This window comes from Schistocerca piceifrons, chromosome 8 (genome assembly GCF_021461385.2).
Source record: "Schistocerca piceifrons isolate TAMUIC-IGC-003096 chromosome 8, iqSchPice1.1, whole genome shotgun sequence".
Lineage (NCBI taxonomy): Eukaryota > Metazoa > Arthropoda > Insecta > Orthoptera > Acrididae > Schistocerca > Schistocerca piceifrons.
Window position 1 is genome coordinate 307,867,992 of NC_060145.1, and position 72,089 is coordinate 307,940,080.

The window sequence follows — 72,089 nt, forward strand, 5'->3', positions numbered from 1 at the left end:
GAAAGAAACAAATAAGATGTACAAGGGTGGTTTGAAAAGTTCTCTGAACGGAATAGAAAAAAGTATTTACGCCACTGAAACCTTTTTTTATTTTTCAATGTAGCTTCCCTGTAGATTAATGCACTTGGTCCAACGATGTTCCAGTGTCTTGAACCCCTTTCGAAAATGAGTTTCCTCCAGGCCTGCAAAATGTTTGTCAACTCTGGCTATCAATTGCTCGTTTGAAGTGAATCTTCACCCACCAAGAAACGTTTTCAGTTTTGGGAAGAGACGGAAGTCAGCCGGAGCCATATCAGGCGAATAAGGCGGGTGTGGCAACAATTGAGACCTTAGTTTGGGTAATTTTGCCATGGCGACGGCACATGTGTGCGCGCACGCACTGTCTTGATGGAAGATGACTTTCTTCCTTGCTAAACATGGTCGTTTTCGCGTATCTTTTGTTGCAATTTGTCTAGTAGGTTAGCATAGTATTCTACATTGAATGTTTGCCCAGTGGGAAGATAATGTACAAACAGAATCCCCTTCGCATCCCAGATCACTGATGCCATGACCTTTCCCGTCGAAGGAATTGTCTTTGCTTTCATTGGCGGCGGAGAATCAGCATGTTTCCACTGCTTTGACTGTTGTTTGCACCCAAGTTTCATCTGTGGTCACAAACCAGCGCAAAAAATCTTGTTCATTTCTCCTAAAATGAACCAAACATTGTTCTGATATGCCCATTCTCATGCGTTTTTGATCGAGCATCAAGAGTCGCGGCACCCATCTTGAAGGTAATTTTTTCATTTCTAATCTTTGAAGTAAAATGTGATATACCCTTTCAGATGACATGAGGCAAGCATGAGCAATTTCACGCACTTTCCAATCGACAGTCCTCCATGATCATTTTGGGCGTTTTTGCAGTGATTTCTGGAGTAGTGACATATCTTGGCTGACAACTACGCAGATCATCATCTAAGTTCTCCCGACCAAATTTAAATTCATTTGCTCAATTGGCAACAGTTGAATATGAAAGAGCAGAGTCGGCCGGTGTATTCTGGAAATCGGCATGAAAGTCCTTTGCTTTCATACTTTTCTGTACGAAGTACTTAATGACTGCCCGAATCTCTATTTTTTTACGCCTTCGCAAATCACTACGCGGGAACAACAACACCGCCACGTCACCACCAGAGCTTTCTCCCAAGAGCACTGACGTGGCACGTATTTACAGGCAACAATCCAATGAGTATCACTTGAACAACTCGTTTTTCGAGCGCTGACCTCTCGTGGTGATTCCGAGAACTTTTCAAATCACCCTCGGTGCTCGAGAACCGCGATACATTTTTGAGCCAAGAGATGGCGTACAGTGTGCACCAGTTCACCGTCATGCAACAAAAGCTTAACCATATTCAGAAGTAGCCCGAGTAGTCCTCGCCCGTCACCGATTTAAAATACCGAAGCAGTAATCTGCAATCAACGTTTCACATTCTGGAGCGAATTCTCTGTGAGTAATTCACTTTGAATCAATGAAAACAGTGGGCAGTGTCTCCACGCGCACTTTTTTGGGCTGGACTTTTCCATTGGCGCTTTGTAAATGGCTCATACTGAAAATATCATGCGTCATCACCTGTTACGAAGCAAAACATAAAGTCTGTATCCCTAGCAGCCAATATTTTCATGTCTCTGCAGTGTTCCACAATTAACCTGATAGACGCAAAACGATCATTTATACGAAATTCAACACCGTTTGAACATTTTCTGCTAATCGAACCGTTGATGAAGCTCCTGGACGGGGATCATCTCCAATGTTCTATCTACCACGACGAAATCGTGCATACCACGTAACAACGTTTGTAAGACTTAGTGCTTCACTGCCATGAACAGTTTGTATCATTTCAAAAGTGTCTGTGGCACTTTTAACCTACCTAAAACAATACTTAATGTTCATACTTGCTCCACTGATCGTTTCACGACCAAGTTCAGAACCACTGTTTAAGTTTCGATTATTACGAGTAGTCTGTAACGCCACCGCTGTTAAATTTAAAACGTAAGGTAGCTGAATAACAGGCTAGTTAATTCATGCATTCGTCTATAAATTGCATTATTACACTACTGGCCATTAAAATTGCTACACCACGAAGATTACGTGCTACAGACGCGAAATTTAACCGACAGGAAGAAGATGCTGTGATATCCAAATGATTAGCTTTTCAGAGCATTCACACAAGGTTGGCGCCGGTGGCGACACCCACAACGTGCTGACATGAGGAAAGCTTCCAACCGATTTATCATACACAAACAGTAGTTGACCGGCATTGCCTGGTGAAACGTTGTTGTGATGCCTCGTGTAAGGAGGAGAAATGCGTACCATCACGTTTCCGACTTTGATAAAGGTCGGATTTAGCCTATCGCGATGGCGGTTTATCGTTTCGACGACGTTTGCAGCAGCATGGACTATCAGCTCGGAGACCTTGGCTGCGGTTAGCCTTGACGCTGCATCACAGACAGGAGCGCCTGCGATGGTGTACTCAACGACGAACCTGGGTGCACAAATGGCAAAACGTCATTTTTTCGGATGAATCCAGGTTCTGTTTACAGCATCATGATGGTCGCATTCGTGTTTGGCGACATCGCGGTGAACAAACATTGGAAGAGTGTATTCGTCATCGCCATACTGGCGTATCACCCGGCGTGATGGCATGGGGTGCCATTGGTTACACATTGTTCACACTGACGGCACTTTGAACAGTGGACGTTACATTTCAGATGTATTACGACCCGTGGCTCCACCCTTCATTCGATCCCTGCGAAACCCTACATTTCAGCAGGATAACGCACGATCACATGTTGCAGGTCGTGTACGGGACTTTCTGGATACAGAAAATATTCGACTGCTGCCCTGGCCCGCACATTTTTCAGGTCTCTCACCAACTGAAAATGTCTGGTCAATGGTGGGCGAGCAACTGGCTCATCACAGTCACTACGCCAGTCACTACTCTTGATGAACTGTGGTATCGTGTTGAAGTTGTATGGGCAGCTGTACCTGTACACGCCATCCAAGCTCTGTTTGACTCAATGCCCAGGCGTATCAAGGCCGTTATTACGGCCAGAGGTGGTTATTCTGGGTACTGATTTCTCAGGATCTATGCACCCAAATTGCGTCAAAATGTAAATACATCAGTTCCAGTATAATATATTTGTCCAATGCGCTACGGTCGCAGGTTTGAATCCTGCCTCGGGCATGGATGTGTGTGATGTCCTGAGGCTACTTAGGTTTAAGTAGTTCTAAGTTCTAGGGAACTGATAACCTCAGCTGTTAAGTCCCATAGTGCTCAGAGCCATTTGAACCATTTGTCCAATGAATGCCCGTTTATCATCTGCATTTCTTCTTGGTGTAGCAATTTTAATGGCCAGTAGTGTATATACTTGAATAAACCTTCCCTTGTGGTGTGGACTGCGTATACAGCGCGAACAGGAACAGTGTGATAAACATGTAATGGTATTGCAGGGTAGGTTGTGCGGAGAAGTAATTGTAAAGAAAAAAAGTCAATACGTTGCGGCATTTCCGAATTAATTAGCATTGAAGTCAGTCAATAAGGCCTTGCGCGCAAATTCAAGCGGCCCAGCAAAGGCGGTGTTGCTAAACGTTCTTCGTTTAGTTTCCTAAAACTGATCAGGGGAGCGATACAAAAACTGGATATGGGACGGTAGCAACTTTCTCGTACGCTATCGTCTGTGCTATGGTAATTTTTTATTTAAAAAATGGAACCCTCCACGCCTGCGACTGCATGGTGACCAACAAAGAAGTAATACTATCACCGCCGCATTTGTTAATTTTGATCGAGGAGTTCACAGAATATGGGTCAGTGTTGCTGACCATGCCTCTGGGTAGGCTTACCCACTGACACCGGCACATCGGGGTGTCAGAAAGTGGGGGAAAGTGATTGATGAGTGGCAGGTTCAAGGCCAGACGGAAAACACTGCCAAGCAAGCGCCACGAGGAAACAACACCTGCGACAGTCTGAGTGGGTAGTAAGAGTAGTTTAAAGTTTTATTGCTTTCGGCGACGTATCATGCAAGGGTAAGGTTAGTTGCTGGGTATCGTGTAATGTTACGTGTAAATTTCATAGCTAAGGCTCGTCATAATAAGTATCAGTCCGAAACGATGAGACGTACGGCTCTGGCTGGGCCTCGACAACCTCCCGGCCAGCTGCATCATCATCATCATCATCATCATCATCATCATTTAAGACTGATTATGCCTTTCAGCGTTCATTCTGGAGCATAGCCCCCCTTATAAAATTCCTCCACGATCCCCTATTCAGTGTTAACATTGGTGCCTCTTCTGATGTTAAACCTATTACTTCAAAATCATTCTTAACCGAATCCAGGTACCTTCTCCTTGGTCTGCCCCGACTCCTCCTACCCTCTACTGCTGAACCCATGAGTCTCTTGGGTAACCATGCTTCTCCCATGCGTGTAACATGACCCCATCATCTAAGCCTGTTCACCCTGACTGCTACATCTATAGAGTTCATTCCCAATTTTTCTTTGATTTCCTCATTGTGGACACCCTCCTGCCATTGTTGCCATCTACTAGTACCTGCAATCATCCTAGCTACTTTCATATCCGTAACCTCAACCTTGTTGATAAAGTAACCTGAATCCACCCAGCTTTCGCTCCCATACAACAAAGTTGGTCGAAAGATTGAACGGTGCACAGATAGCTTAGTGTTGGTACTGTCTTCCTTCTTGCAGAAGAGAGTGGATCGTAGCTGAGCGCTCACTACATTAGCTTTGCTACACCTCGCTTCCAGTTCTTTCACTATGCTGCCATCCTGTGAGAATATGCATACTAAGTACTTGAAACTGTCCACCTGTTCTAACTTTGTTCCTCCTATTTGGCACTCAATCCATTTATATTTCTTTCCCACTGACATTACTTTCGTTTTGAAGATGCTAATCTTCATACCATAGTCCTTACATTTCTGATCTAACTCTGAAATATTACCTTGCAAACTTTCAGTCGAATCTGCCATCACATGCATATGCAAGACTGCTTATTTTGTGTTCAGATATTTTAATCTCACCCAGACAGTCTATTGTTTTCAACGTATGATCCATAAATAATATGAACAACAGCGGAGACAGGTTGCAGCCTTGTCTTACCCCTGAAACTACTCTGAACCATGAACTCAATTTACGGTCAACTCGAACTGCTGCCTGACTATCCACGTAAAGACCTTTAATTGCTTGCAAAAGTTTGCCACCTATTCCATAATCTCGTAGAACAGACAATAACTTCCTCCTAGGAACCCGGTCATATGCCTTTTCTAGATCTATAAAGCATAGACACAATTCCCTGTTCCACTCATAACACTTCTCCATTATTTGCCGTAAGCTAAAGATCTGGTCCTGACAACCTCTAAGAGGCCTAAACCCACACTGATTTTCATCCAATTGATCCTCAACTAATACTCGCACTTTCCTTTCAACAATACCTGAGAAGATTTTACCCACAACCCTGATTAAAGAGATACCTCTGTGGTTGTTACAATCTTTTCTGTTTCCATGTTTAAAGATTGGTGTGATTACTGCTTTTGTCCAGTTTGATGGAACCTGTCCCGACTCGCAGGCCAATTCAATTATCCTGTGTAGCCATTTAAGACCTGACATTCCACTGTATTTGATGAGTTCCGACTTAATTTCATCCACCCCAGCTGCTTTATTGCACTGCAATCCATTGACCATTTTCTCCACTTCCTCAAATGTGATCCTATTTCCATCATCATTCCTATCCCATTCTACCTCGAAATATGAAACATTACTGATCGTATTTTCACCTACATTGAGCAACTCTTCAAAATATTCCCTCCATTTGACCAAGGCATCCACAGGATTCACCAGCAGTTTTCCTGACCTGTACAAAATACTTGTCATTTCCTTCTTACCTCCCTTTCGAAGACTGCTAATTACACTCCAGAATGGTTTTCCAGCAACTTGACCCATAGTCTTCAACCTGTTTCCAAAATCTTCCCAAGATTTCTTTTTGGATGCTGCAATTATCTGTTTGGCTTTGTTTCTTTCTTCAACATAACTTTCTCTGTCTACCTGAGTTCTAGTATGTAGCCGTTTTTGATACGCCGTCTCTTTCCTTTTACAGGCTGCCTTGACTGTGTCATTCCACCAAGCTGTTTGCTTCATCCTACTTTTACACACTACTGTTCCAAGACATTCTTTAGCCACTTCTAGTACTGCGTCCCTGTACCTTGTCCATTCCTTTTCCAATGACTGTAATTGACTACATTCAACTAACTGGTACCTTTCTGAGATCGCTGTTATGTACTTGCGCCTGATTTCCTTATCCTGAAGTTTCTCCACTCTTATCCTCCTACATATGGACGTAACCTCCTGCACTTTCGGCCTCACAATCCCAATTTCACTGCAGATTAAATAATGATCAATGTCATCAAAGAATCCCCTGAATACACGTGTGTCCCTCACAGCCTTCCTGAATTCCTGATCTGTTATTATATAGTCAATGACAGATCTGGTTCCCCTGCCTTCCCAAGTATACCGGTGAATGTTCTTATGTTTAATAAAGGAGTTTGTGATTACTAAGCCCATACCGGCACAGAAATCCAAGAGTTGTTTCCCGATCCCGTTGGCCTGCATATCCTCTCCAAATTTACCCATAACCTTTTCATACCCTTCTGTTCGATATCCAATCCTGACGTTAAAATCACCCATGAGCAGAACACTGTCCTTGTCCTTTACTCTAACAGCTACATCACTGAGTGCCTCATAAAAACTATCCATCTTATCTTGATCTGTCCCTTCACAATGCGAATATACTGACACAATCCTAATTTTCTTGCTAGGCACTGTCAAATCTATCCACATCAGTCGTTCGTTTACATACCTTATTGCAACTACGCTGGGTTCCATTTCTTTCCTGATGTAAAGCCCTACACTCCATTGTGCTATTCCTGCTTTGACTCTTGACAGGTAGACCTTGTATTCTCTCACTTCCTCTTCTTTCTCACCCCTTACTCGAATGTCACTAACAGCTAAAACGTCCAGCCCCATCTTACTTGTAGCCTCTGCCAGCTCTACCTTCTTCCCAGAGTAGCCCCCATTGATATTAATAGCTCCTCATCTGAAACTTCCTGGCAGATTAAAACTGTGTGCCCGACCGAATGTTAAATGAAACTTTAAAATATTCTAATGTATTAACAGCCATCAAAGTTTTTCTTAATCACGCTTTAGCTATGTACTTATTATTTCAAAAATCGTGCAGTCACAGTCCTTGTATTGTTGTGACCAGATTGTCGCACTGTTAATATGCAGTATGAAAATGGCTGAGGCTGCTTCTCCTGCTCCTCAGTGAAACACGCGTGTGGAACACGGTTAAAAAGAGCCCAAAAATAGGTTGCTCTTAATGTTTTTCATACATTTTTTGAAAAAATCGGCTTTGAAGTTTTCCGAGGGACTACATTTAAAACAGCTGAGATATAAATGCGTGTTGGAAATATAGCGGAATCGGTAGCGTAGTAGACTGAATAACCTCGTGCAGTTCGTGGACTGCTGGTTCCAGTCTCACCTTAATCATCTTCTTTTTTTTCGTTCAGTGTTAAATACTTAAATACCCGCACTCGTAATTGTAAAATTCACTATGATTTTTGATGAATTACGCACGTCGTCTTGTTTCGAAGCACAAATTGTACGCGAAATTTCTGTTTCCATTTCAAATATAAATTCTTAATTTTCGATATTTTATGAAAGATTGTTAATAAAGTTTGCTTAAATTAAGAAAAAATAATTTAAATTTTTAGGGTAGAAATGAAAAACTAAATACTCTATGTCCGCTGTTTTATACTACAGGTGTAGTCTCACACGAACCAGAGTGATAAGCCTTGTTCCGGCTGGAGTGGCCGAGCGGTTAAAGGCGCTACAGTCTGGAACCGCAGGACCGCTACGGTCGCAGGTTCGAATCCTGCCTCGGGCATGGATGCGTGTGATGTCCTTAGGTTAGTTAGGTTTAAGTAGTTCTAAGTTCTAGGGGACTTATGACCACAGCAGTTGAGTCCCATAGTGCTCAGAGCCATTTGATAAGCGTCGTAGAAGCAAGAAAAACAATCATTATCACAGCATAAAGCACACCACACAAATGCTGAATTTCTACGTTTGCCACTATACCAATACATTATGAAACCAGCAGATCTGGAGCCAAGTTAAGGAATTTGACCCGAGAAACAACAAGACTGTTAAGCTGTCAGACATACTGGAATCAACGCTTTTTCGCACGTCCCAGCCGAACACTGGCGGGATATAGAACGGCACATCATAAAAGAAGAGGACAAAATGCGGCGCCTGGATGGCTTAGTGGGGTCTGTTGTTGATCGACTCGATATCAACGCAGCAGATGAGAGTTCCAGAACTGAGATGTGTTTCTCTGTTTCGGATAAGGAAGGAACTACCAGAGAATAATTGAAATTAATACCATCAGTGGCTTCAGTATTCAACAGCACGGCAAAATCCCTGCAGTATGCTTTTGCATCACACATATCTCGGTCAGAAAAATTATCCTGTGTCTAAGTTCGGAATTCTCATCACTCCTGTTTGTAATTAGAATAATGTGCTAGGTGAGAAAGGGAGCATTTTATGCTTTCTGTCTGGTCACGTAAGTAGCGTGTGCTAGTGGTGGAGTTTTTCCGAAAATTATTTCATTCTCTTTAAAAATTAAATGACATTCGAAGCTATATTATTTCCCAGTTCGTCTCTTTTTCGTCTGAACTGCAATTGCTCACTTCATTGCAGCTTAGGCGGACCAGCTGGCTGGCCAGTGCTGTCCAAGCTTAATGCGCCGGTAAAGCTGTTGTCCCGCGTTATCGCTCAGTTTATGTAAGAGCATAAAACGTATCCTTATGATCGTACTTGACTGTACTGGACACAGCCTGACTTCCGCTCCATGTCAAACGACATCCATTAAGATTCAAGCAATCGTGGAAGAATAGATGGCGTAATGTTTACATCAGGTTTATTCTTATGATGAACAGATTATACTGCCAGTCAACTTTGCTGAGATGTGGGGGTTCATCAATATTTGCGTTATTTGCTTCCACAAGAGCCATGCTGAACATCATACAAGATCTTAACCATCCCTAAAGTCTAGTGCCAGGAAAGACAGACATATTGTTCCCTCTGCTATCGTACAGCCTCGCAATGCTACAGCTTGTGACAAGAAGTGGGCTTGTTTGCGTAAAGAAAAGTGTGGCTCAAATGTCTCTGACCACTGTGGGACTTAACATCTCAGGTCATCAGTCGCCTAGAACTTAGAACTACTTAAACCTAACCAACCTAAGGACATCACACACATCCATGCCCGAGGCAGGGTTCGAACCTGCTACAGTAGCAGTCGCGCGGTTCCGGACTGAAGCGCCTAGAACCGCTCGGCCACCACGGCTGGCAAAAGAAAAGTATCCACACGAACAGTGCGACGATGTGTGGAGAACCACGGACCACCATTACGGTAACAATAATGTTGCTGCTTCCGTAGCCGCGACATCAGAGAGATGTGCGCCGACAATAGTGCTTCTAACGATAACACTGGACACAGGAGTCGCACCACATCGTACTTTCGGGCGGTTCCTGTTCTGCGTATACTTGTGTGGAAGCTCCGAGGAGAACGTGCGTTGCCAGAATGTATCCGTCATGGTCACATTGGCCCACCACGTGGCGTAATGCTATCGCGTGAGTTCGGTACACTGCACGATTATCTCTGATTCGCATGCCCAGTAATTTGTTGAGGGGCCGCCATATTTCCGACATGTAACGGCTGTGTTCTGTCTTTGGGGTCTCCGCTACGTTATCCTTCTACAGCAGAGGTGGTCAAAAATACCACCCGCGGGCCGTGACCTGGCACGAGGATCACGGAGTAGGACTGTTCAGATTTTTAAAAATTTCGGGAATCCGATATATTGTTATGTAAAAATGTATCATTATCCGACTCCGATATATCAAAATAAAGTGTTGATGTATTGATACATCGATGGAAGAACTATCGACGTACCGGACTATAAAAATATCGGCTGCACGTTGTTAATATAATGCCAATTTTAGAGCTTTTTATTTAAGTATTGATTTATTATTAAATATTCCGTACATCAAAAATCTAGCTGCCTGCATAACTTCTTAGAGGACGAATTGAAAGGAAAACGATGCATGTTCATGCTTAGCGCTAGCCACTTTGCTAACAATGGTAACTGCATATAAATGGCACAATAAAAGGTGTCCGATGGGCCCATCCTTAGGTTTCGTCACGTGTCGGAATTGTTCACAACACTGCAAGTCGACTTATCTGTTCTTTTTTTTTTCATTTTTGCAAACGCCAGCGACGTAGCAGTTGTAATGCCAAAATAGCGTGGTGGTGTTTTAAGCATTGCAGCATCTGTTGGTAGCGCCGACTAGGTCAGCATTTCCCCCCAAGCGTCTCCACCCACCCCAAAGACCAATCTTGTCATTTAGATTTTAGTTCATTATTTGCCGATTGAAGAAATAGCACACTAGATGCGTTAAAATTGTCTTTTAATGCAACTGGTGTGCTATTTCTTCACATTAGGAATCTTGTTATTCCACTCACCACACCGAGTGCTTGCTTCACAGTCACGAAAAATCGGCGCTCGATATTGCCGTTTTATCGTTATGTCAATACATCGGTGAATCGGTGATAATAAACGTCGACATACATCGATACATTCCGGGAGAAAGTTCAATATATCGATATTTTATTTTATTAACAGTCCCCACCACAGAGCTACAGAGATCAGCCGTGCTACCGCCACGTCACGCTGTCTGAACGAGCGTGAGAAGGGGGACCTGAGAAGGCGCCGCATTTTAGTGTCAATGCAGCCGCAGTGCGTGAGATCTACTTTTATATTTCATATTTTTCAACAACACACGTATTATTTAATCAGTTTCTGTGCACTGAAGGCATATAATTTTTATCTTCTACAAACTGTCGGCATATGAACAGTCGCAGACAATTTCACAAATTTTTGCCCTCAAGTCGACACTTATTACATTTTGTAATCGAAAACAACGTCTTTCACACACATATGTTGATCAAAATATTGTAGCACTTGGAGACGTAGAAACTCTACCCGAGAAAAGTTGTGTAGACCTCATGGATAATGTTAACGTTTAAGGTATTCGTCTTTAAAATGGGACTTGCCTTTCAGATCAGTCACTTACGTCCACTCATGCACAGGGGCACTTTAAACTGAAATGGCAAACGGTATAGAAAACAGATGTAAGGTTTGCAGTGTCCTCAAAACGAGTAATCAACTAATCTTGTAATTATTTCAAGGCCACAATGAGTTCAAATCTCGCGTTTTCTTTAACACCAGTGAGCTTATGGAACTGGACTGTGTTCATCAAAATGTGCTCGTTCTACACGTGATTTTCTCTTTAAATGTATCCCCAACAAGTCAGAAACAAGTTGTTTCTCTAGTTACGATATCCTGCTGTAGGCAGTGCGCAATCAAATCTACTTACAATGCGATATTTACAGTCTATTCCGGATGTTCTAATAGTCGTTCCTGCACTCACTCACAATTTTAACAACAGTGAGTTTTACGTCGAAAACTCATTCCACATATGGTCCTTGATTAAACAAAAGTGCTTTGCAGAAATATACAGTACAAATATTTCATACTTTATTTATTTATTTATTTATTTACACGTCAAGTTCCGTAGGACCAAACTGAAGAGCACGTCTCCAATGTCATGGAACGTGTCAGTACATGATTTTACAGCAGAAAAATGGTAACAGATAAATATAAAATGTTTATGAACCCTAAAAAGTCAAGCCACAAGTTTAAGTAAACGCAATCAACAATATAACATAAGAATCAGCTTAAATTTTCAAGGAACTCGTTAACAGAACAGAAGGAATGACCCATGAGGAAACTCTTCAGTTTTGATTTGAAATCGCGTGGATTACTGCTAAGATTTTTGAATTCTTTTTGGTAACTTATTGAAAATGGATGCAGCGGTATTCCGCACACCTTTCTGCACAAGAGTTAAGGAAGTCCGATCCAAATGCGGGTTGGATCTCTGACGAGTATTAACTGTGTGAAAGCTACTTATTCTTGGGATTAAGCTGATATTGTGAACAAGTATATATATTGAGAGGCCAGTGTCAAAATACCCAGACCAGTGAACAGGGGTCGACAAGGAGTTCGCGAACTTACACCACTTATTGCCCGAACCGCTTGTTTCTCAGCCAAAAATATCCTTTTAGAATGGGAAGAATTACCCAAAAATATAATACCATACGACATAAGTGAATGAAAATAAGCAGAGTAGACTAATTTTCTTGTCGAATGATCACATACTTGAGATAACGTTCGAATAGTAAAAATGGCCGCATTAAGTCTTTAAACAAGATCCTGAACATGGGCTTTTCACAACAGTTTACTGTCTATCTGAACACCTAGCAATTTAAACTGTTCAGTTTCACTAATCATATGCTCGTTCTCAGAAATTAAAACGCCGGATTTTGTTGAACTGTGAGTTAGAAATTGTAAAAACTGAGCCGTACTGTGATTTAGCGTTAGTTTATTTTCTACAAGCCATGAACTTAAGTCATGAACTGCACTATTTGAAACTGAGCCAGTGTTACACACAACAGCCTTTACTACCAAGCTAGTCTCATCAGCAAACAGAAATATTTTAGAGTTACCCGTAATACTAGAGGGCATATTATTTATATAAATAAGGAACATGAATGACCCCAACACTGATCCCTGGAACACCGCCCACTTGACTGTACCCCACTCAGACCCCATAACACAGCCATTCTCAACACTGTGAATAACGACCTTTTGCTGTCTGTTGTGAAAGAGAATATAGAGTTTTCAGTTGTTAAATGACTTCTAAAGCCCAACTGTACATGTTACAGCAAATTATGAGATATAAGATGACCAATTATCCTTACATACACAGCAGCCTTTTTAATAACTTTAGCAAACACTGATGGCATAAAAATAGGTCTAATATTGTCTGCATTATCCCTTGCTCCCTTTTTATAAAGCGGCTTTAATACTGAGTACTTTAATCGTTCAGGAAAAATTACAAATATGGCTAAGGACAGGGTTAACATGTGTAGTGCAGTACTTAAATATTCTGCTAGGCACCCCATCATATCCATAAGAGTCATTAATTTTCAGTGGTTTAAATATTGAGTCAATCTCTCCCTTGTCTGTATCACAAAGGATTATTTCAGTCTCGGAAAAGCATTTGCCAAGAGAGTTATATGATTCCCTATAGAAACTAAACGTTTATTTAATTCACCAGAAATGCCCAGAAAACGATTGTTACATACTGTACATATATCTCATTTATCAGTAACAGAAATATTTTTACTACGAACTGACTTTATATCGTCGACTTTGTGCTGCTGACTAGACACCTCCTTCACAACTGACCATATCGTTTCAATTTTTTTCTGTGAATAAGGTATTGTATTTGCGTGCCACATACTCTGTGCCTTTCTAATAACATTTTTAAGCACCTTACAATACAGTTTGTAAAGGGCTAGTGTAGCTTGATTGTGACTACTTCTCACAATTTGATATAATTCCCACTTTGTTCGACATGGTAGCCTTCTGCCACTAGTCAGCCACCAGGCCGCCTTTTACCGCTAGTATCCAGTTTAGAACGTTCCAGTGGGAAGCAACTCTCAAAGAACATGAGAAATGTGTTAAGGAAGGCATTATTTTTGTCATCTGTGTCATCGGCACTATAAATATTCTTCCACTCTTGTTCCTTGACGAGGTTTAAAAAACTCTCTATTGCCATTGGATTATCTTTCCTACAGAATGTGTAATTATATTTGACATTTGTTTCAGTACAAAAGCATTTTAGTGTTAAGATCTGTGCACCATGGTCTGAAAGACCATCCACCGTTTTACCAACATAATGCCCATTTAGTAATGAACAATGATTAAAAATATTGTCTATGGCTGTGCTACTGTTCCCCTGCACCCTAGTTAGAAAAAGCACAGTCTGCATCAGATCATATGAATTTAGGACATCTGCCAGCATCCTTTTTCTTGCAGCATCATATACAAAATTTATGTTGGACTCACCACATATAACTAATTTCTGGCACTTTCTATAAAGTGAGTCAAGAACCATCTCTAGCTTGAGCAGAAATACTCCGAAGTCAGAGTTAGGAGACCTATAAACACCAAAACTCAGAAGTTTAGTTCCACTATATTCAGCTGCCCCTGCACAACAATCAAATATCTGTTCAGTCCAGCGCCGTTATGTATCTATGGACTCAAATGGAATACTGTTTTTTACGTAGATGGCCACTCCCTCACTCCGCAAGGAACTACTTGGAAACTCTTCGTTCATTTCCATCGAAAACTGTTTCAGATGACAGTGAAACAACGTGTGCGACTTCAGGAATGTTAGTATTCGTAACGCCAATCCTTTACATGGTCCATGGTTGCAAATTCAGCACAAAGTATTTTTTGATGTACTGAAGAAAGAGTCTCGTCTATCGATTACTGTAAATTTCGGCTCTTTCATTGCCAACTACATATTTAAATTCCTTCTGCATGGTACTGTAATGTCGTTTCGTAGAAAATTAGCCAAACCTGTCATTTATTCGGCTGCGTTATATATATTCCTCTCTCCCATCAGTCTCATTCATTTTTAAAGGCTTCTGACGATAGACTACTACCCGCCTTTTAGGTGCAAACAGCCACTGGGCCCGTGGACGCTTTCCATACCACGAACAAACAGCGAAGGGTAACCACTGCTGACACAACGATTCTGCTGAACTTAAGAGAGCTCTACCGAAGGAAAAATGCTGCACTGCAAATCTAAATTAAACGTCTCACTGTTCGGGTACTTCCGAGAAGGAAGGAGCACAGGCCGGGCCTTGCTACGTCCATGGCCTGCACACCCTGACTGTGTGAAGTTCGGCACCCCGTAGCCGGATCTGTACTACAATACATGGCAAGATCGCATACTGCTCGTGCCGTCGTGAGCTACTTTGATACAGTGCGTGTCCGATTGTTGCCTTTACCAGGACGTTCTCCAGATCCGCATCTACATCTATAGTCTGCAAACTATTCCATTGAACAGCATGGCAGAGGGTATACCCCAATGTACCAGTTATTAGGGCTTGCTCCTGTTCCATTCACGTATGAAGCGAAGGAACAATGATGGTTCGAACGCCTCTGTGGAAACCGTAATTATTCAAATCTTATCCTCACAATCCCTATGTAACTGATATATAGGGAGTTTTAGTATATTCCTAAAGTTATCTTTCAAATACTGTTAGTAGACTTTCTCGGTATAGCTTATGCCAATGTTGAAGAGTCTTCCAGTTCAGTTCCTTCAGCATCTATGTGACACTCTCCCAAGGATTAAACAAACCTGTGACTCTTCGTGCTGTCAGTTTGTGTACACACTAAATATCTCCTGTTAGTCCTATATGGTATAGGCCCCACAGACTTGAGCAATATTCTAGAACGGATCGCACAAGCCATTTGTAAGTCACCTCCTTTGCAGACTGCACTTCCCGAGTATTCTACCAACAACCTTAAGTCTAACCACGACTGAACCTATGGGATCATTTTATTTTATATCCCTACAAAGTGTTACATCCAGGTATTTGTATGATTTGATTCACTGATATTATAGTCGTAGCGTAATATATGTTTTCTTTTTGTGGAGTGGACAGATTTACATTTCGAATATTTAAAGCAAGTTGTCAATCTCTGCACCACTTTGAAATCTTATCAAGATCTGACTGAATATTTATGCAGATTCTCCCAAAGAGTACTTTATTATAGATAACTCCATCATCTGAAAAATGTGTCAGGTTACTATTAATATTGCCTGCAAGGTCATTAATATACAACATGAACAGCAAGGGTCAAGACACACTTCCCTGGGGCACCCCCGGAGTTACTTCTACATCTGACGACGACTCTCCGTCCGAGATTATGCTCTACATCCTCTCTACCAAAATGTCCTCTTGCCAGTCACAAATTTCACTTGGTACCACATGTGATGTTACTTTCGACATTAAGCGTATGTGTGGTACTGAGTCAAATGCTTTTTGGAAATCAAGAAATACAGCATCTACCTAACTGCCTTGATCCAGAGCTTTCAGTATGCCATGTGAGAAAAGTGTGAGTTCGGTTCCACATGCTCGATGTTTTGGGAATCCATTCTGTTCAAAATAACTCATTAAATTGGAGCCCAGAATATGTTCTACGATTATACAACAAATCAGTTTCCAGGATACTGGACGGTAGTTATATTGATCACTTCTACCACCCTTCTTGTAGACTGGAGTGACCTGTGGTTTCTTCTAACTACAGGACATGATTATTTGTTCGAGGCATCTGCAATGAATTGTAGTTACAAGAGGGCTAATTCCGCCGCAGGTTCTGTATAGAATCCGATAGTAATTCCGTCGGGCCATGGAGCTTCGTTCAATTTTTACGATTTCGGCTGTTTCTCAACACCACTGATTCTAATACTTCACTCATCTTTTCAATGGTACTAGGATTAAATTCTGGTAATTCTCTTAGGTTTTCCTTTGTAAAGAAGCGTTTCACCCACTGAAAACATCAGTCATATTTTGCCGAGAGACAGGCGTGCCACCAATTGCTAGTTACTATTCTGGCATCGTGAGAAATAATATGGGCTGTCACACCAATGTCTGTCATTAGACCACAGCCGTCACAGATCCATTGTTGCTCTGTGTACTAAATTTCTCGCCATTTACAGACCCAAATCGCCTACTAATTATACAGGCATAATCTTCCCACTACAATGCGTATGCAAAGTAAGTAAAATTCAATTATTTACTATTCTTTCTGATTTTACAAATTTAATGGACAGCAGTGTAATTGTACACGTTTTGCAAGTATCTTGTCGATCCATGAAGGCTTTCTTGTAGCGTCCGTCTCTTTATTATGCCGAATATTTAAGTAATACTTTTGCGCTAACTGTGCTGCTGATCGAGGAAACTAATAAAGAGGTTAACATTTCCAATGGACCACGTACAGTTTAAGCCTGATATTCGTCCTCTAAAAAGCGGATATCCCCCTTTTTTCGCTTGTGTGACCGGTGTCCTTAGAATTTTTGTTGAGGCGTGAATAGGTCCCGTATTTTCAAGACAACTTTTTCCTAAATTAAGACCCCAACTATTTTTGCCATTTCTTGTGTGGGAAATGCTGGATCAGCGCTCATCTCACTTACTGTTGTCATTGCTCAGTGTGTTCTCTGAACAATGAAAACAGGCGAATTTTACTTTGTCTAGTGTTGGCGGTTGATGTGGAGTGTTATTAGCGTGAACTAAGCTATCATACCTACGAGAATGCACCCTTTCTCCAACTTAAAAAGGAAAAATATTCTTTTCTTGGAGAGACAAAGCTTAGTTATTAATTTCACGGTGAAATTTGCAATATAACATTTTCGACTGCACATCTTGTGATCAGGTATAATGTTCACAAGGGCCCCAATACGATAGTTTGTATAGAGGAGGGGGCTGTATCTAATTTTAGCAATAAGAGAGTTCTAGTTCCGACCCTGTTAAAAACCTGCGTAATATCGACTTTCTTGAAAGAAAAACACCTGACTACACTTTATTTTTTCCTTTCCCTGAGATCTGTGGGAGGCTGCACCCCTTTCCCCTCCCCCTCCTCTTTTCCTCGGAGTATGGGCGCTCTTGATTGTTCAGCATGATAAATCAAACAAACAGCAGCTGTCTGCTTCTGCTCTTGTTGGAACAACTTCTAAAATGAATGACTACTTCACCAGGAAAATAATGAATCAGTTTGTTTCACACATCCTAAGAAATCCTGCTTACGATGTTTCTGCGAAATATGCATTTAAAATATTAAAACATTGCTTTATTAAAGGGATATCATGAAATCAGATCCTTGATATTCAGGATCACAGATCTTTTATATTATTTATAATAATAACATTCGACTTAATATTATCGTTGAGTAGCAGGTGAATAAGACAGCCAACCAACTGCAGTAAATGAGGGTTTTCAAGTAACCTTAACCACGGTTTCAATGGATTTAAACTCGTCTTCTTCAGAAGGACAAGAAATCTGTTATCAGTTTGATGTCCATATATTTAGAAACAGCCTTAGATACCTTGGCAGGCAGGAACTTCAATATTTTGAACATAACGAAAATTCTGAAAACAGTAAAAACAGGTTTCTTGTCTTTCGTAAGAAGACGGGTTTAAGTCCATTGAAACCATGAATAAGATTAATTGAAAACCACCATTTACTGCACCTGCTATCCTGTAATCATTGTTGAAATTATCGTTGAAGGTAACTTCGTATTTCACCATAAATTCTACAAGACATTTCGATAAAGTCGGCTCTATGTGGTGACAGTTAAATATGTTACTGTTATGAGCTTTAATTTACGTCGAGATAGAATGAGAAAATAGTAAAAGCGTAATTTGTGAAATTGCAGGAAGTGAAGAGGCTACATTGGCTACAACTGAGGGAACTTTTGCGTACCAATTCCAGGTGTCATGGATTGCAAAACAAATGCCATTAAGAATCTCTTAAGATATTGAATTTAGTTTTACACGAACCAAAACTGAAGTCATTCTTAATAACATTTTAACTCGGTGCAAAGAATTTAAACGTCTTGGCCGTGTAAATTTCGTAAGCTTATCGAATGATCCCAGTAAACACAAGTTAACAAAGTTTCTTCCACTAGACTATTAGTTAAATGTTACATTTTAGAAAGTGGGGTGCATCAAAAAACGTGGGCATTCATTTCTATTGAAAAGCAACTTTTGACCCAACATCTAAAAATGTGATGTCAGTCCTGGATTATCACCTAGACTCAAAATGTTAGTTACCGTTACTTGCTAGGTTACTGTGGTGCATGACGGTCGCATTGGTTCCTGCTCATAAAAGAATTTTGAATTATACTGTTCTAAAATCATTTCTCCTTTCGGAATCAGGTTGTCCTTTATCATTGTAATTAGCTTTCAACGATGAGGAATCTGAATTATTTTTGTGGTCCGTTCACAATCAGATCAATCTTTCAGAAACAAACATTAGAGAAATTTAAAAGTAGTATACCAGCCTTCCAGAGACAATATCTCTTTATGAATTATTGATAACAAAGATAAAACAAAGGATTGGAAATATTTATAAATTAGTTATACAAAAGTAACCATTAACTGTGAAAAGGGTAAATAACTTAATGAAATGTTTGATGCAGCACTGAATGCAGTATATCTTCAAGTCTTCAAGTGTTATTCCCATCTAACACTCTCAGTTCCCAACGTTCCCGTCAAGTAGCATGCGTGAATGACTTATTCCAGAAGTTATCCCGGAATCATATGACGGTGCAGAGCATGGTTGTTTATGGTTTCGCAAATCCACATCCGCTACTACAGTTCAGGAACAATTCAGGACTAAATGTCACAAGCCACCACCTCAAAGACAAATTGTTATTAACGGGTACAATCGTTTCACCGAAACGGGCTGTGTATTACATAGGGCGCCGAATCAGGATCGGCCAGCAGTCCTTTCTTTTTTGCCAAGTCAACTGTAACGCTCATATCCTACCTGGATGTGTTTGATCATTACCTAATGCCTCAATTACAACCTGATATGAGCACAGAATTTATTTTCCACCAACATGGCACGCCACCACACTATCATCTTGAACTTGCCACGTATCTCCGTAGGAATGTGTCGACTTGGATTGGACGTGGAGAAACGATATCCTGACCACCATGATCATTTGATTTAAACCCAAGCCAGACATTAAAGATAGAGTGTTTGTTTCTCCGTTTCCGGGAAACATCGACGATCTGCGATAACAAACAGCACAAGCAGTTGCCATCGTACATCAAGATTTGCTGCACAGGAGCCGGCAGGAAATGGATTACAGATGAGATATTTGTCGTGTTATCAAAGTCAAACACAACGAACATTTCTAAATAAAATTTGAAGATATGTTGCATTCAGCGATGTATCAAACATTTCTTTTAGTTATTTACCTTTTTTTGCAGTTAAAACTGTATAACTTTTGTATAACTAATTTTTAAACACCCTTTGTCTGAATCCAAGTTCACCGCTTCAATCGAGTTTCTTTGTTGCCACATGCCTATTTCGGCTGCAACTGCCACTGTAAAGATATCTGTGAATAATACATACAATTTTATCATTTACTTAATTTTTTTTGTATTTGCTTGTTATAGCCATATGGCGTATGTATACGTTGGTATTTACATCTAGTTATTACTGATTTTCATATCACGTCGGTGAGTAGGCTACTGCCGCTTATTAAATTCCTGTGTATGATTTTGTGGTCATTGTTTGTACAATTGTGAATTTGCAACAGGTTGCTGGTCCTTTTTCACATCGGTGGTTACTGCCCAAAGTATTTTAATTTATATTTATATGTTAACGAATTCCTGATAGTATATTTGAGAGTTAGCACAGACGATGCTAAATGGTAACGAAGTTGTTTTATATACTCTATGAAGTTAACTGATTAATCGTTTAATCTTTCCTGCTGATTTCAGTTTTGACTATCCAATGTTTCCTTTATGTTTACCTTCATCTGTTATAGTAATTTAAGATTTCAATTAAATTTTCTATGTAGTTTTTTATTTAAAGGCTGTTTATTCGTTTAGTATGTTCTCTGGTTGCTTAAACGAAACATAAAACCTCACACATACCGATATATAGCTAGGAAACATATCTAAAAAACTGAAAGCATTACTAAGAAATACAAAAGTAAAATTCGATTATCGAACCAACAATAACTTAAAATCACAAATCCACAAATGGAAAACGAAGTTATCAGTTCATGCCAATCCAGATACACATAAAATCAAATGTAAAAATTCTGAGAAATTTTATGAAGGTCAGACAGAACGAAATTCTGACATTAGATAACGAGAGCATTGTAGAGAGTAAGAGGGTACTTTTTCAAATACTTGAGATCGTAGATTTACGGAGCAGAACGTATAGAAGGCCACGATAATCTTGCACATAATACCAAAGAGACTAGCGGTGATATTAAAGTCGTAGCGTAATACGTGTTTTCATTTTGTGGAGTGGACAGTTTTACATTTCTGAATATTTAAAGCAAGTTGTTAATTTCTGCACCAGTTTGAAATCTTATTAAGATAACAAACAGCACAAAGATTAAACGATTAATCAGTTAACTTCGTAGACCATATAAGCAACTTTGTAACTATATAGAATTGTTGGTGGAACTGTCAAATATTCAGTCAGAAATTCGTTAACATATAGATATAAACAAGAATAACTTCGACAGCACCTACTGATGTGAAAAAGTACCAGTAAGCTGCCAAAATTCCCTGAATACGAACATAGATCGCAAAATCGGATCTCTTTTTGCCAGGCGTAGTGCAGCATCTCGACATTGCATGGACTCAACAAGTTTTTGCATGTCCACTGCAGAAATACTGAACCATGCTGCCTCTTCAGGAGTCCATAATCGCGACAGTGTTGCCGGTGCAAGATTTTGTGCACGAACTGACCAGTAGACTATGTCCCATAAATGTTCGAGGGGCTTCATGTTGGTAATCTGGGTGGCCAAATCATTCGCTCGAACCGTCCAGAACAGCTGTGGCCAGGGCCACAGTGCATTGCCATTCATAAAAATTGTATTTTGTTTGGGAACATGAGGTCCATGAATGGCTACAAATGGTCTCGAAGTAGTTGAACATAACGTCAATGATTGGTTCAGCTGGACCACAAAACCAAGTCCATTCCATGTAAACAAGCCCACTAAATTATCGAGCCATCACCAGCTGACACAATGCCTTCTTCAAAACTTGGGTTCGTGACTTCGTGGGGTCTGCGCCACATTCGAAACCTATCATCAGATCTTAACCAACTGAAATCGGGACTCATCTGACCAGGTCACGGTATACCAGTCCTCTATGATCCAACCGATATGGTCACGAGTCCAAAAGAGGCGCTGCAAGCGATGTCGTGCTGTTAGTAATGGTACTTGTGTCGGTCGTCTGGCGCCATAGCCCATTAACGCTAACTTTCGCAGTACTGTCCTAACGGATTGATTTTTGCTGTTATTTCAGGCAGCGCTGCCTGTCTGTTAGTACTGAAAACTCCATGTAAACGCCACTGCGTACATACTTATTGGTCGGCGCTACAGTCCATATAGAAGTTTATCCCCCTTTTTCCGTCGCCTCCATTCTTCTCTGGCCATCGCTTTCCTTCTCCAATTATTTATTCCCATTGTCTTGAGTGCCTCCTATACATCTTTAAGCCACCTTTTCCTGGGTTTTCCCTTTTCTCCTTCTCCCTTCCGGCTTTCCTATAAACACTTTTTTAACACTTCGATTTCTGGCGTTCTCTGTTTACGTCCAGTCCACCTCATTCTCCCTTGCTTGATTCTCATTACAGTATTCATCTTTCCTAAAAGTGTTTGTAGTTCTGCATTTATCTTTATTCTCCAGTTCCCTTCCCCTGTCACCGCCCAAAGTATCTTTCTCAGAATCTTCCTTTCCCATCTCAATAACCAGAGTTCCTCCTTTGGGGTCATCACCCAGCCTTTCGATCCATACTTCAGTTTGCATCTACATCTACATCATACTCCGCAAGCCATATAATGGTGTGTGGCGGAGGGTACTTCCAGTACCATTATAACTATGTATAGTCAGATATACTCGTATTTGGATTTTTGTGTTCCTGGTATCAATTCTGGATCTGAATACATTCTGCAAGGAATAATAACATCGGTTTCCACTTGTTATCCTGTTATTTTCTGTTCATATCGAGCCTAGATATTGAACCTTTTCCACTCTTTGGTGCTCTTCCCTATTTATTTATGTTGAAGTGTCTCCTCTATGCCCAGCAGACACTGTCTTCACAATATACTTTGTTTTACCTATATTAACTTTCAGTCCTACTTCCGCGCTGCTTCTTCCAGTCGGCATAATCATCCCTCAAGGCATTGATATTCCTTGCAACTAATGCTATGTCATCAGCGTAAGCCACCAGCTAGACCTGACAGTTAAATATTGTTCCTAATGGGTTTGTTGGTATTTGCCGAATTACCTTCTCCAGAGATCGCATCTCCCTGCAGTAGCCCTCTCCACACATGGAATTTTCTGGAGAACTCTTGCAAACTGTTGCTTCCGAGGTCATTTCCGAGACGCTCAATACTTTTAGTGGGATTCTAAAATACTTCATACTTTGGAGAATCGTATTCCCGTCTAGGCTCTCGTATACGTGTTTAAAATCAGCGTACAGCTGATGCATTTGCTTGTCGTGTTCGTAAAATGTCTGTAGGACTTCTATAAATGAAAAGCTGGTCTATTGTGGATCTAGTACTCCTACATCCAGCCTGATAATCCCCCATTGTCATTTCCACCCGGTATTCTAGCCAAGAGACTAAGATCTTCCTAAAGACCTTATATGTAGTATCTAAGAGAGTAATCCCATTGTAGTTGTTGCATTCTGCCTAATTGCCTTTCTTGTGTAATGGGCACATTATTTCGATGCTCCAAACCTTAAGCATTTCTTCCTTCATCCATTATTCATTTATTAATTCATAAACAGCTGTCCCCATGTTCTTTCCTCCAAACATTAATAATACTGCCGCTGTGCCTTCTTCTCCTGCTGTTTTATTATTCTTAAAGTTTTTAACTACATTCTTCACTTCCTCTAAGTTTGGTGGTTCGACTTCCTGCTGAACTGCTTCTGATTCTAATTCCAATTCCAAGGTCAGTTCCTGATGTTCCTCATTCAAGGTTTTTTCTCTGATCCCTTCCTCTTTCCATCACGTAACTCAGCAAAATACTCCTACCATCTTCTCAAAGTTTGATTTTATCTCCAGTTAGGTTCCATCTTTGTCTTTATAGAAGACTGCTCTCGGTTAGAATCGTCTCCTCATTTCTTTTGGTCTTTCATAGAACTTTTGTATTACATTGTTATTTCGACCAACTACTCTATCTTCCTCCATTCGTACTGCCTTTTCTTCACCCTACGTAAGTGACCTGCCCCCTTCCTCTTCTCTCTGTAGTCTTTTGCTGCGTGTATTGCCTTACTTCGTTGCATTCTGTGCCTGTCTGCATTTCTCTCTTGTATTAACAGTGAGCATTCCTCGTAAAACCACTCGACTGCACTTTCATATTCAACCTCCTCAGTACTTCTTCCGTGGCCCCTACTATTTTTGTTTCGTTCGGTACCTGTCTTCTGTCTATATCTGTCCCGCACTAAGTAATGATCTGTGTCTCTGAGTGCTCCTCTACAGCTACTGACATCAATAATGTATTACGCCTGCCGTTTATCCATAATCAAATCGTCTGTCTGCTTTCAGGTAACTGCCCCTGGCGATGACCATGTGCATTTCTTAATATTTTTTTCTTTGCGGCCATGTGATTTTTATTATCGTCTTATCATTGACGAAGTCTATCAGCCACAGCCCACTGTTATTACTGATTTCATACAGGTTTCTTTTTCTGTTATTTTCTTTTCATATCTTTGCAATCAGATCCCAAAGGATCATTTTTGCCATCATGGATCTGAATTTTGCTGATTTCCTCCTCCAGTTTGGAGTAAAGTGCATCCATCTCATCCTCTGATTCCTCCGTAGGGCCAAAGGTACACTTCATTGTAACATTGAAAAATTTTCCCCCAACTCTCAAAGAAGACAACCTGTCGCTAATTCATCTAAATTTTTTATATTTGCCTTCATTGAGCTGTATATAAGAAAGACAATATCGTGATGGCCTGTATCCCCTCCATTATACATCGATATATGTTTCCTTGTTCTTTTCTTAGTACTTCTGTAGTGCAGGTATTTTCACTCTATACATCCATTTCCTCTCAAATTTCTTGCAGTTTTGCAGGTCGCTTAAGTGTCCTCAAATTCCATGTGGCTATCATGATATCTATTTTCGTTCTTTTAACATCTGTCTTTGCTGTGTCACCATCCTGTGATCAGTATTCTTCCGAGACCAACGAGCAGTATCCGCAACGATTCCATTTTACGATTTCCAAAATAGAATGTCCCATGCATCTAGCTCCAACCACCATTCCGCATTCTAAGTCCGTTAATTCCCGTCGTGTGGCCATGATCACATCGGAAATCTTTTCATGTGAATCAGCTGAGTACAAATGACAGCCCCGCCAATGCACTGCCCTTTTATGTCTGGCGTACGCGATATTACCACCATCTGTACACATGTCAGTACGTTTTTTTTTCCCCAGCATCGAACAGTATTCTCATAAACATGTCACTCCTGGCTGCATATACTCTCCGTTTGGCTTCCTCTCTTCCACCCCTCGATAACAACCCGCTGCCCACGTAGTCGAGGGTCAGCAGCCTTGCAGAAAGCACACAAACCTAACACCTAAGCAGAAATAGCTGATATGAACCTAATTTAAGGAGAAGCTAGGCAATCTGCCGTAAGGGCAATGGAGAGTATCGTCTCTGATTCCCAACTCGTAACTACAAAAGCTTCACATGTCAGGTGGGAACATTTCATATGTCTGTTCATCGCTCGTTCCATGAAGAGTTGCTGTATTCTTAACATTACCGGAAAATTGGCGAAGTGGACTACCCACGAAGAGCTACATTCTGCACCAGGCTATTGGAACAGTGTAGATTCAATGCTGAATTTTTTCGTGAAGTATTAGTGTCTCATGGATCTACACCCACTCGCGAGGGTCGTGTGAATATTCATAGGTTGCACACCTGGGCAGATCAAACCACTCACATCATTTTATGGGGCAGATTTCAAGTCAGATTTGCTCTAAACATGTCGAGTGGGATCGTCGGAGATACGCTGCTGAGTCTATTCGAGCTGCCTCCCAGGCTGACAGGTGCTCGTTCTTGTCATCTATTACAGTCTTCATTGCCAGAGTTTCTGAACGACATTCCACTTCAAAACCGTCTCGGTATGTGGTTTATGCACCAAGACACACGTCGCCATGTCAGTAAAATGGTTCTTCGGTGAAACTTCCTGGCAGATTAAAACTGTGTGCCGGGCCAAGACTCGAACTCGGGACCTTTGCCTTTTGCGGGCAAGTGCTCTACTAAGTGAGCTACCCAAGCACGACTCACGCCCCGTCCTCACAGCTTTACTTCTGCCAATACCTCGTCTCCTACCTTCCAAACATTAGAGAAGCTCTCCTGCGAACCTTGCAGAACCATAGTGCGCGTCATTTACGACGGCGGCCGAGTTTAGGTTCGTTCTGCACATCTGACGTCACAAAACACAGTCAGCCAATGAACAGAGAGCGACGTTGCCAGAGCTCGACTGCAGACTACAGTACACAGTTTTAATCTGCCAGGAAGTTTCATATCAGCGCACACTCCGCTGCAGAGTGAAAATCTCATTCTGGAAACATCCCCCAGGCTGTGGCTAAGCCATGTCTCCACCATATCCTTTCTTTCACGAGGGCTAGTTCTGCAAGGTTCGCAGGAGAGCTTCTGTAAGGTTTGGAAGGTAGGAGACGAGGTACTGGCAGAAGTAAAGCTGTGAGGATGGGTCGTAAGTCATGCTTGGGTAGCTCAGTTGGTAGAGCACTTGCCCACGATAGGCAAAGGTCCCGAGTTCGAGTCTCGGCCCGGCGCACAGTTTTAATCTGCCAGGAAGTTTCATATCAGTGCACACACCGCTGCAGAGTGAAAATCTCGTTCTGGTTCTTCGGTATTCAGATCGCCAGTTTCCCAACAGACGGGTTAGCCAGGGAAGCCACCTGTGTTGGCCTCCTGGACCCCCACCGCCACCGCCACCGCCATTTAAATCCACTGGATTTTTATTCGTAGGGGCACGTCTATGCTCTCGTCTTCATAGACGATGAAGCCATGCTAAGATGACGAACCCAAGAAGCTGTTACAACCATCAGAGTGACGCTACAGGAAGGGGACGAGTCAGAATCTGCAGTACGGCCGTCGGTGGCCATTTCGAATGTTTGCTCTGAAGGACATAGCAGAAGTTTTGGAAGTTCATGAGCGCCTTAATTTCGTGTGCTTTGGTTATCATACAGACCACGGAATGTAGAATATTCTTTTTTTTTTTTTTTTTTTTTTTTTTTTTGGACCTTAAGTCAAGTTCTGAATTACGTACCATGTCTTCCTGTTTCCAGTTTTTTTTTTTTTTTTTGCATGATGCGTCATTGTTATGCACATTAAAAGAAAAAAAACAAAGACAAATACTGGCCATGCCAGAATAAATTTTAAACCCTCAATTAAACGTTTTTACACCTCCGTACACAGTTTTGCTCCTGCCTGTGGTAGTGGACGCCGTAGATAACACAATCCATGATTGACAAACAATTGTTATTTCACGCCAAACACATGTGTACGACAAATAATCTTTATTTGGTAGTACGAACCGAGATAAATTGCTCCGTTTGTTGTTAGCTACGGGAGGGTGACCTTTCGGAGAAAATTTACACCAAATGGATTGCTTGCGCCACTCGTACGTGGACGTCCTATCCAGCCTAAAATCATACGACCGGCAATATCTATAATTATTAGTCTGCAAATGACATAAATATTGACATAATGTTGTTCAGTACTCCATCCTTAATCACCAGTAGCAATACCTGCACTTATACTCATTACATGCTGTATATAACTGATACATACTCACCAGCAGTCACAAATAGGTTACTGGTTACATGAAAGAACCGTCACTGGATGACTGTCAACGAAATCAGAATAATGTGGACAAAACTTGCACATAGTGTGCTCTCTGGCTCCTCTCGTTAAATGTGGATAAATGCAAGGAAATGGCCACATGTCAGAGAAAGAATACTATAGTATTCTATTACTGATGAACTTATGAACACCGTAATGTCTTTGAAATACCTTAAAATGCGGTGAAAAGAAAAATAGATAATTTTAGAAAGAAATATCAGAATCAAAGTTATATTTTATTACAGGTCTTGTGTCTAACCTAAAACTTATAATTAAATTTGAGATCTAACTCACGCTTTGAAAACCTGAAAACAATAAAAGCTTGGTACTCCTGCTCACCCTGCAGGGAAGGGTGAATAGAAACGCCAAGGTAAATTTTATTATTTTTTCCATTTATTGGTCTTTGGGTCTAGGAGAATAAAAAAATAACTTACCTGGTTCTGGAAAAGCTTTATTCAATAAGAAAAGCTATAGACATTGTATGAATTGTGGACTTTTTATTGTTTTTCAAATACAAATTGTTGTATCTCTAATTACTTTTTTGGAACATTAAACTGATGAATTTGGTTTATATGTTAATACATTAATTCACTGACATATTTAAAAATGATTTCTGTGAACCAAGAAGTTAAATCCCAGAAGTAACGAAGAGCCTTAGAACAACATCCCCTTAACTAACCAAAAAATTACTCATCTTCTGTTAAAATAAGCTTCTTTAGTCGGCCTTGTTTTTCAACAAAACACAAAATAACGTAATTTTCTAAATGACAAATTTTACACGCATACAATCTAAATGACCGCTCGCATGTTCCATATATTTCAATCACAGTATAATATCCTGGTTTTAGAACGGTGCAATGCAGCTCTTCGTTTCGGTAAAATTCTTGATCTTCATCTGTAGAAACATGGACCATTACTGTTTGTATTCACCCCACAAATTCCGAAAACAAAATCATACATTTTCAATTATCTGAAACTCAAGTTAGATAAAAGTATACTTCAAAACTGAAATTTCTTTTAATGAAACGGATCTGCAGATTTAATTACTATGTACTTAAATTACAAAGACACAGTTTGGATTGGTACATACAAAAAAAGTCCGAAGTAAGTAAATTCATCACTACATCAGATGGAAGTCATGGACTCAACAAAAGATCAGCTGATAGTGTCGTGAACATTGATATTCCTAATTTCCGTGTGCCATTGGTTTACTGCCAACCCAGAAAAACAGATGTTTCACTACTATTCCGATTTGCCTTCCGACACGATAGCATAGAGCTTTTTTTGGAAGTTCTTTCTATTCACCCCATTTTACGATACCTGGAAATAATAAAATGGTTCTGAGCACTATGGAACTTAACATCTGAGGTCATCAGTCCCCTAGAACTTAGAACTACTTAAACCTAACTAACCTAAGGACATCACACACATCCATGCCCGAGGCAGGATTCGAGCCTGCGATCGTAGCAGTCGCGCAGTTCCGGACTGAAGCGCCTAGAACCGCACGGCCATCAAGGCCTGCCGGAAATAATAGTATTAGGCGATATGAAGAACAAGGACCATGAAAAACCAGTAGTAGAAAAGGCAAATGAAGGATTGATCGGTTAGGAGAATCCTGGAAGAAATGCAGCACGAGGAAGCAACTTTCAAGGCTCTTGTGTATATATTCTTGAATATTTCTTCAGATTCCGGTTTCCTTAATTAGTAGAGACAGTATACGTCGATGACACTCAGAGACATGCTACTAGTATTGTACCTAACAGGTATATTACATATGGAAGTTTAATCGATGCTTTGGCTACTTAAATTTGAGATCTTTTGGATAGAGGCAACATCGTAGTCGCAAAAGTTTGTCAAATACTTCTCTGCTGCATATATATCGTAGTAGTCATTTTTCCATCACTGTGACTGAAAATCGCTAATATACAAGGTGATTTTAATTAAAGTTAAGCTTTCAAACCACTGTAAAAATAACAATACTGGTCAAAATAACGTCAAATTGCAACGGAATATTATCGGAAAAGGGGGAGAACGTATAGCAGAAGAAAAATAAATAGTTAAAAAAGTGTAACAATAGATGGCGTTGCAAGCATCGTAGTTTAATAGGTGCCGACTAAAAATGACAGATTAATCATACTACAATGCCTAAGGTATACGTTAAAAACTGTACTACTCAGTGAGCATAGGTGAACAGGTGTGATACTGTTAGTTAGGTAAGCCCATCCACCATGGCAAGGTCCTAACACATCGGATGAGAAAAATCGGTTTTTAATAATCGTGAGGCCAAAATCCGCAAAAAACATTAATCACATCGTTTTTAACTGTCCTAAGGCCAAAAGCAGCATGAAATGCATAAATCATATCGGTTTTTAATTGCCCTGAGGCCCAAAACCGCTTAAAAAGCATGAATCAAAATCAAATCGGATTATTAATTTCCGTGTGACTGACGCAAAACATGTTCAATATATCCACCGTTTTCTGCAACAAGTTGAAATCGAGAAACAGCATGTTGCACAACTGATCGAAGTGTTCCTGGGGTCAAAAACATGTGTGTGAAAACTTATGGGACTCAACTGCTAAGGTCATCAGTCCCTAAGCTTACACACTACTTAACCTAAATTATCCTAAGGACAAACATACACACCCATGCCCGAGGGAGGACTCGAACCTCCGCCGGGACCAGCCGTTTCTGGGGTCATATTCAGAATGTGTTGCGCAATGGGTGCCTTCAATGCAGCTAAGTTTGCAGTATGAACACTGAACACAACATCTTTCAGATATTCCCACAGCCAGAACTCACACTTATTAATATCAGGTGATTGGGACGACCAGGCTGTAGGGAAATAGCGGCTTATAATTCCAGAATTTCCGAAATGGAGCTTCAGCAGCTGCTTAACTGAATTTGCTATATGCGGAGATGCACCATCTTGCATAAAAATGGTCCCATACACACATTCACGCTGTTGGAGAGCTGGTCAGTGTCGTCGTAACTGCCGTCTGCGTCAAGTCTGCTGTGCAGCGAGCTACGTTAATTTCAGTATTAACTGTATTTATCTTATTTGTCACTTCTTCTTCCGTGTGTTTTTGCTTTTAGGAAGCTTTAATTGTCGAGTGCTAGTAATAGTGTTCCATAGATTTCGTGTTTGTTTTGAATACAGTCAGAGAGAGTCCCTTTAGTCAGCCATAGTGCCAGTAGTGCTACTGATTGTTTTGAATACAGTCCGGAGACAGGTAGTGCTACTTTCATTGTTTTCTACAAGAAGTGTCTAGTAACCTTAGTTTAGTCAACTATCAGCCGCCTTTAGTGAATTAGCAGTCTATTTAAAAATTGATTAACTCTCTATAGTAAATTGATTTCTGGGGATGGATATGGTGTATGACTGCTGTGTACGGACGCAGGAGGAGCTGACCACTCTTCGCGAACAGCTGAACGTGTTGATGGCCGCGGTCAGCCGTCTTCAGGCTGCTGCCTCGGAGTGTAGCGGCAGTGGGGAGTCTGGTGCGTCGCATGGTACACCCCAGGTGTTACATGCTTCACCCACTGTCCCTGCTGTCGAGAGTTCTTCGCGGGTACCGGGCGCGGCTGGGCCACCCTCTCCCCAAGGGGAGTGGCGGTTTCAGTGGCGTTCGCGGCGCACGAGGCGGAGGGTCAATGTGGAGGCTGGCCATATGGCATCGCCCGCTCTTCCTGTGAGTGGACATGTGGCTGCTCCTTCAGCAAGGTCCGAGCAGGCACACGGGGGGAGTGGTTTATTAGCGATTGGGAGCTCCAACGTTAGGCGGGTGATGGAGCCCCTTAGGAAAATAGCGGAAAGGTCGGGGAAGAAGGCCAATGTTCACTCTGTCTGCTTGCCGGGGGGTCTCATCCGAGATGTGGAGGAGGCCCTGCCGGAGGCGATACAGAGCACTGGGTGCACCCGACTGCAAATTATTGCTCATGTCGGCACCAATGACTCCTGCCATCTGGGTTCAGAGGTCGTCCTCAGTTCATACAGGCGGTTGGCGGACTTGGTGAAGGCGGAAAGCCTCGCTCGCTGGGTGGAATCTGACCTAACTATTTGTAGTATCGTTCCCAGAACCGATCGCGGTCCTCTGGTTTGGAGCCGAGTGGAAGGCTTAAACCAGCGGCTCAGACGATTCTGCGGAGATCTGGGGTGCAAATTTCTTGACCTCCGCTATCGGGTGGAGAAATGTAGGGTCCCATTGAATAGGTCAGGCGTGCACTACACGCAGGAAGCGCCAACAAGGGTAGCGGAGTACGTGTGGAGTGCACATGTGGGGTTTTTTAGGTTAGAAAATTCCCTCCCTAGGCCCGACACGACGCCTGTTGAGACGCGGCAAGGTAGGAGTAGGCAAAATGCAACAGGGAATAACAATATTAATGTGCTAATAGTAAATTGCAGGAGCGTCTATAGAAAAGTCCCAGAACTGCTCTCATTAATAAATGGTCACAATGCCCACATAGTACTAGGGACAGAAAGTTGGCTGAAAACCGATGTAAACAGTAATGAAATTCTAAACTCAGATTGGAATGTATACCGCAGAGACAGGCTGGACAGTGAAGGGGGAGGCGTGTTTATAGCGATAAGAAATGCAATAGTATCGAAGGAAATTGACGGAGATCCGAAATGTGAAATAATTTGGGTGAAGGTCACGGTTAAAGCAGGCACAGACGTGGTAATTGGATGTCTCTATAGGCCCCCTGGCTCAACAGCTGTTGTGGCTGAGCACCTACAGGATAATTTGGAAAATATTTCGAGTAGATGTATGAAACAGGCGAAATACCCTCAGATTTCAAGAAGAATATAATAATTCCAATCCCAAAGAAAGCAGGTGTTGACAGATGTGAAAATTACTGAACAATCAGTTTAATAAGCCACAGCTGCAAAATACTAACACGAATTCTTTATAGACGAATGGAAAAACTAGTAGAAGCCGACCTCGGGGGAGATCAGTTTGGATTCCATAGAAATACTGGAACACATGAGGCAATACTGACCGTACGACTTATCTTAGAAGAAAGATTAAGGAAAGGCAAACCTACGTTTCTAGCATTTGTAGACTTCGAGAAAGCTTTTGACAATGTTGACTGGAATACTCTTTCAAATTGTAAAGATGGCAGGGGTAAAATACAGGGAGCGAAAGGCTATTTACAATTTGTACAGAAAGCAGATGGCAGCTACAAGAGTCGAGGGACATGAAAGGGAAGCAGTGGTTGGGAAGGGAATAAGACATGGTTGTAGCCTCTCCCCGATGTTATTCAATCTGTATATTGATCAGGCAGTAAAGGAAACAAAACAAAAATTCGGAGTAGGTATTAAAATCCATGGAGAAGAAATAAAAACTTTGAGGTTCGCCGATGACATTGTAATTCTGTCAGAGACAGCAAATGACTTGGAAGAGCAGTTGAATGGAATGGACAGTGTCTTGAGAGGAGGATATAAGATGAACATCAACAAAAGTAAAACGAGGATAATGGAATGTAGTCGAATTAAGTCGGGTGATGCTGAGGGAATTAGATTAGGAAATGAGACACTTAAAGTAGTAAAGGAGTTTTGCTATTTGGGGAGCAAAATAACTGATGATGGTCGAAGTTGAGAGGATATAAAATGTAGACTGGCAATGGCAAGTAAAGCGTTTCTGAAGAAGAGAAATTTGTTAACATCGAGTATAGATTTAAGTGTCAGGAAGTTTTTTCTGAAAGTATTTGTATGGAATGTAGTCATGTATGGAAGTGAAACATGGACGATAAATAGTTTGGACAAGAAGAGAATAGAAGCTTTCGAAATGCGGTGCTACAGAAGAATGCTGAAGATTAGATGGGTAGATCACATAACTAATGAGGAAGTATTGAATAGGATTGGGGAGAAGAGAAGTTTGTGGCACAACTTGACCAGAAGAAGGGATCGGTTGGTAGGACATGTTCTGAGGCATCAAGGGATCACCAATTTAGTATTGGAGGGCAGCGTGGCGGGTAAAAATCGTAGAGGGAGACCAAGAGATGAATACACTAAGCAGATTCAGATGGATGTAGGTTGCAGTAGGTACTGGGAGATGAAGAAGCTTGCACAGGATAGAGTAGCATGGAGAGCTGCATCAAACCAGTCTCAGGACTGAAGACCAGAACAACAACAACATTTCGAGTAGATTTCCCCTACCATGTTAAAGTTCTGGGTGGAGATTTTAATTTGCCGGATATAGCCTGGGAGACTCAAACGTTCATAACCGGTGGCAGAGACAAAGAATCCAGTGAAATTTTTTTAAGTGCTTTATCTGAAAACTACCTTGAGCAGTTAAACAGAGAACCGACTCGTGGCGGTAACATATTAGATCTTCTGGTGACAAACAAACCCGAACTATTTTAAACAGTTAACGCAGAACAGGGAATCAGCGATCATAAATTGGTTACTGCATCGATGATTTCAGCCGTAAATAGAAATATTAAAAATGGTAGGAAGATTTTTCTGTTTAGCAAAAGTGACAAAACGCAGATTTCAGAGTACCTGACGGCTCAACACAAAAGTTTTGTCTCAAGTAGAGATGGTGTTGAGGATCAGTGGACAAAGTTCAAAACCATCGTACAATATGCGTTAGATGAGTATGTGCCTAGCAAGATCGTAAAAGATGGAAAAGAGCCACCGTGGTACAACAACCGAGTTAGAAAACTACTGCGGAAGCAAAGGGAACTTCACAGAAAACGTAAACATAGTCACAGCCTTGCAGACAAACAAAAATTACGCGAAACGAAATGTAGTGTGAGGAGGGCCATGCGAGAGGCGTTAAATGAATTCGAAAGTAAAATTCTATGTACTGACTTGGCAGAAAATCCTAAGAAATTTTGGTCTTATGTCAAAGCGGTAGGTGGATCAAAACAAAATGTCCAGGCACTCTGTGACCAAAATGGCACTGAAACAGAGAATGACAGACTAAAGGCCGAAATACTAAATGTCTTTTTCCAAAGCTGTTTCACAGAGTAAGACTGCACTGTAGTTCCTTCTCTAGATTGTCGCACAGATGACAAAATGGTAGATATCGAAATAGACGACAGAGGGATAGAAAAACAATTAAAATCGCTCAAAAGAGGAAAGGCCGCTGGACCTGATGGGATACCAGTTCGATTTTACACAGAGTACGCGGAGGAACTTGCCCCCCTTCTTGCAGCGGTGTACCGTAGGTCTCTAGAATAGCGTAGCGTTACAAAGGATTGGAAAAGGGCACAGGTCATCCCCGTTTTCAAGAAGGGACGACGAACAGATGTGCAGAACTATAGACCTATTTCTCTAACGTCGATCAGTTGTAGAATTTTGGAACACGTATTATGTTCGAGTTTAATGACTTTTATGGAGACTAGAAATCTACTCTGTAAGAATCAGCATAGGTTTCGTAAAAGAAGATCGTGTGAAAACCAGTCGCGCTATTCGTCCACGAGACTCAGAGGGCCATAGACACGGGTTCCCAGGTAGATGCCCTCCCTGTTTCTTGACTTCCGCAAGGCGTTCGATACAGCTCCCCACAATCGTTTAATGAAGAAAGTACGAGCATATGGACTATCAGACCAATTGTGTGACGGAATTGAAGAGTTCCTAAAAAACAGAACGCAGCATGTCATTCTCAATGGAGTGAAGTCTTCCGGAGTAAGAGTGATTTCAGGTGTGCCGCAGGGGAGTGTCGTAGGACCGTTGCTATTCACAATATACGAGGGGCGTTCAGAAAGTAAGCTCCGATCGGTCGCGAAATGGAAACGACTGTGAAAATCCGATAAAGCTTTGCACAGATGTGTCGGGTAGTGTCTCTAGTATAACCCCAGTTAGCATCACGTCGCTCTTCTCATTTCTGAGCTCGCAGTGAGTGCGTAAAGATGTATAGAAAATAGTGTCTGCCGCCAAGTACGAGGGCCTGGTGAGAAATTTCGCCTGAAGTTATGCAGCTAACATTACATAACTGTCGTGCTGTTTCTTCTTCAAGACAATTCTCAGCCACATTCTGCAGGGGCAATGAAGATGCTCCTGCATCGTTTTCAAATGGAAATGTGAGATTACCCACAATACAGTCCGCAATTGTCTCCCCCTGAGTTTCATCTCTGGTCACATGAACCGCTGTCTTTGAAGACAACATTTTGACACAGACAACGAGGTGTAGGCCAGCGTGGAGAATTGGCGGAAAGCACTGGCGGCTGCCTTCTATGATGAGGCTATTGAAAAGTTGGTACAACGCTATGACAAAAGTCTAAGTCAGAACGGCGACTACGTAGAGAAGTAGCTGAAAGGTGTAGCTAATTGTTACAAGTAAAACATTTCTGATGTTCACTGTGGTTTCAATTTGGCAATCAATCGGAGCTTACTTTCTGAACAGGCCTCGTATAAAATGACCTTGTGGATGACATCGGAAGTTCACTGAGGCTTTTTGCGGATGATGCTGTGGTATACCGAGAGGTTGTAACAATGGAAAATTGTACTGAAATGCAGGAGAATCTGCAGCGTGTTGACGCATGGTGCAGGGAATGGCAATTGAATCTCAATGTAGACAAGTGTAATGTGCTGCGAATACATAGAAAGAAAGATCCCTTATCATTTAGCTACAATATAGCAGGTCAGCAACTGGAAGCACTTAATTCCATAAATTATCTGGGAGTGCGCATTAGGATTGATTTAAAATGGAATGATCATACAAAGTTGATCGTCGGTAAAGCAGATGCCAGATTGAGATTCATCGGAAGAATCCTAAGGAAATGCAATCCGAAAACAAAGGAGGTAGGTTACAGTACGCTTGTTCTCCTACTACTTGAATAATGCTCAGCAGAGTGGGATCCATGCCAGATAGAGTTGATGGAAGAGATAGAGAAGATCCAACGGAGAGCAGCGCGCTTCGTTACAGGATCATTTAGTAACCGCGAAAGCGTTACGGAGATGATAGATAAACTCCAGTGGAAGACTCTGTAGGAGAGACGCGCAGTAGCTCGGTACGGGCTTTTGTTGAAGTTTCGAGAACATACCTTCACCTAGGAGTCAATCAGTATATTGCTCCCTCCTACGTATCTCTCGCGAAGAGACCATGAGGATAAAATCAGAGAGATTAGATCCCACACAGAGGCATACCGACAATCCTTCTTTCCACGAACGATACGAGACTGGAATAGAAGGGAGAACCGATAGAAATACTCATGGTACCCTCTGCCACACACCGTCAGTTGGCTTGCGGAGTATGGATGTAGATGTAGCTGTAGATGTAGATGTAGGAATAACGTGGTTGCACAAAAGACACTCATAACGTTTACGAGTGACGGTACAGGTAACAGGACCGGAAACAACTGTCTCTTCGAAAAAAATAGCCCTGTGATAAATGATTCTGTAAACCTGCACCAAACAGTGATATTTTCAGGACGAAGTAGTACTGGTTAATTTGTGTGTGAATTTTTCGTTTCCCATATTCGACAGTTCTGCGTATTGACATAACCTGTCAGATGGAAGTAGGCTTCGTCTGTCAGTAGTAGGGTAAGGGCGTTTGTAGCGCAATTTTGATATCAAATTGATATGCAAATTAATTAAATTGATCAATTAATCGCCCCTTCCCACGCCCACCCCCGCTTCCGAGCACGCCCACCCCTGCTCTCGTTTTAAAATTTCGTTTAAATCGTCAATATCGTATGCTCCAGGTTCAATTACTACGATTTCTTCTTTACCATTAATTTCCCGATGCAGTTTATTGTTAGACTCTATGATATTTGGGATGGTGTTGTATGTCTCCTGTCCAATCAGCGCGATGCTCCAATTTCCAACGATTAAATCAAATGGTGGTAAGTAATTCGCACATAGTACAGACGATCGTTCTTTTAATGTCAGAGTGTACGACATTGCATCTAAACGTCGACTGGTGAATGGGTGCCTAATACCCGGCCTTATATATCATTTATGAAAGTCAGAAGAAACATGAAGCATAGATGACCACACAGGAATGTATCAACGTCTTGGTAACGTCGAAAAGTGTAGAACACATGTCTTCTGCCTATGAAGTATCGTTGTAATTCTTCTGGGGGGTGCAGGTCTCTGCATGAATCGAAATAGTAGACATTATTTGTATTTATATTTTCTAACATATGCTACCCAGTGAGTTCCAGATCCTCCTTCTATATCCAGATTCACAATTCCGCATTCTCCTGATTTCCACGTAGTCTTCGGTAATGTATTCCGCATAAAGACACCTCGAAATGTTGAATTTCTTCATAACAAACTTAAGCAGATCTGTATTTCTAAGCGCCCTGTCTGGTAGGACTGCTACGAGCCTTTTTTTGTTTATGAAGAGACCTAGTCCTTTTTGTATGGCTTCAAGTATAGCCGCTTGCCGATGGATGCTGCCTCCGTCACGCAGTTATGTCTTCGAGCCTCCTGCAATTGCTCCTGAGAGCTTTGTGCATTCTTGGCTGTCTTGGCAATTGCTGCGGCACCCCTAGCCAGTGAATCCACCGCTGAGAGACCGGCTAAGCAGGAATAAGGAAGGGAATAATTCCACCCGACGTCTTGGGTATTGGTAAAACCCTGGGTGGTTTAACGGATCATTTTTTCTCATTCCTTTTTGCTTCAGGCCGCTTTTAGCTGCATACAACGCTGTCAGAATACAGTTTTTCATGCACTCCTTGGTTTTCATCTTCTTCCTTAGCGCCCTACGTGGAGCGCTCATAACTTGGCTGAACTTCTTCACACCCAAACCCAACTTAACTTAAACACACATAGTTTTTTCAACTGCAAATGCTGCAATGCGTTGACCTTTCTCGCATTGCCTTAGTTTCATCAGCTAAAATTCGATCGGCGGTGCTGGGTAAGCGATGTCGTGTTCCATACACGCTTCGTCGAGTAGGTTTATTCCCTTATCACAACGTGCCAATCGTTGAAATTTTGTTCCAGGTCCACAGTAGTTACATCCAGGAATGTGTAATTCGACTGGTAGTTTGTCGAGAATACCGCCTCCTCCTCTCATGCGTCTCCTATCACACATGTTATGCTACTGAGGTGCTTGTGGCCGTCGCTCCCTGTTATATAACAAATCGTCAGCGTCTATCCAGCTGTTTTGTGATGTGGAAAAACCAAGCCATTTAACCAACGCCCTATTCCCTCGACACCGTATGACCTTCCCTATGAGATACACATCTTGTTCCGAGCTCTTCTGTAACTCTGGTGTGTAAAAGCATCCTGCTATTTCAGAACCGCTTTGGAAACAGTTAATATCTACGTTGACCGGTTTGGCATTCATGACTTCTCAAACGTTGTCTTGTGTTTTGAAATACGTAATAAATCACCTACATTAAGTTGCTATTTGCTCGGATCTACCATTTTAATACGATTGTATACTGTATCTAGAAGATTATTATCACGAACATCGCTTGGTCTCATTTTTGTTGTGCGATGTTTGGTTCGATTATACTGTGCAATTATTTGCGGGAGGATATCGATCCATCTGTGTGAGCCACGAAGATTGAATTACATCCACATCTGGGTTTTCACTGTTCTGTTCAGACGTTCTACGATATTCGCCTTGAGATGGGTGAACGTTGAGTAGTGATGTATTTCATACCACTCCATCACAGCCTTGAAATATTTATTGTAAAACTCACCGCCGTGATCTTTCTGGAGGTGTCTTGGTTTCGATTCGCCGTCGTCTGCAGCAGTCCATCAAACACATGCACGATTTCCTTCCTTGTTTTCGCTTTCACAGGTAATGCCCAGGCAAATTTAGAATAAGTGTAAATGACCATTAAAATATATTTGAATCCGTTATTCATACGTGAATATTCTCTCATGTCGACACGATCCACCTGCCACAGGTCGTCTAAACCTTTAATCATAATCATGTTTTGTGTGCTGGTTTGTGTAGTTCTTCAATTACAGTTTCCATACTTACCCGATGATGCCTCTCTCTCTTAGATCAGAAATTAATGAAACAACTTCATTCGAATGAGCTGTATTACCAGCGGCAGCTGACACCATGAGCAGTCGCAGCCGGTCTATTAGCTCATTGGGGTCGTCGTAATATGAAGGGTGAGTCATAAATGGGGAAAAATATGTCGAGGACCGAATGATGCTATGCGTAACACGTGACGCACAGTTGTTAATTTCGTTCTCCTCGGTGTACTGTGTACATAAAACAAAAACACCTGTTAACCACTGAGATACCGACGAGCCTCACGATCACGACATGTCGTTCACCCTTAGATACAACATATGAGACACCAATGAGCTGATCTGTATCTGCCAGTGTTTGAAAGATACAAGAAAGAACGAATCCCATCCTAATGTATGTGAAATTGTATGAGAACTTGTAAATCACACGTTGCCGGTGGTAACGGAGTGTACAGTTCCATGTTAGGGACTGTGTGTCCTGTAAGCGGAAAGAGTGATCAACAGCGGAAATAAAACCGCGGCGTGCCTGACGTGTTTACAACACCTTTGTGCTGCTCACTCTGCCCGATACTCGCCGTGTCGACAGCTGTTAACGGCCGCGTCGCAGTGTTACTGCAGTTCCATGGCAAGTTTCACAAACGAGGAATACGCCGACATCCACCTCACCTACGGGCTTGCAGATGGAAGAGCTGACGTTGCAAGGCAACTGTATCACGAGAGGTTTCCTAGCCGGCGCCTTCCTTCCGCGAAAAACTTTTACTCTCAGGCCAGGCGCTTGAGGGAGTAAGGTGCATGTGTAGCACCTCCAGCATTTAGTGGTCGTGGCCGATCGTCGACGTACAGTGCGGATGACGAAGAAAAAGTCTTACAAACTGTTGCAGAGGACCGAACAATAAGCACCAGGTCTCTCGCCACTTCGGTCGGAATATCACAATCTACTGTTATGCGAGTACTCCATAGAAAACATTACCATCCCTTTCGCATGTAGAAGGTACATGCATTATTGCCAGAAGACTACCAGAAGAGGCTGGTCTTCTGCAACTTTATCCTATGGCGTCGGACCCATGTCCAGCATTTTTCACGAACAATACTTTCCACCGACGAAGCTCAAAAATGGTTCAAATGGCTCTGAGCACTATGGGGCTTAACATCTGAGGTCATCAGTCCCCTAGAACTTAAAACTACTTAAACCTAACTAAGGACATCACACACATCCATGCCCGACTCAGGATTCGAAACTGCTACCGTAGCGGCCGCGCGGTTCCAGACGGAAGCGCCTAGAACCGCTCGGCCACACCAGCCGGCACCGACGAAGCCTATTTCACGAAGGAGGATATAGTGAATTCACATAACTGGCACGAGTGGGCGGAAGAAACCCCCACAGCACAGTGATATGAGGGTACCAACGACAATGCGATGTCAGTATCTGGTGTGGTATAAATGATCACGATCTCATAGGGCCACATGTGCTACCACAGAGGCTTACAGGAGAGCGGCATCTGCGTTTCCTGGATGCTAAATTACCGGAATTGTCGGAAGACATTAGTTTGGTCTTTCGTATGAACCTGTGGTACATATATTATGGTGCCCCCACTCCATTCAGTGGCACAGTGCGACGCCACCTGGACAGTGCCTTCCCTTCGAAATGGATCGATCGTGGAGGCCCTGTAACATGGCCGGCAAGATCGCCAGACCTGAATCCACTGGATTTCTTCTAGTGGGGCCATCTGAAATCTGTGATTTATGAAGGAGAGGTTGTTGATGTCAACACCCTTCAACGCAGAATACGACATGCCTGTGATATTGCGCAAAGAGATACAGACATGTTGGATCGTGTTCGGCAATCCTTCCTGCGAAGAGTTCAACTTTGCCACACACATTGTGGCCGTCATTTCGAACAGTACTTATAAACTGCCACTGCAGCTTCTGGTCATCTGTTTCTATGTTAGTTTCGATTTGTACAGCTGTATTGCATTCGTTCGTTTTAACTGCCACATACCTGTGTAGTTGTATTTTGTATTCTGCTTCTATGTACTCGTTTCTTAAAACTAAGTCTGCGACACAAAAACCAAATTATAAAACATGCATGTACAGCAGTGCAGCCCCTCCTCACGTTCCTTTCCCTATGCCAACTAGCCACGGTACATAATACCGGCCAGCGTGACCGGTACTAGATGGATGTGGGCGCTGTCATTTCTCGCAGTGTCACGCAGACAGTCGCTTTGCGCCGCATGCCTCGCCTTCTCGTGAGCGGCTAGACTACCTACAACACTCACATGTTGTGCCCTGTTGCCGATCTGTCCCCTTGGCGAATGTCGGCACACAGTAACACCCAAAAGTACACTTCATATTTCCAGATTTTTACTATTCAGTTGCATTGTCATTTATTGACATAGGAACATACGGAAAACGAATTTATGTTTGTAGCTCAGTGTTTGACAGTTTGCACGACATATTTTTCCTCATTTATGACTCACCGTGTACACAGGGTGTACATAAAATCCTGGAACAAATTATTTATTGCACAAGAAACAAACGTTGTACAGATATCATACATATGTGATTTTGAAGAGAAACACAGAAAGTTTTTTTCCATGTATACCGCCACAGCGTAGTTCGGTAATTTGCCGACAGTCAGCACTAGTCGCAAACGTGGAGAGTTCAGGTGCGGGGCGAGCTTTCTGTGTGTTAGAGTTTGGCAAAAACAAGTTTTCTACAGCTGTTCAACGGATGTTTAGAACCAACAAGGAAGGTCATTTACCACTGGCACAACAAATTCGTTACGGCGGGTTGCTTTTGCCCGCAAAAAGAAGCAGACTTCCCAGTGTGAGTGAAGTGAATCTGGAGCACGTACGAGAGACATTCGTAAGGAGTCCAAAGAAAAGGGTGCGTCGTGTATCCCGTGAACTCGAAATAGCTCCAATAACAGTGTGGAAAGTCCTGCGACAGAACCATTCAAATTCGAGCTAGGGCAAAAGCTCAATGACGACGACAAAGACAAGCGTTTTGAGTTTTGTTCGCAGTTGCAACCATTGAATGAGGGTGGGGATGGCATTGTTGCTCGCTTAATTTTTAGCAGCGAAGCCACTTTTCACACCAATGGGAAAGTGAACAGGCACAGTTGTCGAATCTGTGGTGCAAAGCATCCTCACGAATGCATTGAATTTGAGCTTGGTTCCCCAAAGGTAAACGTTTTTTATACCTTGTCACGTCAAAAACTGTACGGGCCACTCTTCTTCACTGAGAGCAGTCACTGGATATTCCTACTTGGACATGTTGTAGCAATTACTGATGCCTCAATGCAATCGGACTCTCCATTCATCTTTCAGCAGGATGGGGCTCCACCCCATTATCATCATGAAGTTCGAGGGTACCTCAACACAGAGCTGCCGCATCGATGGATCGGCCGTGCTACAGAAGTGGACAGCTGTTTCCTGAAATGGCCTCCCCGGTCACCAGATCTCACTCCGTGTAACTTTTTTCTGTGGGGACACATTAAAGATCTGGTGTGTTTACTGCCTCTACCACGTCATGTAGCAGAGCTCCAGGAGAGAATATGGGAAGCGACTACAGTCAATGATGCTATGCTAGGACAGGTAAGGCAAGAATTCGATTACTGTATTGACGTCTAGTGGGTCACTCATGGTTCGCATATCGAATATTTTTAAAAAAAGCTTTCAGAGTTTTTCTTCAAAATGCGATATGTATGGCATCTGTACAATGTTTAGTTCTTGTGCAATAAATAATTGAAAGTGTTGCCAGACTTTATGTACACCATGTATACTACGGGAGTCGATTGCTCACTCTTTTATGCTGAATATCGATACGATCACCATTGCTATTTTTTTCACCATCCAAAATAGGTCTTATAATGGAATTGCACTTCACATTGCTTCGACTTTTTGCATTCTTACGCAGATCAGTTAAAAGCAATATTTTACCATACATTTCCAATTCTTTAGGTGAATAATTTACAATTTTTGTGGGTCTTAGGAAAATAAGGTTCAGTAGGCCGGATGTCCATCGAAATTGTTTATCGCCGATATGTATCGTTTTTTCATGTAAAGTTACAGGCTGTGTGCTCAACATCTATGGCTTCTCAACACTGACACCGAATGTTTTCTCTATCAAATGGCTCTAAGCACTGTGGGACTTAACATCAGAGGTCATCAGTCCCCTAGACTCAGAACTACATAAACCTAACAAACCTAAGGACATCATACACGTCCATGCCCGAGGCAGGATTCGAACCTGCGACCGCAGCAGCCGCGTGGTTCCGGACTGAAGTTCCTAGAACCGCTCGGCCAGCGCGGCCGGCTTTTCTCTATCCTAGCGTCTCTGTGATGGTTAATGAAGTCGGCAATAGCGTCGTCGTCGTTGCGGAATTTCGCTGAAAGTTCATCGAGAGATTCAGTAACTGGTTTACAGGTTTCTCGCAGTCTCTGCTCCCACTTCAGATGCCCTAACCTCAGCAACCGTAACTTCTCGCGAACGGCCCACCGTGCCTCGATGACTTTATGCTTAGTCGACATCTCGGTGTGTACTAATCGGACTTCGGTGCAGCGTGAGGTTTTATATACCTGCTCTTCTTCTTCTTATGCCGTTCCCACTTCTCGGTAACAGCTATTTTCCTTTCAGTTAATCTGCCTATTTTCTTTTCAGTTGCGCTAACCCATTAATACTATGTCCCATTCTCAACGACAGCTATTCCCCTTCATTTAAACCGTTTACTTTCTTCTCGATTGCATTAACCCGATCATTCAGTATATTGTTCAGTCTCTGAAGGGTTTGACAATACGTCTCTAGTTCCCTGTGTACACTTCCAACTTTACGTTCGAGAGTTTGAATTTTTGCGTCCACGTACAAGCGAATGCTTTGTCTATGTACACCCATCCCATCAAACTGAGCTCCTGGCATGCTTGCGAATTTATCCATGGTGATGCGTATACTGATGTACTCACCTTTTTGCGTGGCTATATATATAGGAACTCCTGGAAGTTCCGTATGTACCTGCCATCATTCAGTTTTCTTGTTTTATCAATAGCGAAAAGCCCATACTGTGATTGATTCCAGCATTCTGCACATATCTTTACAAAATCATTGAACGAAATTTCGGTTCCTACATGAGCCTGGTAAATGTGTTTTAAATTCAGATTGTCCTGTTTGAATGCTGTAATTAGGTTTGTATTATCCCTCACTAGCTGTTTTGGGATTCTGGGATATGTCTGACTCAGATAAGATACTTCAACAGCCATATGGCGACCGAAATAGAAATATCGTGTAATTTGATCTTGGTTTTCCACAGCAACATCCTCAAATATGAACAGTGTGTTTGGCTTTAGTTTTTACGGTGGAGGGATATCGCTGCTCTCACTGAATGTCGTGTGTGTCACACCATCTACACCCTGCACAATCTCATATAATAGTTGGTATTTGGGTAAAACAGTGTTTTTGAAAATACACATACATGGCCAAAGCGGACTCGTCTGGATGTGCTAGCAGCGGCATGAGAGCATTTGTGTTGCTGCAGTTGGATGGACCTACAATTATTGCACGTATGTTGTCAGGAACGAGTGCGCCATTCTTCTTCTTCCGGCCTTCTTGCGCACCGTCACTGCTCCAGTCGCTTACAACAAAGTCTTGATGCTTCACCCACTGTGCCATCATACCTACTACGACAGGTACTGGCGTGCGATGGGTTTTCTTAGACAATAATGAACACTATGTCATTTCCATAATAGCGTCCATTTCAGGTACTGGCGTGCAATCGGCTTTTGCGGAGAGTTTAGTTAAATGACATAATTTTCTACTATTGCAGTGAAAGTACTGGAGCAATTGCTTTAGTATCCGCAATATAATAAGAGGTAGGAAATGAAAAACACGTACATGGTTCCAGAATGAGGTTTTCTCCCTGCGCCGGAGTGTGCGCTGATATGAAACTTCCTGGCAGATTAAATCCGTGTGCCGGACCGAGACTCGAGACCCGTTCGAGTCTCGGTCCAGCACACAGTTTTAATTTGCCAGGAAGTTCCATATCAGCGCACACTCCGCTGCAGGGTGAAAATCTCATTCTGGAAACATCCCCCAGGCTGTTGCTAAGCCATGTCTCCGCGATATCCTTTCCTTCAGGAGTGCTAGTTCTGCAAGGTTCGCAGGAGATCTTCTGTAAAGTTTAGAAGGTAGGAGACGAGATACTGGCAGAAGTGAAGCTGTGAGGACTGAGAGTGAGTCGTGCTTGGATAGCTCAGATGGTAGAGCACTTGCCCGCCAAAGGCAAAGGTCCCGAGTTCGAGTCTCTGCTCGGCACAGAGTTTTAATCTGCCTGGAAGTTTCATGTACATGGTTACATACATTTTTTTATTCAGTAATCATACACAGGATGCACTATATCAACTGGTTCTTTATTTATCTTAACGCCAGTACAGAATATGGAAAATATAGCCTTCTTGTACGCACAAAACTCAGCATGTATTTCTCTCCAAATTATTGGCAGTACATTAGTTTCCGTCGGCACCATACTGACCCATTGTTAGAAGTCGTCTACATGCACACTGTTCATACTTAGATACTCTGCAATGTCTCTATACACAGCTTTAACACAAGGCAGCCATCTGTTCAGTCTTTCCAACACAATGGATAATACTATCTGTAGATCGAAAAAGTTTTGAACGATGGAGTGCTGTAGATAGGTGGATGTGTTACCTGATTTTACATAGATTGCAGAGTCATTGTACACTGTTGTCATGGATAGAATTAGAGCAGCACAATAAATGTCCAGAGAAGGAAGGTTCCGGGTGATATTCGGCGGTCAACTGCTGCATGATATACGCTATTGCATGACAGAGTTCATCCCATTCCACCTCTGTTAACTGCATTTTAATACTTTTAGCTGCATTCTCGATCTGCATCACAATTCGCCACTCTCTGTCTGTGGTTGTTTCTATACCAATATATAAACATTTCGAACCACCAGCATTAAATTATACACTGAAGAGAAGAGTAGTGGTGCACAGGGCTTAATTACTATCTTCTCATCCTCTACATCCTCACTCTGTCCATGCAGTATCACTGGAATATTTTGCGATGGCGCGTATGATGGAGGCCAGTACCGACCTGCGTCATACTGATTAGGACCCCCGGTGCACTTCAGCAAGTCAGGGGCTGGCTGGGTGCCTTCAGCCAACAATAACAGCTGATTGTCCTGCTCCATCGTACTGACCAGGTGCGCGACAGGAACCCAGGATGCTATCACTGCTGTGGGTCCTGACGGGTTAGGACACGTTGCTGTTACAGACCTGACAGGCTGGAAGACGTCGCATCCAACGATGAGCAAAGAAGAAAAACCTTTACAAGCGAAGATCGAAGCACAAAGACCCTCACACGGCAGTAAACACAGACATTAAGCTAGGGTTACTTACTCTTCCGTGGCTCCTTCATATTCAGTTGCTGCTGTGGTTGGCTTCATTCTCAGTGACTGACCGCAACTCAGGCTGCAGAGCTGCTGGGCCTGCCTTATATCTCCATTGTGATCGGATGTTGCGTTCCTATTGGATACTTCCAAGCGCCTCTGGCGGTATAACTGTGTTAGGGGGTACACTTGGGCTTTCTGTCCAGGAGGACCAGGGTTTGAGTACCGGAAAGGATACTGCCAATTTTAATTTCCCGCCAGTCTCCAGGTGGAAGGGGTGTGGAGGGGTGGGATGTCAACACAGCCCTGGGACCTATAATTCCCGCTCAAATTCGAAATTCCCGCCAAATTTCAAATCCACCAATAGGGTAGGTTGGTGGGAGAGACAGAGGAGGGTGGGGGGTGGGGGGGGGGAAGGGGGAGGAGGGGCCTTGGGCACACATACAACTGAGAAAACACGTCATCTGAGGGGTGGGAGTGGCCGTGGTCAGGGGCAGGGGATGGGGGTGATTAATTGATCAATTTAATTAATTTGCTTATCAATTTGATACCAAAATTGAGTTACAAACGCCATTACCCTACTACTTCTGTCCACAAAATCTTCCATGGCCAATCATTGTCCACTTACACGTTAGCAAGAAATTCTAAAGCGAAGGTCTCTCTCGCTGGTAGGTCAACAGGAAGCAACTCGTGCACATGGGTAATTAGGAAGGGATGGCAAAGAAGGATGTTTCGTAGAATTTTACGCACCGTTCTCATGAGTATGTCCAATGTTTGGGCAATTCTCTGTGCACTACACGTTTGCACACCACCACTCGTCTCCTCCTGCATTACTGTGGCCACTGCTTCCACTAACGTGGAATCTATTCGTTTCCTCCGTCTACCAGGTTGCACACAAAAAGAACCTGTCTTTTCAAATTTCCGAATCATTTTCTCCAAACCCACGGAAGTCATTGGAACAACGCTTTTTTTCAAATTCTTCAGTGTCGAGAATTTCTTCAGAGCAACATGTACACAGTCATCATTCTTGTAATACAGCTTTACAAGCAGAGTACGATCCGGCATTGAGACAGTCACGGCGAACGTCGCACGCGAAAGGAGGGAAAGCTGTGCACCTGGTATGTTTATACCAACTTTAATGGGTCGTGCGCGTGACAGGTGTTTGCATTTACCTATTCTGACACATACAGCGCTATCTGTTGATCAATTTTCACACTACTTTCTTCCTTCTGCCATACGTTTTCCCCTTCTCCGATATTATTCCGTTGCTATTTGATGTCGTTCTGACTGATGGTGTTATTTATGCAGCGTTTTGAAAGTTTAAAATTAATTATAAACAGCCTGTATATTGTGTTTTATATTTTGTACTGAAGTCTGGCAAATATCCTGTTTGTATCATTATACCACATAACTGTATCTGACCCAATTGGCTTTGCCTGAAACCAATGAAAAAGACAAAAAGTCGCTCATACTCTTACGACGAATCATGTGTCACACAATGCGCAGGAGGCTTGCATGTAGATTTGATATTCTTAATTATTACATATTTACGTGTAATTTTTAAACGACCCTTCCTGTCTGTTTGTCTCAAGTTATTTAGGGCAATCAAGAAAACCTAAATCAGGATGGTTAGACGGTGATTTGAAGGCCAGATCTGCCAAATGACAGTCCAGTGACTTAACTGCAGTGCCACCTCACTTTGAGTATGGTCGTCAGCCACTTTTCAGGACTGCTAAAGGTCAGTCGTATCATTGCAACCATCAGCATCACAAGAGGCCTTTATAAGCCTCCAGTTCTGAATTCCAGTTTTTTGTGTCCCCTTTGACACTAGTGATAGAACAACCTTCATATCACCCCACTCTCCATTGTTGCCAAATTTATTCAAGATGGCGGATCCAAGATGGCGGCGATAGATATTGCAACATTGAAACGACGTCATGGCGGGAAGTTCAAATTTTGGCGGAAAAATTGGGCTATTGGGCTACCCCTACTAAAATAACCTCCTCCCCTCCACACAACCCTCCACCAGAAAATGGTGAGAAGTTCAAATTTCCTGAACAACAGCTTGGTTTTCAGAAGTTTTCTGAGAGCATGTTAACACTCGTTAGCAGACAACATTCGTGTTACGATTTCAGGCCTAACATTGTCTTTACAGCTCATTTCTGATCCCTAAGGCTCATAGTTGTACCATCTATTCAAAATGTCCATAATCAGGGCTGGACCACCAGAAACCGGTGGAAGTCAGACGACTTCAGCCAGCTATGGTTTTGCATTCAGTAGCTACCAACATTGGCGATCTAACTACGGCAGGCGTTACGAAGTGATGGTTTTGCCATGCCAAACCGATCTACACAGTCCATCGTGTAACGCCAACACTGCTTGACAAAATGGCGACTAGATCTACTGCTACCGCCTCTCTTCCGCCGGCTGCCAGCGTTCGGGGAGGGAAGTTTATAGGTGGAGCTTGGCTTGTTTCCTTCGCTACCCGCTCCGCCCCCCCTTGAGATTTTGTTCAGGATGCTGTGAATATGCTGCGCACGAATCTCAACAAACATGCATCAGTCATCTGTTTTACATCAAATCCTTTCTTCTCACAATGTTCCAATGAATAACGAAAGTCTGTTTTCCTACATTATTTGTAGCGACTTTACGGCTGATTTGTAATTGTGACTGCGATTGGCAACGTCCTGTATTAATATGGCAAATTCCACTGTGTTTTTCATAACTCTGGCCGATATACACTAAAATCAGTGAACAGATTAGTACAATAAGATCTGATTTTAAGTATTCACTGCAGTGTGCCACCAGTTAAATGAGTATCTCGTTATGATGTGATACTTCTCAGCTAGCTTACAAATGTAATATGCTATATCATTGAAGAATATAGCAGCATGCCGAACATTTCATTAATCTTAAGCTATCTTTCTTTTTACATGTGGTGATTCTATACAGGGTGTTACAAAAAGGTACGGCCAAAATTTCAGAAAACAATCCTCACACACAAAGAAAGAAAATACACTCCTGGAAATTGAAATAAGAACACCGTGAATTCATTGTCCCAGGAAGGGGAAACTTTATTGACACATTCCTGGGGTCAGATACATCACATGATCACACTGACAGAACCACAGGCACATAGACACAGGCAACAGAGCATGCACAATGTCGGCACTAGTACAGTGTATATCCACCTTTCGCAGCACGCATGCTGCTATTCTCCCATGGAGACGATCGTAGAGATGCTGGATGTAGTCCTGTGGAACGGCTTGCCATCCCATTTCCACCTGGCGCCTCAGTTGGACCAGCGTTCGTGCTGGACGTGCAGACCGCGTGAGACGACGCTTCATCCAGTCCCAAACATGCTCAATGGGGGACAGATCCGGAGATCTTGCTGGCCAGGGTAGTTGACTTACACCTTCTAGAGCACGTTGGGTGGCACGGGATACATGCGGACGTGCATTGTCCTGTTGGAACAGCAAGTTCCCTTGCCGGTCTAGGAATGGTAGAACGATGGGTTCGATGACGGTTTGGATGTACCGTGCACTATTCAGTGTCCCCTCGACGATCGCCAGTGGTGTACGGCCAGTGTAGGAGATCGCTCCCAACGCCATGATGCCGGGTGTTGGCCCTGTGTGCCTCGGTCGTACGCAGTCCTGATTGTGGCGCTCACCTGCACGGCGCCAAACACGCATACGACCATCATTGGCACCAAGGCAGAAGCGACTCTCATCGCTGAAGACGACACGTCTCCATTCGTCCCTCCATTCACGCCTGTCGCGACACCACTGGAGGCGGGCTGCACGATGTTGGGGCGTGAGCGGAAGACGGCCTAACGGTGTGCGGGACCGTAGCCCAGCTTCATGGAGACGGTTGCGAATGGTCCTCGCCGATACCCCAGGAGCAACAGTGTCCCTAATTTGCTGGGAAGTGGCGGTGCGGTCCCCTACGGCACTGCGCAGGATCCTACGGTCTTGGCGTGCATCCGTGCGTCGCTGCGGTCCGGTCCCAGGTCGACGGGCACGTGCACCTTCCGCCGACCACTGGCGACAACATCGATGTACTGTGGAGACCTCACGCCCCACGTGTTGAGCAATTCGGCGGTACGTCCACCCGGCCTCCCGCATGCCCACTATACGCCCTCGCTCAAAGTCCGTCAACTGCACATACGGTTCACGTCCACGCTGTCGCGGCATGCTACCAGTGTTAAAGACTGCGATGGAGCTCCGTATGCCACGGCAAACTGGCTGACACTGACGGCGGCGGTGCACAAATGCTGCGCAGCTAGCGCCATTCGACGGCCAACACCGCGGTTCCTGGTGTGTCCGCTGTGCCGTGCGTGTGATCATTGCTTGTACAGCCCTCTCGCAGTGTCCGGAGCAAGTATGGTGGGTCTGACACACCGGTGTCAATGTGTTCTTTTTTCCATTTCCAGGAGTGTATATTATGTGGACATGTGTCCGGAAACGCTTACTTTCCATGTTAAAGCTCATTTTATTACTTCTCTTCAAATCACATTAATCATTGAATGGAAACACACAACAACAGAACGTGCCAGGGTGACTTCAAACAAATTGTTACAGGAAATGTTCAAAATGTCCTCCGTTAGCGAGGATACATGCATCTACCCTCCGTCATATGGAATGCCTGACGCGCTGATGCAGCGCTGGAGAATGGCGTATTGTATCACAGCCGTCCACAATACGAGCACAAAGAGTCTCTACATTTGGTACTGGGGTTGCGTAGACAAGAGCTTTCAAATGCCCCCATAAATGAAGGTCAAGAGGGTTGAGGTCAGGATAAGCGTACGAACACTTCGACTGAAATGTGCAGGAGCTCCATCGTGCATGAACCACATGTTGTGTCGTACTTGTAAAGGCACATGTTCTAGCAGCACAGGTAGAGTATCCCGTATGAAATCATGGCGGTGAATCGATGAAGTACAGTACATACTGACGAAACTAAAATGAGCTCTAACATGGAAATTAAGCGTTTCCGGACACATGTCCACATAACATCTTTTCTTTATTTGTGTGTGAGTAATGTTTCCTGAAAGTTTGGCCGTACCTTTTTATAACACCCTGTATAGATATTATAGAACTGCATATTAAGAAATACACACACACAAATATACAAAGAGATTTTGCGATGATGTTACAAACGTTCATGGATGAAGGGGGTGGGTAAATGTATCAATCTGCAGTAAGGAACCCTAGTCTGTAAACGACTACGTCGAATGTTATAGGCAGAAATCGTTCTGACAGCTGTTGCTAAGACTGAAAGGTATTCAAGGTGGCAATATGGACAAAAACAAGAAAAATATCTAGTAAACATGAGCTCTAGAAGTCATACCTTAAGAGCTATGAGCTCTGTTCATCTTCGCTACTCAAGTACATCATATCTTCAACTGAACAAGCGGACACATCTGTCTATTTGATTCTGTCTAAATACAGTCCGTTATCGTGGCATCTGTTTGGCCACTGTCACTTTCTACAATAGCCCAGTTGAGAGTCCCTATGCAGACGCTGCCGAACAACCCAGTCATACCGACGTAACGTTCTCCTCAGCAGGTACGCATGCTGTTTGTCTGCCATGCCTGGCCACCTGTCTTATGCCTCGTTCTTCGATGACTCCTTTGACCCCCAGTATAGAGCGCGTCTACATCTACATTATATCTACGTGATTACTCTGCTACTCAGAATAAAATACCTGGCAGACAGTTCAATGAACTACCTTCAAGTTGTCTCACTGCCGTTACACTACTGAACGGCGCGCAAGAAAAACGAGCACTTAAAAGTTTTCTGTGTGAGCCCTGATTTCTCTTATTTTATCACGAAGATCATTTCTCCCTATGTAGGTGGGTGCCAACAGAATATTTTCGCAATCGGAGGAGGAAACTGGTGATTGAAATTTCATGAGAAGATCCCGTCGCAAATAAAATCGCCTTTGTTTTAATGATTGTCACTCCAATTCACGTATCATGTCTGTGACACTACCTCCCCAATTTCGCGATAGTAAAAAACGAGCCACACTTCCTTGAACTTTTTCGATATCATCCGTCAGTCCCACCTGATGCGGATCCCACACCGCGCAGCAATACTCCAGAATAGGGCGGACAAGCATGGTGTAAGCAGTCTCTTTAGTAGACCTGTTGCACATTCTAAGTGTTCCGCCAATGAATCGCAGTCTTTGGTCTGCTCTACCCACAAAATTATCTATGTGATCGTTCTAGTTTAGTTTATTTGTAATTACAATACCCAAGCATTTAGTTGAGTTTACAGCCTTCAGATTTGTGTGACTTATCGCGTAATCGAATTTCAGCGGATTTCTTTTAGTACTCATTTGAATAACTTCACACTTTTCTTTAGTGAGGGTCAACTTCCTCTTTCTGTTACCACCTGGAGTTCGCTTTCGGCTATTGCTCCGCCAGCTTAACTTCACGCTACCTGCCACGCTCCCGATGGGTGTGAACCCTTCACCAACTTGGCTTCGTGCGGCGGCCCTTGTTCACCTTGGACTTCATTCACTTCCTGAGGACACTACTGAAAATTCGATGTATCGCTGTAAGTCTCTCGATCTTTGAATGGAACTTAGCGGTAGTAGCATCGTGTACACTAATGGTTCTCCAGCTGAACGTGGTTTTGAGAGTGCCTTCGCCGTCGACAGCGACCATTTCAGGTATCGGCTTCCGGAACAGTGTTGCGTGGTTACCGCAGAGCTCTTCGCCCTGTATCAGGCCATAAATTTCATCTGATACACAGGCTTTTCAGTTGTGTCTTCTGCTCCAATTGGCCTTCAGAGCCCCTGTGTGCTGTACACAACTCACAGGTCCAACAAAGCTTCCACTTCCTTACTCTTGAGGGAGCCATTGTGATGTTCATGTGGGTCTCTCGTAGCGTCGGTCTGACAGGCAACGAGGCTGCTGACGCTGCTGCCAAGGCTGCAGTCCTGCTGGTTCTTCCAATCCTTCCGATGATCTTCGTGTTGACGTCTGTCTGTAGGTTGCGCCGGTTTGTCATCAGTACTGATCTTCCCTTCATACGAACAAACTCCACAGAATTAAACCTCTCCCAGCTGCCTGGATGACTTCCTCTCGGCCCTTTCGCCGCGAAGAAATCATTTTAGCTAGGTTGCGTATTGGGCAGTGTCGTTCTAGCCATCGCCACTTGTTAAGCGGTGATCCCCCAACACTTTGTGCTTCTTGTCAGCAACCTTTGAAAGTTCCCCATTTCCTGACCGAAGGCCATATTTTTAACCACTTACGTTCTAATGTATATTTGCCGTCCGAGTTGATAGTCGTTTTAGCGAATGACGTGCGGGCTGTCGACCGCGTTTACTTTTCATCAGTGTTAGCAATGTGACGAAGGACATTTAATCTTCATTTCGCGACCTCCGTTATCTCTACGGTGCATTTTGGGAACCCTTCTTTAAGAGGAATTGTTTGTTTTTAGCTCTCTTTCCTTCCGTCGATTGGCGTTTATGTGTAGTCCCTTTTAACTCCTCTTTCGTCTTAGTGTTCTAAGATTCAGACATGGTGGCTTATGACCTTAGTTGTTTTTGGGCACTAAAACAAAACAAAGAAACAGTTGCGAATACGGACAATTGCCAGCTGTATAATGGAACGACGACAACGCTAATCTGTGTTGGATCGGGTTCGAACCCGGATTTCCCACTTACCGCGAGCGATTGCCTTTCCATTTGGCTACCAGAGGACGACTTACGGCGATATCCAAAGATCAATATGTCGTCAACCATATGTCTATATCTTGTTCTCGTACATACATCATATATATTCCCGTATAGGGGATACATTTTACTCGAAAGTCGCCATACCTGTTCCGAATGCAATGTTCCTTTGGATACGCATACATGGGGGACGTACGAGTACAGGCTAAACACACATGTTTATCAACATGAGGAACTTTGGAAATGACCGTGAGCTGTGCTCCGATAGCCAAGTGGTAAGGCGACCACTCGCGCTGAGCAGGAAATCCGGATTCGAGTCCCGGTCAGGCACAAATTTTCATTGTCGTCATTGCATTACACAGTTGATGGTTATCTATATTCGCAACTACGAACACGCTTCATATATTTGATAATGGCTGTAGCTGCCACAGTGCTTCTTCCTTCGGACGTGCGTACATCTCCGAAGCAACTTTACACTCTAATCGGAATAATAAAGGCACTGCAATTTCGTATTTGTCCGCCGATACCAGGCAAGCGACCTTCGAGTAAAATGTACACTGATATGGGTATGGTGTCTGTTCTTATCCATATCAGTCTATAGTTATGGCAATGCCGACCATGACCTTCTTCTTCTGTGCGGATGCACAAATATTCCCCGAACTCTTACGGGACTTGGTAAGGATGTCTTCCACGAGTAATAAGTGTGTTGGTGTGGGACACTATCAATTGAGATATGGAAAAATACAAACGAAAATAATAACATCCGTTAGGTTCGAACCCGGGTTTTCCGATTCCCCGCCATTTACCTTGGCCGTTGCGCTATCGGCGCTGTCGGCGAAAAGCGTTTACCATGTGGGTACAGAAGCGGCAGTTGTATAAGTTTCTTTCCTCGATTTCTGGAAAAGTTTGCGTTTGCGGACCCCATACCTGATGATGAAAAACGCTCTATTTACAATTATCTATCGATCCCTCCAATTTTGAGTCGATTGCTCGTCATAACCTTTAGGGGTGATTTTTTCAAAAACGCGGGGGTGTTGACCCAAAATATCTTAGAGTCCTTCGTTTTAGGTTGTACACAGGCGAGCTACCAAATTTGAGCCGAATCGGTTGGCCGTGTCTGAGGCCTTCCCCTTGTCAGATGGATAGAGCGTCTGCCTTGTAAGCAGGAGATCCCGGGTTCGAGTCCCGGTCGGGGCACACATTTTCACCTGTCCCCGTTGATATATATCAACGCCCGTGAGCAGCTGACGGCATTCATATATTCTAATTTCGTTCAAGTAAAATGTGCCCCAGTACGGAAATATACATAAAGGATGTACGAGTGCAGATTGCAGACACATGGTTGACAACATATGAATCTTTGGGTCTGGTGGTGAGTAGTGCTCAGATAGAAAAATTGGAAAGTGGAATCTCGCGATCATCGGGAAATCCGGTCTCGGGTCCCTGTCCGGCACAAATTTGCATTGTCGTCATTCCATTATTCAGATGATGGTTGTCCGCATTCGCAGCCGCGAACACACTTAAAGTATGCGATAGTAGATTACCTTCGTAAACAGCTGTTGTTCTTACTATGGTTGTTACGCATACACAATGAAAATTAAAGACAATGACTGAAGCTATAAAACTCGGAGCAATGGATGTTACTGTGTAAATTTGCTTGTACTAGAAAGCACGCTTAAAATAAAAATAGTGGGTTAAAGCTAAGCTGAAAATTCATTACGGCACTTCCACAGCGCTCGTATTTCTGCTTTAACAACGCAGCAGACAGGACCTGCGGACTGCCATAGAGTGCCGTTACCAGAGCAGATAAAAAGTTCTCCTCCATTTATTTCCGTAACGTGAAGCGTATACTTTCCTACCACTGTGAGATAATGTCCAAGCACACGTTCTCGCTATTATTTAGGTGAAACGATACGGCTACTACGCTATTCATCATGAAGTCTTTTCCCTGAAGCAACAAACTGCGGTTACATGCTTAGCTATCGGTTTCCACCAAAGTGTGCAACGTTTGGGTTGAGTCACAGAGGCAAAATATTTCTCCTGTGCTCGCACCACTACACGTGGGTCATTTTTTACTATACTTTATGGACACTGACGGGAAAAAGACGCAACATCAAAAAATAGCTGATGTAGAACAATGAAATATCGGGCGCGCATTTGTCTAGGTAAGATTGCAATATCACAGCTGAATGTAAGCGATAAGCCATTCCAAATGTGAAATGTTAGTACATTAATAATCGGTGTAACCAAAAATGGTCAAATGGCTCTGAGCACTATGGGACTTAACATCTGCGGTCATCAGTCCCCTAGAACTTAGAACTACTTAAACCTAACTAACCTAAGGACATCACAAACATCCATGCGCGAGGCAGGATTCGAACCTGCGACCCTAGTGGTCGCGCGGTTCCAGACTGAAGCGCCTAGAACCGCTCGGCCAATCAGTGTAACCGCCGTAATGTTGAACGCAAGCATGCATACGAGCATGTATTGTCTCGTACAGGTGCCGGATATCAGTTTGTGGGATGGAGTTAAATGTCTGTTGCACATGGTCGATCAACACAAAGACGGTTAATGCTGGTCGTGGATGACGCTGGAGTTGTCCGATGATGTCCCATACGAGCTCGATACAAAACACGTCTGGTGATACAGCATATCGAGGCAACATGTCGTCACACTATAGAGCATGTTCGGTTACAACAGCAACATATGGACGAGCGTTATCCTGTCGGAAAACACCCCCAGCAACACTGTTCATGAATGGCAGCACAACTGGTCGAATCAGCAGATTTACGTACAGGTTTGCAGTCAGTATGTATGGGATAACCAAGAGAGGGCTCCTGTCGTCATACGGTATTGCACCGCAGACCGTAACTCCAGGTGTATGTCCATTGTGTCTAGTCGACAGACAGGTTGGTTGCAGGCGCTCAGCTGGCCACCTTCTAGCCAACATACGGCCGTCACTGGCACCGAAGCAGAACCAGCTTTCGATAGGAAACACAATACACCTCCGCCCTGCCCTTCAATGAGCTCCCACTTGTTGCCACTGAAATCCCAAATAGCGGTATTTATGGTTAGTGGAATGCACGCTACAGGGCATCTGACTTGGAGCTGTCCTCGAAGTAAACCACATGTAACAGTTCGTTGTGTCACTGTGTTGCCAACTGCTGTTCAGATTGCTACAGCAGATACAGTACGATGTGCCAGAGCCATATGCTGAACACGACAGTCTTCCCTCTCTGTAGGGCCACATTGACATCCGGAGCCTCGTTCAAATGGCTCTGAACACTATGGGACTTAACGTCTATGGTCATCAGTCCCCTATAACTTAGAACTACTTAAACCTAACTAGCCTAAGGACAGCACACAACACCCAGCCATCACGAGGCAGAGAAGGAGCCTGGTCTTAAGACCGTACATGCCAGTGACCATTGCTACCAGCAGCCATGTACAGTGGCTACATTCCTGCCTAGTCTTTCTGCAATAACGCGGGAGGAACATTTTAAGCTTCTCGTAGTCCTATTACAGGACCTCGCTCAAACTCAGTGTGGTGCTGATAATGGCGTCTTTGTCGCCTTAAAGGTATTCTTGATTAACATCAACTAACCACGTCCAGTCTCAGAGGTAAGTAACGCTCACGACAGTTACAGCGTGTATTTAAAGAAAACCTTATTTTTAATCGCATAGTGGTGCTAATAGCGCTACTCTTACATAGGAGGGTCGAAATTTGAATAGACATCTTTCAGATGTAGAAACGCACTGACCAGTTTTCATTTATGCCACTCAGCTCGTTCTTGGTGATGGGATTTTTTCCCGTCGTGTATATCCGAATCTAATATTGATTAAGAGACATAAGCACACACGCAACAATTTTATAAACCGGTTAATTTCTCTAGAAAATATCATGAAACAAAAATTATTTCGTTAGTTTCTAAACCAATACTGTATATAGAAGCCTGTTTCGCAAGAGATCAGTCAAATATCGTTATGACTTTAGCCGTTAATATATCAGTGTAAGAAAACGAATTTAGCAGTGATAGTGATTTTTTTTTCCTCCTATCGTTGTGTAAAATCGAAACCTTAAAACGTTACTATGCGTTAATTTACTCATCATAGCTGGCAATCAGTCGCAGTAAAAGTCCTGGAATACAGCTACTGTAAAAATAAATATAAAGCTATTTAAATAATTAATCGAGTATAATGTTTCCGCTGAACATTTATTACAATCTAGAAGTAATTAAAATCATCTTGACAAATATGAAATAAGTTGTAACATACTTACAATAATGAAATAAATCATGGTAAACAAGCTAAATGCTTTCTGTCCAAATACACCCAAAGTACTTACTCCCTTTGCCAACATGGGTCTAACTATTTGTACTTTCTTAACAATCCCGAACAATCCTCGGCATTGTGTAGAATCATTTTTTGATTGATTAACAATTAAAATTGACATAGAAAAACTGAAAATACATATGTAAACGTATGTTTACTCCAGAACAACAAGTACGCTACGATATGAGTACAAGTCTGTTATTTTATTACAGTATACCTTCTCGAATAAGAAATTAGAATAATGTATTTTCATATTTTATTAATTACTAGTGGTTCCCTTCATGGAAAATGTTCTATTCATTTACAGAGCTTCTATACTTTTGGGTAATTGGGGTGTAATAAATAGTTTAGTAACAATAATTTTTTAGACAAATTACATATTTTGTTTACATTTGCGATCCTGAATTAGACTGGAAAATGTTCGTTTAAGGTAGGTCTTAATGGGCTGTTACGTTTCAGCCTCCAGAATAACTCACAGAATGTCTGCCTAAAAAGACTATACACGTAATATGGAACGACACCGTAATCGTTTCCATTCACGGGTAGAAGAACAGACAAAACGAAAACAAATGGGAAAATATTGTAGCCCTTTGTTAGTTTCGTACAACGTTTCTTAAGAAAATTCTGACAAACGCTCTATAAGATACACTGTAACTAAACACCGTGAAGAGTAAGTTTGTTTAAGAAGGGCTTGCCAGTACATCACAAACCGGCCTTTGAAAGCTGTAACGCTACATTTAAAACAAAGCAAGGATTATTTATTCAGCTTTGTCCGGGGTTTACATATTCCAAGAAACGTTTCGACACCGTGTCGACAGAAGCAGTCTCAACAATACCTGAATGAAAAGGAATCGAATCTAAATAGGTCATGTATTTCAACATTCTAAGCAGTGGACTTTGTCTTGACCACTAATGTTGTGAGGATCTCCTAATTGGTCTTTATTCTCCCAACAGTTACTGCTGCCTCCCTCTGCTCTGAGAGGCAATAACAAAAGATAAGAGAATAACAAAGAAGGTTTCTCCCCTCAGTAGGGCAGTACACATCTTAATGGATACCAAATAGAGTACAAAAGCCACGCTCTGAAACGTCTGTAGAGGGAAATAGTTTCTCATAAGACTGAAATACACGTGAATAAAATTTTACAGGTCACTATGCTGTGTCGGCCAGAACTGTTACAAAACTAAGTGTTGGTAAGATGGGAAGTTGACATTCATTGTAGTTCAGGTATTGGTATCTAACGAGTTATTTACAAAACGTGAGATAACTTCTTTTGTTAGAGTGCTCTCACGTGTAGTTTATGACGTTATGCAGTAATGGTGTTCTTCCTACCACGCTGATTTTTCACTGATAATCAAGTAAAGTTACTGGATAAATATTAGTAATTTTTGAACAAAAGTATTTGTCGAACTAGGAGCGAGAGAGGACGGGTCAATTTCTCACTAATTTTCGTACCCAAGGGTACTCTTTAATGTTGTTATTACTTTAACTGCTCTGAACGTGTTAACGCGTGAGCCTTCGTACCTGTCCCTGTGTGCTCTGAACGTGTCAACAAGCGCCACCAGTCCTTCTACCTGGTACTCCGAACGTGTCTACGCGCGCGTTAACACGTCCAGAGCACTTAAAGAAATAGACATCATTTTTGTGAGACGACAGAAAGTTGTCAACGTGAACTGGCGTTGATGGAAGCATGTACATTGTTAATGCATGTCGGATCTTTATGGTGGCTTTCCTTCGAGCGGTATATTTTGAAGTTGAGAACAAGCAGGCAGTATCGTCATTTAAAGTAAATCTTGCAGTGAACATTTAGGGCTTGAACACATGAATCTATTAGGGAAATGAACATCTCGAAACGCTTAATACGGACAGAACGCTGGTCCCAAGAATTTCTCGCACCATTGTGCAGACAATGCTTTCGGTCGAAGAAGCGAAAAAACTGCCTATCTGGATCTACATGTTAGGTGCCTCCCGCCATGGCAGGGGCAGGTACGCAAGAGAGATGTAGGTCACCCGGCCAAGGCATTTTGACAGTGTTCTAAATGCCCATTGCGTAAAGGGATGGCGGCCATAAAAATTCGCGAGTTTCGATGTTCGCCTTGGATAGCTGCTGTCGTGGGTGCTGTCAGGTCGTGCCGTCCCTCTCCCTGTTGAGTTTTTTGGGAAACCTTGGGGCTTTGAAAGAATTTTAGAACAGAATGCAACATTTATGGCAGCTCTGAATGTTCTGTCTTGGGACACAAAAGCAGTTCTCTTAGTTTAGCCTACATGCTGTAAAGTTAGGCCCATCCAGATAATGATCTCTGTGATAAATGTGTTGTTCGCTTTAGGCTTCAATGGAAACTCAAAACACGCTGCCTAAAATGGTTATGGAAAAAAAAGGTCAGGAGCTACGCAGATGAGTGGGAGCATGGTTTCAAACCATTGCAGCGTTGGGTGACACCGCCGCCAGAAGTACTAAGAACAGGAGAACGTAGCACAGTCAAGCTCTAAGAGTAGACAGCGCTTGCACTACAGTTGACATGTGTTGGGAAAAGAAAATAAGTTAATGCTAAGTGTTGTGTAGAATGAACATGTTGGCTGATGAGTAGATGCAGTGCCATCCTATCACAGCAGTGTGCGCGAAGGTAAATAATACTAACGCAACTCTCACACACAGTCTAGCGACACTTCACACTAATTTTTAAGACAATTGTAGTTGTTAAGGATGTCACGTTAAGTCAATACGATACCACTTACTTTTTCTTTTCGTTTTTATAACGATCACTCAAATAATCATATGTACATTCATACTGTATTTTTCTCAAGAAGCTTGTGTTTGTGTGGCTGTTTTATTCATAAGAAACTACTTGTAAAACCTTGGCACTGAAGCATACTACGAGGGCAGTGAAGATCTTGGGAGCTGTCAGACGCACTATCGATGCATTCTGTGGGGCCTCATGAGGCAACACCATGTGGCTGGTGACTGCGACCACATGGCAGCTTGAAGGCGGACGCCTGCAGCGCAGGTGGCCCAGAAATCTACCAAGTGGACGTCCAGTCGGCAGTGGTCAATGAATGCCAGGACAGCTGGGGGCTAGCCTGAGCCTTTGCAGCATAACGAGAATGAAAGTGGAGGGGGAACTGCGCCACATACCACAACTGCCATAAGCCAGTCCACTCTGGGAGGCTTTGAATGGACAAGAGGCTCCTTCCTGACATCATGCAACAGCCTCAAAAGGTCTGCAGACATGCTGGCGCTCCAACAAAACCTGGAGGAATCTCCCAGTTGTACACACACCTCTACAGATGGCGTTCAGAGTCGGACGGCAATGATACAGATGATCTGCTCCTGCAGTCATGCACCTTGATGTAGGTTGGCACTGGCGACTGTGAAGACAACTTGCTAAGCACAGGCGACTTGAAAGACAAGAAATCATCACCAGGAGTGGGGTGGCACACCAAATGCAGTGCTGTCTCACCACATAATCCAAGGGAAGACCACACTCCTTCAGCTACTGGGTCAAGAGAAGACAAAACAGGACCAGGGACGTCACTTCCTGAACTGCAGGAGTTGGGCACCATCCATCAACACCTGTGTCTCATTTCCTCCCACCAGACATCCTGTCCATCACACCTGACATTACAACGGATTGTCAATCGTTGCCAGCTCGAGATGATACCAACAACCCAGCTGCCTTACTGATGTTGCCATGGACAAGATGAGGGACCAGAGCCATTCGCCGCTGCTCCTAAATCAAGCACTGAGTGAAGGGCAACCCTCACTCTGGCCCAACCTCGCTGCACCTTGATGCTCCAACCAGTCCAGAGGCCGTTTGTGTGTGTGTTTAGTGCCTTGTTCTATCTGTGTGACTTTGCGGATGTAGATTGTCTCCTTAGGGGCCCTTGTGGAAGGAGCAATAGGATGTTTTGTGACTTTGATTCTCATGTAATTCTGTGGAACTGATTTAATTTTTTGACACAGCTACTCTAGTGAACATAGTTTGTCAAGCATTTGCGTAAATTCTATATAAACAGTGTGATGTGCCAATGACTTGATGGTAGTTGAAATAATATTATATTGCCCTTGGGAATACGCATGACACATGACATGCGTTACTTGCTTGTTTAGACTTTGAGAAAGAGTGTGTATCTTAAATTATAATTATTGGCCATATATGTATTATGGACGACTGGACCCTGGTGGATGACTGAGGCATGGGTAAACCACTCAATCAGAGAACAGTTCGAAATCCACAGACTTGTAATATTATTAGGGACATCAGTCGTCTCCGATCTCAGAAATTATGTGAATGAGGTAAAAAATATTGCTGTGAGACTTTTCTATCCACTTAGTAACAGTTAGCTGAAGGCTGTGGTGTAGCAACGTCCCTAGAGTCCACATGAACCACACTACACTCAGTAATGTTCATATGTTTTTCTTGCAGGTCTGCAGCTTTGTGTGAGTGAGTGATCCCTGTGCTGAGTGAAGTCAAGTTAGGATGGTATTTTATGTGCGACCTTCAATGGCAAAGTCGCCCCCCATACATTCTCATTGCGAGATCTCAGTATTATTTCATAATAATCTCTGTCCCATGCCACATCATAACATGTTGAAGTGAGACACTACACATGTGGAAATCAATTGTAGGTGTAGGTGGTGGGTGGGTTGCAGTGACGGAGGATGAGACTCTCTCGCTTATTTTCATTTTCAAGGGTACTCTCTAGTGTTGTTATTACACCCTAGACATCATTTTTGTGAGACAACAGGATCAACATGAGCAGGTACTCATGGGAGCATGTACATTGTTAATGCATTCAACATCATTATGGTGGCTCTCCTTTCTGTAGTATTTTCTGGGTTAAGAACAAGCAGGCAGTTTAGTCATTTAACAATAAATCCTGTAGTGGACATTTGAGGCTTAAGCCACATGCAGCTATTACGGAAAGGAACATCTCTAATCACTTACCAAGGACAGAATACTGGTCCCAAGAATTTCTCGGGTGGTGTGCAGAGAATGCTTTGGCCAAAGAGGTGAAAAAACTGCCTACTTAGATTTACTTCTTAGGCTTCTCTGGCCGTGACAGGGACAGGGACGCAAGAGAGAAGTAGGTAGCCTGGCCAAGGCATTTTGACAATGACATAAATGCCCATTGTGGAAAAGTATGGCAGCCATAAAAATCCGTGAGTTTGCATGTTCACCTTGGACCAGTCACTATCGACGGAGCCGTCAGGTGCTGTGCCCTTTTGCCTGCTGAGATTTTTGGGAAGCCTAGGGTCTTTGAAGGCCGAGATTTTTGGGCCGCCTTGGGTCTTTAAAGGATTTTAGAACGGAACGCAACATTTATGACACTTCTGAAATGGTCTGTGTTGGGATATAAAAGCACTTGTCTTAGTTTAGCTGAGACCTTTGGTCAGACATGCTTTAACATTCGGTCCATCCAGATAATAATCTCTGTTATAAATGTGTTCTTCACTTTAGGCCTTAACAGAAACTCCAAACACACCGCCTAAAGTTGCCTTGGGAAACACAATTCTGGAGCATAATATCTTCTCCTGTCTGTGTGGGAATTTACGAGTCAGGGACTTGCTGCTTCTCCAGAAAAGAAAAGAATACTATTAACTTTGATTAGGAATGGCAGAAAATTAATGTATGCTCTTCAGTCATAAGATTTTATATATTGTTTACTATGGCTGACGAATCTTCACGATTCTGGGCACAGTATCAAGGACTTTAGCCTCTAACTTGCAAGATGCAGATGTGCCAACGCATTGCGGGTAAGAGAGCTCACTGCGTAAAAAAGCGCGAATATGTCAAGATGGTTTGATTGAAATGTCTTTGAAGCTGCCAGAAAAGTCGAAAAGCTAGTTCGTTTTCTTTACATGTCTAACTCCACCGAGGACATACTCGCTTTTTTGTGCTCTAAGAAGGGTTTTATTCATTCCAGCTCCCACCTTTTACTATACCATAATTATGACATTAGACCGCCATAGCATGGCACCCGATGTTGATTTTGGTGACTCGCGAGACTACTAATCCGGTATAAGGTCTTTTTAGAACCATGTTGGTTGAGCTGGGCATCGTCAGTCTGGTTCCTCAGCATTTAGCTGCCTGGTATGGCTGAACGTGTCCACTACAGCCTACTGTATCCTAAGAGCACTCAAGCCCCACAACCACGTCAAGATGATGCCTGCTATATCGCGGCAGCGGATAAAGCTTTCACAAAGCAACAGGACAATCTCTATTTGTCTGCCATCTTATAAAATTTGAAACGAATCGCGCAAGTCTGAAACACAGATGTCACGTGCGCAAAAAATACATAATTTAAAAAACTGTTTTTTGCGCTTGAAATGCGAATGAGGATGGATTTTTAAAGGCAAATTTTCAATTTTATTGTAATAATGCATTTTTCATTTATTTGGTTCACTTTAAACAGTTCCCCGCGCATTCAATTCACGTAAGATCGAATTTTGCGTGCTACATTTTGCTCGACCTTACCCCATCGTGTCTCGACAATGGATAAAGATTACTGGATGAAAAGATTTCGTTTCGACTTTACCCATTTATCTCCCTTCGTGAAGCGATTCCTATAGGATTAAAGTGTAGAAGTGGTGGGCTTCAAAAAACTCATACAAAACGCGTTTTTTGCACGTAAAATCTAAACAAACCAAGATTTTTTCAAACGGTGAAAACTAATCTTAGGCCAAAGTTCGATACATTGTTGGAGCAAATTTTAAGCATCAGTCTCGCTCCAGTACAGAGTTATTTAAGGGTGACCGTTTTTGCACGTGAAATCCGAACGAAGGTGACTGTTTTTACGCGTAAAATCCGATCGGCACACATACACAAATCATGCCATTAGCTGAGCACTAACTTCAGCCCAATTAAAATTTTTGGAAAAGGAATTAACCTATTAGTACAATCTGCCTGGACGCGTGGCTCCGGTTCGTCGCTCAAACGTTGCATGACATACTGTAACATAGCTGCAGTAAGACAGATGTTAGAATGGTTATAAAAATGGCTGCTGATCCGGGCTAAACCAGAAACCTTTCACCCTTTGTCTATAGCTCAAATAGAAATCGAGCATCGAAACCTCCGAAACCGCGATTCTGCCACCGTCTTCTCATGCATAGGTGCTGTAACGGTTGTTTTCTTCAGACCATACTGGAGCATAAGATGACCATTCCCAACAGTATGTGGATATAAGAAACGAATCTTCTTAGCCTGTGCAATGTATGGTCTTTTTATGCCGAGGCGAAAATAAAACTGTGTGCACTTTTCACTGATAGACGTCTATAGAGCACATTCTCTCCCTGACATGAATTGTTCTCAGACCGTTTCTTTTTGCAATGTGAAAGAATACCGGAACTGCTATTTGAAACGTGAGGATAGTGGATTAAAATAACTCACCAGGCTAGCTGAGAGCGCAGCTCAGCGTGTTCGGTCAGAGAGCTGTCTGTCCTCTGTAATAAAAAAGAACCTCAGTGAAAAGATCAACAACGAGCTTCGACGGATGTCATGTTACATCCGCTACTACGAAATACAACGAACCATAACGGAAAAAAAGAGCGCTAATGCGTTGCTTCCTGGACTCGGGTAGGCGTGCTGGCCACGGATCGAATCCTCCCAGTGTATTACCGATTTTGTGCATTTTATTTATAGCGAAATTAATTAAATGACTTGGTTGCAATACAAGTTAAGCAGTTTTTGATAATTTTCCACTACACTCGCACTAAAAATTAAAAAAAATCGGTGTGTCGATCACAAATAATTTTCAAAATATTTCATTTGGTGCTGATATTCATAATGAATTTCGAAAATTACCTGAATTTTCGTAGTGTAAGTTCATGTGGTTGATTTCAGTTGAATGTAGCTGCCACGAATTATTTACAGGATAATCGAAAAACTTATAGTAGCTGACTTCGGGGAAGATACGTTTGGGTTTCGAAGAAATGTAGGAACACGCGAGGCAATACTTACCCTACAACTTACCTTAGAACGTAGGTTTAAGAAAGGCAAACCGACGTTTATGGCAATTACAGACGCAGAGAAAACTTTTAACAATGTTGTCTGGAATACACTTTTCGAAATTCTGTAGGTAGCACGGTGAAATACAGGATCTGCAGTTATCACTGTCGATGGACATGAAAGGCTAAGTAGTGGTTGTCAAAAGCACTAAGACAGAGCAATAGCCATATGAGATTTATTCTGTACACCGAGCAAGCAGGAAAGGACACAAAAAAGATTTTGGTAAAGGGAATTATAGTTCAGAGAGAAGAAATAAAAACTCTGGTGGTTTCCTGGCGACATAGTATTCCTGTCGGAGACAGCAAGAGATTTGGAAATAAGGTTGAATGGAACAGCTAGCGTTTTGAAAAGAGGATATGAGAAGAACATCAACAAAAATACACCAAGTATAATGAAGTTTAGCTGAATTAAGTAAGGTAATGCTGAGAGAATTACATTAGGAAATAAGACACTAAAAGTAGTAGATGATGTTTGCTATTTGGCAGCAAAATAACCGATAATGCTAGAAGCAGAGAGGATACGAGGGTAACCTCAAAAGTTCTGCACGCTGCGCATGCGCGACCGTTACGGTGGCGTGAGCAAGGTGTTGAGGGAGACTTAAGGCGAGAAGGTCGTACTGTGTGTTTGCCGGGTAGCATTAGGTTCGCCATCTGTCCCGTTATATCGGGATCACCATCATTATGGACCTTCTTGTCCCAGCATGATCCAATTTTGTCCCGATTTTCCAAATTACTATTACGAGTTAGGCTCAAGTACCCAAGTAAAGCCATTTGTTAGGGCAAGTTGTAAATGCAGCCTTAGTTTATATTATTTACGTCAACAAATTTCTGTTGGGTAGGTCTTCTGACAGATGGCGTTGCATTTTGCATATCCCGTTACGACAGTGCAAGCACCTTCTAGATCTAACGCCATCATTCGAGAAAATACCACACTTCTCCAGTAGCCCAGTACGGGGCTGGAATTATTTAAGCAGCGCCGCGCGGAAGAATCGCACATTTCCCATTTGAATAGCGATCTGATAATACGACTCTTTTTAAATATAATACGAACAACTAGTGCAAGTTAGTAATGGCTGAAGTGGTTACTTCGGGTATATAGGGCTTGAACTGTACAGTGACGTGTACTTCGATGATTAAAACGTTATTATCCACTGTTTGCCGTCTAATATCTTATCGTAGATGATGAAAATACTTAAAGATGGAAAGAGAAGGTGTCATTATTCGGCTGATTACACAAAAGAATGTCCTTTTGTCAAGAAAAGACGTACGGATCAGGAAGCATTGTGTGAGATTTGTAGTTGTTTCGTTTCGGTAGCTGACAGGAGGTAAGGCAAATGTGAAGCATACATTTTCTACGAAGAATCATACAAATAAATTCGCGGTAGCATCGAAATCAAACATTCATGATTAAAGAAGAGCCAGGAAGAATTTGTCGTTGCTGCTGCAGAACTAACAACAGCTTATAAAGCTGTCAAGCTTCATTAATCCTTCACTTCTCTTGACTGTACCGTAAAACTGAATATTGCAGTGCATCCCGACTCCAAGTCGCCGCAAAGCAGTCTGCAACCAGGTCCAAAGCTACAGCGACTGTTAAAAATATTTTCGCACCACGCTTCGCGTCTGAATGCATAAAACAGTTGCAAAAAGTTTCATTTTTCGGCATAAGCACCGACGCGTCGAACCAGAAGGCTGAATCGAGATATTTAAGATAAAGAAAATTGTGATGGCGAGCCACTAAGGGTTGCTCGTTACTTGCGTGGTGCAGGTTGCGAAACTTAAATATCTTTGTGACTCATGCCCTTTTGGCATATTTATTATTTTATAAATGACATATAAGTACTACCAGTCTTTCCGTACTTATACTCTACCACACATTTTTAGTCGTAGTTCTGTGACCATGTTATAGAATATAGACCAATCTTTGTTTTAAATTCTGAGGAAGACACTCCAAGCAGTGTCGAAACCAGGTTAATTTGTTAAAAATAGTGACCGATGGCTGACTTTCTTTCAATTGTAATTATTCACGGTCTCTCAACGTGCAGCCATGTACAAGATTTTGCAGAGCTAAAACAGTTCCGTTTATACGGTGATGCCAATCATCAGACTCTTCTATCTCTCTCAAAAACAAGATGATTGTCGTTCGCCGGCCGAAGTGGCCGTGCGGTTAAAGGCGCTGCAGTCTGGAACCGCAAGACCGCTACGGTCGCAGGTTCGAATCCTGCCTCGGGCATGGATGTTTGTGATGTCCTTAGGTTAGTTAGGTTTAACTAGTTCTAAGTTCTAGGGGACTAATGACCTCAGCAGTTGAGTCCCATAGTGCTCAGAGCCATTTGAACCATTTTGATTGTCGTTCATGCCCGCAGTTGAGAGAATTCTTAAGCTTTGCGTTCCATTAAAACAATTTTTTGACCCCGAAGACAGGCCACCTAAAATAATTTAAGAGTTTTTCAGTAGTCCGATCAATGAAATTTACTTCATGTTTCTGCAGTCAGACTTGACTCTTTTTGAAAAAAACATATAAAAAGTGTGGAGAAGGATAAAGTCTCCACAATTGAAATAAGAAATGTCTTAACCATCACTCAAAGATGTCTGAATGAATAAAACCAACCTAGATGAATGAACAGGTTAAGGGGAGCCGGAGCGATCCATCTCCTCCATGTTAATTTTAGCAAATAGAAGGAACATTTTTTCTAAAGCCATTAAACGTATTGCTCTGAAATTTGGACTATATATTCAGTGAACATTTCTCTACAAAGTTATAGTGCCATATTAAGGAATATTTATTGGTTTTTGTTTTACAATTCTTTTAAACAGATGCTTATTTTTTCTGTAAGATTTTGCACTTTTTCTTCTATAACTCTTGGATTATACAATTTTTTTACAATTTGTTATAAAAATTGAGGAAACGAAGGAAACAATATTGTTAGCAATTTTTGAGAAAATGTTCCTCAAAGATGAAAATTCTAAAATTATGGGAAACGACTTCTAAAGTTTTTTAATACATTCCTGCCCCATATGATGGATTATCAGCATCCTCTTCTTTTTACAGTGTTAGTTTGCTGGTCTTTTCTTCCCCTTTGCTGCATGTTGTAGGCTTTTTTCCCTTCTCCCTGCACCTCTTAGTGTTTCTTCATCAATTAGGCGCATTGTAGAAGTGGTGTTTTGTCCTGGTTGGAAACCTAAACGTTTCAGCACATCACATTTGATAATGTTTCCTTCATTGTATGTTGACACTGCATCATACACACCAAAATGCAATGTTTTTATCCGTGCAACACTCTTTTGGGAATCCTACTCCAAATTAAATTATTTACACCTTCCTTTGAATTTTGTGTTTTCCCATGTAAACACTTTTCCAATAAACTTGGCTGTGATAAATCTCTGAATATTTGCTTAAATACATCAATTACAGCATTTGGCAAACTGTTTTTATGGGCATGTTCCTTTCCTGATTGGTACTTACACCATGAGTCATCACCTGTGGCGCACAGAGCAAGTTGTGGGTGCTCATTCGCTGATGCCGTATGATAAAATAATGCCCATACTGCTTTCCTCATAAGCTCAATGCTTCTTGTATTTTGCTTAGTTGCACACCTGCAATACTTCTGCAATTTGTCAATTGCTTCATATGTCAATCTTCCTCTTCCTCCAAAGGTCTTACTATCATTAAGCTTCTGGGATCCTAATGTCTGCTTTAGTTTACGCAAGCGAGCCCCAATGCATTTCTGCACATGTCCAGTGCACTCCTGTTTGCTAATGTGAATTACATTGCCATAAGGTCTGAGTTCCTCTACAGCTTAATTTCCCTTAGAATCACCATTTCCTAGATAGTTAGTGCATCGTACACTCCTGTGATCTGGAAAAAATTGCTTTCACTCCCTCTACTTCCATCGCTTCACTCGTGCCGTGAAAATTTGCTTCAAAACTTTCACTATGTGCGTCCCTGGTATTGCCCTTACATCTACAATGTTTTGAGAGAATAGCAACATCAATTACTTTGCAACTGTCTCCACTGGTAGCTGTCACAACTCCTTTTAGAGACTTGTGACATCTACATTGCCATGATCCATCTAAAGCAACAGTTAAATCTCTACAATTCCCATTATCTGTCACAGCTTTTTCAACTGCTTTCTTCATTGTTGCTTGAGCAATATCTTCAGCAGAAGATTCCACCACTTCAGTATAAAATCCAAACTTGGTTGGTGGTTTTGGCAAGTTCATAATTCCACATAGCATTGTCCCTGCAGCACTGTCCTTGCCAATGCAACGCAAGCCATACACTAGCCAAACATTTATATCATACACTTTCTTTCCACTATTACCACTACGAGGAATACTGTTAGAATTAGAAAGCGAAACTTCTGCAGCACATTTGTTACACTTCAATAACATTTTACCTGCCAAATCAATGTGTGAAGTTATTTTCAATTCCAGTTCTCTTTCTTTGCAAACTTGGCATAATACATTATGTTTCAAAATATTAAAGAGCAAGGAAATGTTAATTATTTCATTCACATCATTACTGTCACTTTCTTAGTTTTCAAATTTTTCCTTGCTGTCACAAAGTTTCTTGCTGGAAGAAGTCCTATCAAATTCATTTGGAGTAGTCGGTGGCGCAGTCTGAACAGCATCTCCCTTCGAAACAATAAAAGATTTCTCCTACCACTCATTGCGCCTTTTCTTAAACAATCAATTGCTGAAACGGGGCATATTGATATCCACAAACCAAATATGTAAAACAAGTACGAGCAAAATTCGTCAAATACGCAAAATAGAACAGCTAAACAACACCAAGCAAACTCCATAAGTCAACACACACGGCATAGCGTCTATGTTTACCTATATGAACAGTCACATGTCACAGAGCTAAAGCCATACTACGTCGGAAAGCAAAACACTGTCTAATTCCGCAAAGATACCCTGCTTGCAGCCAGCGAGCGGCGCCGTCAGAAGTGACACACCAAGTCGCCACAGCCGTTTATGCGGCGCGTCAACTTTGCAGCGATAAAAAACACACTTAGAATTCACTCAGAACTTGATTTGCTTTGTTCAGAAA